We start from the raw sequence: 72,089 nt of genomic DNA, 5'->3' as shown, positions 1-72,089 counted from the left end.
TAAATTTCATTTTAAAAAACTTAAAGATTTCATACGTAAATCATCGGTCAAACATAAACAATTTGACTCTCGAAAAACAAAAAATGTTACATAAATTGAGACAAAGGAAATAATTATTTTTTCTCATATTTTATTTATTATTTATTATTTAAAATTAATTTTCAAAACCAAATTCTCCTGAATAAACATCAATTAATTGGATTAACGTGATAAAATAATTATACCCATTATTTTTAATATAAATATTACAAATTTAAATGTGATAATTAAAAACCAACGGAAGTAATTTTCTAAAAGGGGTGAGTCACACCCAAAAAAATTCATTATTGTAGATGGGGGAGTACATAAGTGATAAGTTGCTAAAACATTAACCCAAAGTTGAATCTTTAATTAGTTATATAATTATTGTTCCGTCAATTATTTTTTATTTATAAAGTACCAACACTCCATTTCTTAGAAAAAAACTTTAAAAAAACCCTTTTTAATTACACTTTCCTCCACCAAATTAAAAGTCTCAACATGTGCTCCATATAAGAAGCCATTTTTCTTCCACTTCTCTCCATAGCCCTTTGTAATATTCATAATGTAGTTTCTTTAATTACATACAAAAAAATGGGAAGAAAAATCGATAGAAAACCTAAATCTTATACTCTTCCTTCTTCACCAACGCATTCATCTTCATCTTCCGATTTCGAATTCACCATTCCCCTTTCTCCACGTAGTCGAAAAATCTCCCCTAACATATGTCCAGCTGACGAACTTTTCTACAAAGGACAACTCTTACCACTCCACCAATCCCCTCGTTTGTCTATGGTTCGTACTCTCCTTCTAGCCTCATCCTCGACCTCTTCCTCCTCTGATACCACAACCACTGCTTCCCGTGATTCCACGGGAAGCAGTGGTAGCTCCAACGATTCCCAGTACTCGTACTCGAGTACTGGTGACCTCGTCCTCCTCCCTGACGGATGTGATTCATCACGCCCTAGTTCTGTCATGGAGGAGGACGAGTTCAAGCGCCTTAATACCGGGTCGGTAAAAAAGGCGTGTAGTACTACTAATAAGTACTTGAATTTTTCGCTAGCGAGATTCTCTTCCGTGTTCCGCAAGGAATCTAACAAGAGTAACCGAAATGATTCCGAAGCGATCTCAGGAACTTTGCCTGCTCAGACATCGTCTGTTAGACGTATGAGTACGTCAGCTAGAGAAGTTATACGTAAGTATTTGAAGAAAGTCAAACCATTGTACGAAAAATTATCACAAAAGCCTTCGGAGAAAATAATTGTTTCAACGATATGCAAAAAGAGATGTAATATGATCAAAGAAAATACTCAAAATGCAACGATTTCACATTCATTTTCTGGGAATTTGAGGTATCCAAGGAGAAGAAGCTACGTGTCGAGCTGTCCTTCGTCGATGAGATCATCGCCCAGCCATTCAGGGATACTTAGTAGAAGTGGGTACAATACGCCAACAACGACGACCAATAAAATAATGACAGGTGGCAATTCGTCAGATTCGTCTACTATGGAGGAGCTACAAAATGCAATTCAAGGTGCAATTGCACATTGCAAAAATTCCATGCTTCAAAATCACAACGTTAATTAATAATAACGAATATTTAATTAATGTTGGGGTTTTTTTTTCTTGCAAGGGTAAATAAGGAAGAAAAAAAAGATAAAAGGAGTATTTGTGTTGAATTTCTAGTTTAATTTAATTAATTAGCTATTGGGGATCTAAAGGGTTTTTTTTTTTGTTTTTATTTAGTGGGTTATTTGACTGATGGAAGATGAGGAATTTAACCTTTTGTTGTTGTTTTTTCCTTATTTTTTTTATTATATAGTTTTAACCTAGCCGTTGTGTCTTGATCTAAGTAATTTTAATGAGTTGCATGTGATGTTATTAATGGATCACTCATTTGGATTTTTTTCTCTTCTGTTTTGTTCCATCGAAATTTGGAGCTTCTTGGAATTTGTACTCCGTAATTTGTCTTCTACGACTCTATATTGTATGTGTAATCTAAGTACTACTACTGTGCGTCAAAGAATATCGATAATAATATATGTTTGATATAAATAAAGTAATTAATTAGATATAATTTTAAATTAAAGACCAAGTAATATAAACGCGATATGAAGTAAGTAAGTAAATTTTGGGATGAAATTAATTATAAGAAGGTCGTACAGGCATTAATGAGTTTTATAAGTATATAAGATTCTAATTCCATGTGCCCCATGGAAAAATTGAATAAAATTTTAAAATTATAGCTAGTTGGACATAAGGCCGGTGTGACATTTATTATAGGAAGCAACTTTGAAATTTCTATAGTTTGAATTTCAAATTCATTCAAACTACGGAACCTTAGAATTAAATTACACATGTTTCCTATCTTCTTCGATATAAGGCATAATACATATATTGGATCTCAAAGCATGGTTTCAAATTTTAATTTTGACCTCCAACATTCATAATGCACAAACATGCACTTTACCTATCCAATTTTTAAATAAATAAACACATAAGTCCTACATGACACAATACATGCAGGATACCACGTAGGACAAAAAATGACATATAGGACATGGGTGTCTATTTGTTGAACTTTATACAAATTTAAGTATCTATTTGTGCACATTCAAAATTGAAAGGCATAAATATAATTTAAAGGTAAGTTAAAAGGCACATTTATGTATTATGCTTTTTTATAATATTGCATCATTAGACAATAACTCTCCTTAAAAAAGTAAAATTTGTAATATTGATAGATTATGGTTTATAATATATAAAAATTCCTTGATAATATAAAATATTATACCAATGATTGATATTAGTAAAAAATATTTTCTAAAATAATAATTTTGTTTTCAAAATTTATTAGTTCGATTATATTTAAAATTTATCAGTTCGATTAATAACTATTGAAAATAAAATACTTTATGTTGGAGGTTCTTCATGTTCTCACTATTGAAACCTAACTAATTTTTATTATGAATATGTAGAATTTGATTAATCTCAACGTAATTCTCTTGTAATCTAACTTAATTTATGTTCCTATTATCGTCTTGAATTTGATATTTATAATTTTCTCAAATGTCTAATTAATTTTATAGTCAACACCGACAAAACTAGCATTCTCACCTTTAAATAAATGATGTCTTTTTTTATCATCATAATTTTGACTTTAGGGTCACACGATCATGTCATGACAATATATGGAATTTCTTCAAATATTTAGTACGGAATTTTACGCATGTACTTATCAAGTCCAATTGGTAGATTCATATGTTTTACTATAAAGTGTTTACTTCTAAATAAAATTTGATTTTTTTAAAAAAACATGTCACACATTAATTTTCTTGACATAATCTCTGTTGTTAAATTTGGGACTAATTGTGTATTTCCACACCAAGCAGTCCTATTCTTGGACTTTAAAAAAATCGAGATTGAATACCCAATTTTTCTTAATTTGATTTAACTTAGATTTTTAAATTCGATATGATTGGTTTGGTTCGATATAAGTAGCAAGACTCCTCCCCATACCCATCCAATCGCCTAACCTCCGCTCCTTGACCATTTCACCCCTGAATTACCTCACTCCTTATCTCATTCTACCTCCACAAGATTTTGCTAAATTAACAGATAAATATTCACGAGATAGTTTTTTTTTTCGATTTAATAAACACTTAAAAAATATAATTTCCCATCTTACTAAATACACCATGAAAAAGATTGACATAATAGTTGGAAGTGGTTCAATTTATTATGATTAGAAGTTGAAGGTCCTACCTAGGAGGCAATAGGCTTATTAGTAGGGTTTACAAAATAGTTTTGTGGGACATTAGATAATTGTACAAATAATACTAGTAGTATCAATTATGAGGCCATCGATATATCATATATATATATATATATATACTTATTTAATTTCTGGTTAACAAAGTAGATTTTGAATATGATTATAAATAGATTTTATGTTATGTTATGTACGTTATATTGGTACTCTAAATTAAAGTTGGTCCACCGTACCAGCTCTGTATTATATTGGCCCTTCAACCAGGCAGCATCACATGATGCTATCAAATTAAATAACTATTCCAAAGTAGGGTACCTTGTTTTGGATAAGAAAATTAAAAATAATACAATTTTGAATTGTATCTAAATTTGTGTGACATGGATTAGACTTTGGTTCGATAACATCCACTACTTCCACTTCAAACTTTTAACACATAAAAGTGGTAGTAATATACCGCGCGAAAATACGAAATTTATCGATAATCTTAAGCTAATAATTCACTAAAAAGATTTATCTAATTATATTCTTTTAACCCTTTTTATATAATTATACAATTTGTTTGTGTTTTTAGTAATGTATAAGCGAGATGATAATCATTTTAAGAAAGATTTGACAAGATGTGGTCTGGGAAAAGTTGTTTGTATACTCAAAATTATGTGTCATCTAGAAAAGGATTTAAGTTACATGCGTTTGATAATTTCTAGATTTAAGTTACATGCGTTTGATAATTTAAACTATAGCTAGTCAGTAAATTTGGAATAATAGATTTTATTTTAAAATTTTCTTTTTATTACTGCTATTATGATATCGCTATATAAATATTTATAACTTATTTTAAATCTACGTCACACTAAATGATTTTTCCCGCATGTAGTATGATTGGGTAGCTTGCATTAAAGGAAGAAATTAATAGGAGTTACGTTGGGAGGTGGCACAGACTCCATACAGAAATTTTAGTCCCGTTAGCCATCACATTTTTACATTTTATTGTTAAGTATGACAATTAAAGTGTATATATATATATTTACTCTCCTTCGTTTTTATTCATCACATTTTATTTAATTTCTTATTATAATAATATATAAAATTTTCACATTTTATTTTATTTCTTATTATAATAATATATAAAATTTAAATTTTAAATCTACGAAATGCGATGTTAAAACATTTGTGGAGTAGACCAAAGACATCGTGAGAAATAGATGCATGCCACAACTTCTCCATATGAAAGAACAAATTGTAAATTAAAAGGAAGATCCACATGTGTGGGTAACAAAGCAGACAGCTCACATGATAAGCCTTTTTACGTTGCCTTTTGTAAGTATATATGATGTCTGTGGGTAGACGCGGACCTACAACATTACGATTTACGAGAATCTAATAATTTTTATATAAATTTATTATTTATATTTAACAATTATATATTTAATTATCTTTTTTATCTAGTAATTTGATATTTTCATAAAAATTCATAAATTTATAATCGCGAATCGGCCATTGAACGTAGGTGGTCCTATAAGTTTGCCATTTTCACACGCATATTTAGTGCACGTAAAGCGCCTTTCATCACTGCCACCTTCCAGCAATCATCTCACTCAGTTGAAATAATAATAATAATAATAATAAAGAAGGACAAATTACAAAAAATTACATATTTTTTAGGTAAAATTACAATTTATCCTTTAAAAGTTTATAATTACATAAATCTCATATATTGAGACAATAATATAAACGCTGATACATTAATCTGATGCACGAGATATATTAATAGTTAAGTAAGATACATTATATTATACACATGATATACTAATCTGATGTACATTTTACACATAATATAATAATCTAATGTGAAAAACACACTAATCTAGAATGACGTTTTAGAATATGCATGTTTCTTACTATGGAAAAGAGAAAAAATATCTTTAACATGTAAAAAATGGTTCACAGATATCCTTTATCCATCTATTATTACAAAAATATATCTCAAAATTATGTTTTTAGCTTAAGAATGACACTCAAACTAATAACGTAGATTTTCTTTTGTATAAAAAGGTTTATCATGTTCGTTCGAGAAGTATTCTTGAATCAAGAAAATAAAATAAATATATTATTAAATCAATAATTGAATATTGAATATAAAATATCTGTGAATCATCAGAAAGATCAATAATATTTTCATTTATCGTTAATTTGAGTAAAAATTTCCAGCCGAATTAATGGTGATGGTGATATTTGTACTAGCTTCTACTAGAACAAACAAATCTCAACATAATTTAACAGGGATACATTAGGGGCAAATCCCATAATTTAATGAATCTTCAATGGAGCCAAATTAAGTTAATCCCAGCTTTCATGCACGGAAAATGACTAATCTCCAACTTCATTATATTGGAGCAGAGTTAGAAGTCTGGTTACGATTTAATCAAATTTAATAGATTTTTATTCACAAAGTATAATTACGTTTTAAAAAATCTATTAAATTTAAAAGTTAATATTACAATTAATTACTATTTGAAATTATTAAATCAGATAACACTTTGTGTTCGTTGATATATATAATAAACTGCTCATCTCAGCTTATTAAAAATTGATTCCTTCATAAAAGTCAATTTCATCACCTCATTTTGAGGGATGAATTAATATTTAAAATGAAGCTTCTGATTTTCTATTTTTTCTTTCGTTATGGTAGCTAGATTCCTATTTAGTAGGTATATACAACAAAGATTTTAATTTAAATAGTGGTGTTACGCTTAGGAGTTATATATGTAATATACAATATGTTGCATGTCTCATCGTAGGTACGTTGAAAAGTTCATTGTACTTCCAAGGTTAGACAAAACGTATAAAATATAGACCATATAGAGGTGAGGGAGTATTATTTAAACCATCAAATTATTAGACTTAGGGTCATTTTTGTCAATATGGTGCAAAGTGGAGTAGGTATTAGAGGTGAAATCAGGATTTAATGTTTATGGATTTAAAATTTTAACTTATATAAATTATTCAGTTTTAAATTAATGATTTGTGTATATTTAATAAATTTCTTAGGATAAAAATAGAATTTCGACTGAAGTTACTGAATTTAATCAAATATATAGATCGTATAGTAGCAACCCCCCCCCCCCCGAGGAATTCTAGGAGACGATGAGTAGTGAAACTAATCTGATTTCCAACACAAACATTGATATATAGTATTATTGTATATAGAGTATCGCACAACAAAATAGTAACTCACCAACTACTTAGAGATTACTATAGAAGAAGGTCGCAGAAGGGGATGAGATACTAGAACAGAGAAATGGGATGAGAGATAACTGATAGCCAAAGTTTCGACATAAATTACATTACTGTGCTTTCTGATTCCTAGATATTTTTAACAATAGCTAATTGGTCATGTATTCAATATAAAACTCTTCAACATTTTACTTGATCCAATGATATCAACTAGATCAGTCATATTTGCCACATCTAGGTCATAGGCCCTTATGAAGTCTTGGAATAAAAAAATTATTATTGGGAGCACTGCTCACAAAATGAACCTTGCAAAACTCGATTTTAACTTTAGTCAGACCACAAAGCAGGTACGACATATACACTAATGACGTACAATATATACTGTTATTATACTTTGATAAACAATTTTACATTCTAATGATGATCCATACTCAACAGATTGTAACCAAGCCCATTATAATTGGGCCAAGCTTGTAGTTGGGCTATGCGGCCCAAGTGAAAGCATGGGCAATTAACATGTAGGTACAAGTCCTAAATAAATTGGCAATTTTAAATTCAAACCATACTACTCTTTCTATCTTAGTTTATGAGACACTTTTTAGATACAAGATTCAAACTAGCTTATCTTTAATTTTAAAATTTTCATATATCTTTTAAATATTTATAATTGTCGATTCTTATGACTTATAATATTTTTTATGTAGTTTACAAATATATAAAAATTAAAGATTCTATGCGCAAATTTTCTGTCAAACTTAAACTATTTGACTCTCAAAAAGTGAAAAGTATCAGATAAATTGGGATAGAGGAAGTAACAATTTTTTAGAAGATTTGTTTGATCATGATCTTTTCTTTTTTTTGGAAATATATCTTTATAATATTTTCAAGTTCCCAAGAACTAGTTCAAATCAATTTTTGGAAGAAATTTCACTTCCACTCACAATTTTTTTTTTTAAAAAAAGAAGTAATATGTTGTACCTTTATTTTAAAAAATCAATCTCTCAAGTTTTAATTTCAAAATCTATAACCAAGAGAATAGATCGTAAAACCAAATGAAAACGGAGAATACTAGGATACGCCTCCCAAAAAAGTAAAGTATAGAGTAAATTTCTTACCTTTATTTATTTCTTAAACATGTAAATTGTAATTCTCTCCCCCTTTCTTTCACGTAAAAGAGATTAAATGAACCTAAACAATTTATTATAATTTTAAGCTCAAGACCCTCATCTCCAAGATCCCAAATTCTTTAATTTGAGTGAATTATTAAGATCTCATATCTTCATAGGGTCTCCAAACTAAACATATTAATATTAATAAAAATACAAGAGTTAATAAGGTGGAAGGAGTTAACCTTAATAAGGATCTTTACGCTACATAATAGTCTAACAAAATTCTTGATAAAAGTCAACTCTCATATTTTTTTTTGGTTATAAAGTTTTTGCTAGTTAATCATCGTATATAGTATCTATACATTATATATATAGTTATATACACTGATTATATATGTGTTTTATACATGTTATACACCGACAAGTGACAACTAGAAATGTTTATAACTAGGCAGGTGAAAAATTATAAATATTAAAGATTTGATGGAGCTGAGTACAATGACCAAAAAAGATATCGCTGTTGAATAATATTACGTTGTCAGAAATTGTCATATATTATATAGTTTGAATAATTTATTCATTTCGTTCTTGGACAAAACACACAAACTTTGGACCTCGTTATAAATTACCTCACTAAAAAGCACCATTTAATTTCAAAGAATGTTGTGAGTGAGATCACAATACATATAACGTTGAGCGGTTTACTATTCATAAATTTATATTATTATTATTTTTTATTTTGATATCAATACTTAAAGTTTAAAATAATTTAAAGAGAGACTCGAGAGATCGTAACAAATATGTTATGAATTTGAATTGTAAAATCAACTTATCACCACAATATTTATTTGTATTCAGGAGTAGATCGTCAAAATCATATACTTTCTTGAGGTGTAACAAGTTTGTTTTTTCCAAAAAAATAAGAATTAGTGAATAGCTTTAATGAAAGTGTTCCTTATTTTATCTATATTTATTATTTATTAATTTGACTTTATAAACTGGAAATAATCAAACTTAGCTAATATAAACTAGCCGTTAACTTAAGTATTATAGAATTTAAAGATCTTTAGAATGAAATAATTTATTCCGCTAGCGGCTAAAGCATGTGAATATAATGTAGTATAGATTACTTGGGTGAACCAAGTTATATAAATTTCTAATTCCCTTTCTATTTTATTAGTTCATGTTAAATTTCGAAGGATACACCTGATTTATATTATTAATTTGCGTGAACTCATAATTTTAAAAAAAAAAAATAAATATGACCCATAGGGCCAACGTGAACTCATAATGTTTCATATTGTACTAAGTTATTTTTTAAAATTGTTAGATATGATATATAATAATAGTATAAATAGTGCATACTAGTAATATTTATGTTGACAATAGTTATATTGAGATTAATTTTTATGTATTATTTAATTTAATGTATTTAAAAATAATATGTATTATATATTTTTTTTAAAAAATATTTATCTACAAAATATTCTCTACAAAAACAGCAAAAAAAGAATGTGAAAAAGATTTTGAGAGATAATTATATCTTTGACTATATTAATGCATATATTAAAAGTTATTTTATTGTTAATATTATCATTTGTCATGTATTAACGATACTGATATATAACATATTAAATAGAGTGTATAACTATGAACGATAGATAGATATTAAGAATTAAATAGAATGTATAACTTATGAATAGTAGATACATATATTTGAAAAAGTATAATTTATCAAATTAATTTTCTAATTATCCTACCAAACGACCTCTAATATTTAAAATCCGATCATCAATTAGATTGATTTTTTTAAAAAAGTAGGCGTAGGGGGGAGGGGGGGTAGGGTGCAAAGTTACAACCAGGCTTTTGCATGAAACCAGCCTTTCATTCTCCCTTCATTATTTAAATTTAATAAATAAAATATGCTTTCTTAGAAAATATTTTTGAGAAGAAAAAGGAAAAGAAAGAAGAGACATTCAAATTGGAAAATTCTGTAATAAACTTTTTTAAAATAAATAAGAAATTGTGTTATTTGAACAAGAATTCCATAATAAAATGTATAAAACTATTTATGCCCGTTTAACTTTTGGAACTTAAACTAAAATAACTTGTAAATTAAAGTATAATATCATCGTAAAACATTGCAGGTTTAACTAAAAGATGTTCAAAATGATCCTTTATATATGAGAGTTGCTTATTTTGGTTACCTCCAAATTTGACAAATTTGTTAAAAACGAATGCTAAATTTAATAGCAAACCCTTGTAATTAACATATTTCACCATTACTCTTTGCTTTATCAGTTTCAAATGAAAAAGTAAGTATTCGATAAAATTGTTAAAAGAAAGAACTCCATATGGTTTCTAATTATTTTTTCATCGATTCGGATAGATTGGGTTATTATAGTTGGAGCAAATGAGTGTCATCTATTAACTAACATCTCATAATTTTTATTCTTTTTTAAAAAAGATGATATTTTTAACCCAAAAATTTAACATTAAGAAAAACGATGATCCAATAAGTGTTGGAAAAAAATTTATTCGAAAGTTGGAGTTTAATAGGCGAAAGGAAAAACAAATTTAAAATATTTTCAATATATTATGTTAGAGGAGTGCATATATTAATTGAACATGAATCTACACAGGAGTGGACATGATATGATACGATATGGTATTTGAAGATTTCGATACTGGAATTTTGATATTTAGTTTTAAAATGTTATGCCATTTACCATAGAAATTTAATTTGGTATGTTTCGGTATTTTAAAATTCGATTTCGATATTCTACAGTATGATAAATCAGTAACCAAAGTTTGTTCAATTTCGATTAATATATACTCATATAAAAGAGTATTATGACTTAGATATTAAAAAAAGGTCTCAGATGTGTTATTTACAAACAACTCATTTTATTAATCACTTAAATTTCAAATACATTTTAATTAAATAGAATACTCAAAATTTCACCTTCTAAACATTTAGCTTATATTAATACACCCTCGGTCCCTAATTATTCGTCCGCTTTTGAATCAACACATCCATTGAGAAAACAATAATTAACACAGTGACTTTACTATTTTGTCTTATTAATTATGAAACAGGTGAATTAAAAATTTAAGCTTTTCAAAAAGATGTAACTTTTTCAAAATTAATTAGTTAAGAGTATTATAGGTAAAAAAAAATTGTCATTTCTTGATTTGTTAAGATTGACAAGTAATTAGGGACAACAAAAAAAGAAAAACGGATAAATAATTAGGAACAGAGGGAGTAATATATATATGTTATTATGTAATTATATATTTTGGTATGGTATCCGATATTTTGGTATGTCATATCTAAATATCAAATACCATATCGAATACCAAAAAAATTAAAATACATATTTATTATATACCATATTAAATATCATAATAGCAAAATTACGATATTAAATTTTTCAATTTAATATGATAATTCGATATATACCATACTATATCCACCTCTAATGTACATCATCGAATTCATGAGTTCGATTCAATATTTCAAGATGACATTAAGTACGAAATTTAATAAATTTGACTCATCTTGGTACGTTTGGTTGAATTAGACTGGATCCTTAGTATTTACCATTTAAGACATGTTATACATTACTACAAAGTGCAAATTATAAGGAGACAATACCAAACAAAATTAAATAAAAAATATTATAAAGTACATTGACTCACTAAATTCACTGATTCAAATCAAAATGTACAAAGCCTTTAAATTCTTAACTACTTATTTTAATTGTCCTGCCTGTTACAATTTTTCTTTAATTAGTTCCTGTTCCTCAATCACAGCAAAGCACACCAGTCAAAACTTCCTCCGTTTCTATTTATATATCATTATTTTTAATTTAACATGAATAAAAAATTAAAATAAGTTTACTATTTTATACTTATTGAAGTTTTTTTTTGAAGTCGATTTTTCAATCATTGAATATGAATTAATTTATTTTAATTAATTAATTTGACCAATAAATATGAATTATTCATTTAGTTTTTTTATGTTAGTCAAATATATATATTTTTTAAGACTAATAACTCATAAATGCAAAAATAAAAAAAATATTGTAATTTATTATATAAATTCACAATTTCTCAAAATACAAAAGATCAATAAAATTATATATATTTCCTCACCGGTTCCAACAATCAAAACTTGAAAAAACAGATCATTTCATAATTATCAAAATTTCCTCAGGATCCTTTTTATTTCATCTACTTAATTAGATAATAAGTAACCTACATGTGCAAATTGACTAAAGATAACATAAAAATGAAAAAAAGAAAATTAATCATATTTTCCATCTCCCAAGATGATCAATTTTTATATTAATTTATCTTATGAGCCTCTGTTAATTAACTTCATCAATATTTTCTTAATCACAATTAAACAGAGCCATTGATTGTGCATGCAAAGGTACTCTGTCTTTAAGAAAAATAATATTAGTAAAATTTGTCATTACACCTATGTATGCATGTAATAATGAAAAGGATTCACCCTGTCTTCATAGCTGTCATTGATTAGATAAAAAGTTATTCTCGATTAGAATTATGATAAAAGTATTTTTTTATTTTGAATAAGATGTTTCAAATTTAAATTTATTAAATATAAAAAATTTTAATCAGACTTTAATACAAAAATCAAACACCAAACCTATCAACTAAAGAAATGGATAAGGGTCATTATTAAGTTCTTAATGCAAGCTTTTCCAAGACCAGGACATGATAAGTACCACATTGTAAACCTTGTGAAAGTACTAAAATACCCTTTGCCATGTTAGGAAAATTACAAAGTGACCAGCCAAAAACAAACTTCTTCAAAGGGTAATCTTGTAAAATAGAAAGATCATTAACTTTGATTTAATTGGGAATTGCATAGTTTCACATGGCTAGACTCATGTGACCACATGCCTAGAAGTCCTCCCATGTTATTATTATGAACTCTCTTTAGGTTATATGAAGAGTCAAACTCATAAAGCACTTTGACTAATTGATACTCCTGATTTTTCAGTTTATTTTAGTATAATGTTTTAATGCTACAAAAATATAGGTGAATCTATAATAAAGAGTTGGTGAAATATATGACTATATTACCCTTTAATATGGACTAATGTACAAACTTAACCTAATACAAGGTAGTCAAATGATAGAATGATATACATTTTTTAAAATTTATGAAGATTCGCCAGCAAATGAATCAAAGATACACATCTCAATTAATTGAAGGTTATATTTGTTTAGTCAGATATAATAAGGACGAAAATCGCTAATTTATCGATATATAAGGGACTAAAATTGTAAATTCAAACTATAAGGTCTTTGTCAAATTTACATGTATACTTGTATGGTCAAAGTTAAAATTAAGTGCAGCTATACCTATGCCAAAAGTAGATGAGGGCCATATTATTTCTCATAATGTCACTAGTAATGAAATAGCTTTGTCATTGTAACTAAACTAGTCTTAGGTTATTGCATCATGGGCATTATGACATCTGAGAAAATGACATCCTAATTCACTAACTATTTTGCAAAAATTAATCACTACATTGACTTCTATAAACATATTAAATATAATTTAACTAGGTTCATTATGTTGTTAACACAAATCATGAATAGTAGTGACATTATGACTTGACTCAACCACCTTCCTTAAATATCCCCAGGTTCTATGTATCTTTTTTTTTTTGCAGCTTTTTCTTTGTTATTACAGTTTATGCTGACTACTAGTGTAGCCTAGAATTCATCCCAAAATAATACTCCAATAAAATTGAAGTAAAATCTCGAAATTTGTAGAAGGTGGTGAGTACACAATTTTATCCTTACCTTGTAAAGGTAGAGAGACCCCAGTTTAACTAAAACATAATAAAATCAAGTATGAACGGGTAGATACAACGATAAAGCAGTTATGTTGAACATAATGGAGAAATGAACCAAAGTAACAACACATAATACGATAATTGAAGCAAAAGAAATAACAAGTAATAATAAAATGAAAGAACAAGATAGTGTGTGAGTGAGTTATAATAATAATTCTGATAAGGAAAACTAGACTACGCTCGACTACCTACTAATCGTCTACCCTAATCCTCGACCTCCATATACTCTTATCTAAGGTCATGTATTATCTAATCACCTTTCCAAATACTTCTTTGACCTAAATCTATCTCTCCTCATACCCCACTAATCAACTACTCGCACCACCTTAGTTGAGCATCTACTTGAAAATTAAACAACAAACAAGAGAAGTAAAAACTTCTCTTCTCCTAGGGAGTTAAAAAAACAGAAGTTGACTACCTACTAATCGTCTATCCGAATCCTCGACGTCCATATACTCCTATCTAAGGTCATGTCTTATCTAATCACCTTTTCAGATACTTCTTTGACCTACATCTATCTTTCCTCATACCCCACAATAATCATCTACTCGCACCACCTTAGTTGTCCATCTACTTGAAAATTAAACAACAAACAAGAGAAGTAGAAACTTCTCTTCTCCTAGGGAGTTAAAAAAAAACAGAAGTAAGAACTATCAAAGTACTTTCTTGTCCTATGCTATACTTGATTATTTGAATCCATCAAAAGACACCAAAGATGCCATAGTAGAAAAAAAAACTCTTGTCCTTAGCTCCAAAGGGTGTCCATGTGGTGTTCCCATATTCTAATACATAAATTTACTTCATTTGTTTCTGCTTCTCCAGACAACTTGGTTTAAATATTCTCACTCTCCATAAACATTTACTATTAAGAGTTTTACCAAATACAACAACACACACCAATCACATCCATCACTCATAAATGAGCGAACGGTCCGTTTTGGTGTGTTTTTAGAGAGGGTCCAAAAAGTGTCCATTTTGATGCCCGACTCCAATTGTCATTACTTTTAAAACTTCCTCCCCTTATAAAACACACAACAAACTCAACTTCTTACCTACATTTCCCTCAAGTACTCTCTTTTTCTCCCTTTTAATAACATGGTTTCCCTAGAAGGTACTCTTATATCCGAAGAGCCAACGTCTAGTCCCCGAATTTCCTTCTCTTCGGAATTTCTTGATGAGAGAAACTTCATATCCATTACACCAAATGCACAAGAAGAGAAAGAGCGAAAAGATCAACAAGACAGATCAACGCGTAGTGCAGCTGAATTCGAGTTCCTCTCGAGTAAGTTAACCAATGAAAACATGATCACAGCAGATGAACTGTTCTTCGAGGGTAAGTTACGTCCTTATTGGCAAATGCATTATGCTGAGAAGCTCAACAAAATTAGTTTAAAAGATGACGACGAAATATTGAACAACACCATAGTGATAAAGAGCAAGGAAGAAACTACTACTAGACCAATAAATTGGTTTATTGATGAAGATCCTTCACCTAGACCACCAAAATGCACTGTTTTATGGAAAGAGTTGCTAAGATTGAAGCAAAAAAGAGCTTCTTCATTATCGCCTTCTTCTTCGACTTCTTCCTCTTCCTCTTCCTCTTCATCTTCGAGTTCACTTGCTGATAAAGAAAAAAGTAAAGGGCAATCAATGAAAGAGAAACATGTGAAGAGGATTAAGAAAGGATTAGAGAGGTGTAAATCAGAAACTTTAAGAGTTAGACCTGTGATTCATGTGCCAATTTGTTCACAGGGGAAAAACTCTGCTCTGCCACCTCTGTTTTCACTTAAGAAAAAAGGAAGAGCAATAGAGAGATGAAAAAATGAACTTTGTCATTGTTGGTCATTATTGTGTAGAGAGATGTTCTTACTATTTGATTTGGTTTTTCTTTCTTCTTTTCATGAGTTTAGATTACATGTTTTCGTCGTAGGATCTGATGATCAATTTTACCTTACAATGTTGATGTGTTCATTTCTTGTAATGTATCATGTAATGTGTAAGCTAATTCTATCTAGTTTCAAGAGTTATTGTAATCTAAACATTTTTCTAGCTTTTGTCATATCGGTATCAGAGCCAGATGCATATTTGTTTAGGCTATCAATCCACGCTCCAGTTGAGCCATGGGTGAAGGAGGTGTTAGTGTGGATTATAGTATTAGTCGGAGAATGAACTGGTGTTTGATTACCTTATATGGACTTTTGGACAATCTTCTCCCCAAGAGCTAGTTTTTGGATTGTGTTAGGTGCAGGTATCATATCTTTACGACAATCAACACAAAAGTCTTGCATAACTTCAATAATAAACATGTTTATACAATTGAGTTTTGAGTATATATGAATAAAAAACATAACTTTTGAGTTACAGAGAGAAAAAATACAGAAGAACAACTGAGAACTTGAATGACTGTACATACAGCTATGGACACACAAAAAAATTACAGCAAAATTCCATTTTACTAAACTATTTGAGCAGACAATGTGCTGGCAAACCATTTTGAATAGTTAGTCTTGGTGAGTGTATTCCGGAGTTCCAAAATAATAAGCGTTGAAGATTCTTCTTTTTCACCAAAAATTCAAAAATATTGAGAAAAAGGAACTGGAGGTACTGAAATCTAATGTCGAAAACTGAATATTTTGTACTTCTCAATGTCCATAGGAGCAAGGACAATCTCCTCATTTAGGGGGCTGTGATAACAATGGATTCCCAGGAGTGGTCCTACAATTAAAGCAATAGAGCAATTTGATTAATATTTGAACAAAAAGCAAAAGGCAAAAGCAACGAAAAGGTTATTGCTAATGAGTGATTCATTACCTGAGATTCAGCGTTGGTTTTCCGAAAAGACTGCTTGGTATCTGGCCAGATAAATTATTGTTCTGCAAGAAGCTGCAACAAAAATAATAATATGTCATTTAACTTTACCTCAGCCTATGAGCATATACAAGAAAGTTCCTCGATCGCATTTGATATCATGAATATATCTCTACTATGGTCTTTTAGAAAAGAAAAACATAACGAGTGCTTGTGAAACGAAGTTCTATGAGCAAAGTTATGTTTAAAGCAGTCAAGGATGCTCAAGGTAATGACTTTAGAACATTAGCTTTTCATACAATAGCTTCTATGAGCTCTGATCAAATGAGTGTTTTGTAGCGGAAGCTCTATTCAATGAGTATTATCTCGTGGGCTCTAATGATGATTTTGCCTGATATAGATCCTGTTGCGGAAGCAAACAAGAATAACTTGAGCTATGTACAGGTGTGATAACCTAGCTCATTGCTTTCTTTGTTTGAGAACTTAATTCAACCTAACAGCCTCACTACTGCCATCCAGAAACTAGAACTATCATCAGTTAAACTCTGTGATCATATTTCTCATGTACTCATAAATTTTACAGTAGTCTAAATATTAGAACTAGGTGGCAGATGGATACAAAGTTCAATAAGTACGTCTATCATGTATCATGAGTTTGGATTGTGGTCCTTCCTCGGCGCATAGACGTATTTTCAAGCAGTACCTTTTTACTTGATATTCCTTTGAGCTATCTTTAATTGCTTTTCCAACTTGAGCAATCAATCTATAAAATTACAGTATGTGCAGGCGAAAAGCTCATCTCACTCGTGAGTGATAAAAACCTCGATTTGACAGTTGGATTCTCACATTAAGGAGATCAATGGCTGCTCTACTATCCATCAATTTAAGTATCTGTCACAAACTTTCCTAGAACCTGCTTCAACCTTTTTGAAAATGATCTCTATACCAAGAGAAAACTACTTAAGAGACACTATTTGAGGTACTTAGTTAATTCCATGCTGCATAGCCACATCCATCAGTCTGTTGATCCAGCAATCCTAATTCCTTTGCTTAGCATGTGCCTAATGATGCTGTGTATCACCACCACCCACTCCCCGACAGAGAGAAGATCTAGAAAATCCATTGAGGTGGATATAGAACTATACTAGCATCGTAGGGCTACTATACTTGAGAAAAAAATTGTATTTATACTATCATCATAGGGAAACTATATTTGAGAAAAACAGTACTTATAATATAGCATCATAGGGAAACTAAAATTGAGCAAAATAGAAGTGTTGCAGATTACTAACTGAAATCTATGCAGACAGAGGGGCCAAAATCCATTATCTATCAATACTCATTTTGTTTTGTTATGGAAAGACGAACTTACATTTCATTAAGGCTCATAATGTTTCCAAGAGAAGGTGGAATTTCTCCACTAAGCTGATTGTCTTCCAAGTGTCTGAAATAAAAGACGAGAGTATTAGGAATAGACACACTTAATTACACAAGTTTTTTTTTCCGTCTTCTTCACAAAAGTTTGGGCTATAATTAGAAAGTGCGTTATTGCAACAGCAATTTAGAAGAAGAACAAAAGAAACCAAAGATTTTACTTACAGAGTCTCCAGGATACTCAGTGAGCTCAAATCTGGGATAGATCCCGTCAAATTATTATCCGCAAGCCATCTGTGATAAGTAAGAGACTTCTAAGAAATCTATTTGCTTCCATCAATATATGAGCACTAAGAAGCAAATATTCACTTACATGTGATTCAATGCTGTCAATCTAGCAATGCTAGGTGAAATTGATCCAGAAAGACCCATGCTTGTAAGGTTTCTGCAGACAAAAGAGAAAGGAACACAAGTTAACAGGTAGAATCACTTGGACAATCATAATTTAGGTTGGGGTAAGGTAAGGTATTCATTTTTCCCATTTTTCTTATTCATGAGGCGGCTGGCGTGGGAGAGTTTTGAGGTTTATGCAGTAAGAGACATCTAACTCACAAAGAAGTAACACGAATTCGTGATCCTCCAGCACAAGTAACTCCAGTCCATTGGTATTGAGGGGGTAAACATGGATCACCATTCCAATCTGGGGGAGGATTCTTGAAACTCTCCTTCAATTTTTCCAGAGCTATCACTGCAGTAAGAAAAATATCACATTGATGTAGCAGAGGTAATTAATCTACAGAAAATGAGGTAAAAAGCAATCCTAGAAAGATAGCTCATACTTATCCAAGTGCTAGATCTATATTCGAAGCAAGAAAAGAAGATTACCGTCCCGAGTATGAGTTTTTCCTCCGAGGGGCAACACTTCAAAAACCTCTCCTGCATTAATCAACGGACCAACACTTGATCCAATCACCGGAGTTAGAGTTATCTTTGTAATACCAGACAGAGGCCACTGACTTGCAAACACAACCATGCCAGCTGGAGCAACATTAAGGTTGGGATAAAACACTATATCATTTATGCTTATGTTGAAAGCTCTTCCTGAGAATGAATTTTGATCATCAGCAAAGTAAAGAGCTATGTAATACGTTGCGTTTGGGAGAGGTGCTGGAGGCCATAATAACTCCATAGCTTCGGGCTTAGGTACAGTTAACCGTGTCCGAAATACTTTTGCCGGAGGGTGATTCCAGATACCAGAAACAGAAACATGACTGAAACTTTCTGCAGGAGAATGTTCTCCATATGGCTCCCAGTAACGATCAAATTCATCATCAGGATATCTGACAAGTTAAAATGCTTGAAGTTATGATAAACATAACCAAAAGAAACACGTTTGTTTAAATATGGATGATATAATCAGATACTAATTCCTCTAACAACCTCTATGAAACTAATAACCAAATAGACTCGAGTATATTTAGGAGAAATGCGAATAGGATAGATTCTGCTGCAGTTCATAACCTATTCGAAATGAGCACTAGAAAGAACCTAGCCTCAAAGGTTTGAAATCACATTGTGATCAAAAGAGTTATTCAGACTAGTCAAACCAACTTATAGCAGATTCTATATTGAAAGTTGAAAGAACTTCTAATATCTTAAAGTTCAGTCGCAAGTCGATGATCAATAGGGATTGAAATACATAAATTGCTAACCATTTCAACACCTGAATTAGGATTCAGTTCTACATAAACTATAAATGTATTTGAATTGCATCGCGAAATTCAGGAACCATAATCAGAACTTAAAAATACCAACTTAATCAAATAAAAAAGCAATCTTTTTTAGTCAAAGCTAACAACTTTAGGTCCAGATAGGTGAACCAACTTACTTGATAATTGATCCATTGTTCCCAAAACTGCTCCTTGTAATCAAAGTCAATCCATAAATATTAAAATCTGTAGAATTATACAACGAATCCGACACCAAAACAAGCTCCAAAGCAGATATAAAAGGGTCAGAATCCGTTAAACTATTAGCAGCCAAACACACACTCATAGTCTTCCCTACAGCCTTAAAAATCCCTTCATAATATGAAGACATTCCTTTCCAATAATCCTCAGTTGTATTCACTGGACTCCAAAAAGTCCCATCAACAATCTGATCAAACACAGGAGGATTCAAATTCCCATTAACCCCACCATAGAAATAGGTCGTCCTGACCAAATACTTCCCTCCACGATAAACAGGAACCTCATAACAGAATTTCTTGAAAACATTGTTCTTCAATGGAAATGTACGGACAGTTGAGAGTGTATAATCAAGAACATCAACTGTAAGATTCTTGGGTTTTCCTGCTGATACATAACCATAATCCGACACCCAATTTTGCTCATTAACTACAGAATCAACAACAGCACCACAATCAATCAAAACACCTGAAAAAAAACAAGAAAAGTTGAAATCTTGAAAAAAAGATGAAATTTTTGAAAAGGGGTTAATGAAATGGGGAAAAGGGGTTTACCTCTTAAGGATTGTGAAGCAGAAGGGAAGATAAAAAGGGAAAGAAGGAAGGAGAAATAGAAGAAAGACATGGTTAATGGTGATGATTGAAGAAACAGAGAGTCATGTGATGATTTTGAGAAAGGGAAAAAAAGGTTGATATTAGGTGGAGTGGAGTTGAATGAGTCGTTTGGGTGAGTTAAAGGAAGAAAAGAATAGAAAAATTTGGAGAAGGAGAGGTGAAGTTGTTGAAGAGGAAAGAATCAAAGTTGGATTAATGCCATTGTTTTTTGGGAGAAGGGACGCGGGAATGAACCAGGTCAGCCTGCTTCACTTTGCTGCCATTTGTGGAGTAGCTAATTTTTTTTCTTACAAAATTAGTACTTAATTACTAAATTGAAAGAGAGAGAAAAATGCCCACCAAATATATTATTTATGTAATCTTGTACAATGTTTTTTTTGCATTCAAATATCTCAATATAAGCTAAAATGTGTATCAAATTAATTTTTTTAAGTGGATAATATGACCTTAATTTAGTTAAAGTTTATCTCTATATTTTGCTCCTATTAAAGGGATATTTGTACCTTATTCCATCCAGAAAATCTAAAAATGGTTAAATAAATATTTGAAAGATAAATTTTTTAAAATTTACCCTCAAGATTTTTTATGCTTAGATACCTTAATGAAGTTCCCGTATTTTAATTTGTTTGTCCTATTTTATTTTTGGGATCTGTTTGAATTGACTTTTGACTTGTGACATAAGTTAGGATTTCTAACTTATGACTTTTGACTTATTTTGTTTTAAAACAAGTGTTTATATGCACTTTTTAACTTTATCCAAACATTTCAAAATTGCGTAATGCTATTTTGGCTTAATAAAACCTAAAAAGGTCAATCCAAATGGACACTTAGTCAATTTTATAAAAATGCATCTTTCTTTTTGTTTGTGATGTTTTAATTCTAACTTTCCATGTTTAAAATAAGATTAAAGGACATTAGTTAAATTTTACATATCTTTAGTTTAAGTTCACAAATTTAAAATGTTTTATTATTTTTTAAACTTTATATTAAATTAAAATTAGACAATTAAATTAAAACGAATAAAATGATAAATAAGAATATTGTTTGACTTTTTCCGTAGGTGATATGGTTCGTGTGTAACAAGATGGGAACTTGGAAGATATAATACTACGTACCTACTATATAGATAAGCACTTAAATTCTAAAATAATCAAAAGGCTAAATAAAATAAACATCAAGAAGTTCCTTGTGTTTAAACAAGTTGATGTAATTAGTGGTTAAATCTTTTTAACATATATTATGAATAAACAAAAAATAACGTCTATTAATTTTTTTTACCAAATTATGAATAAGCAAAAACATAACTCATAATATCTCAAAAAGATTTGAAGCAAACCTTACACGGATTCGAGTTAATCGGAAGCACGACGAGCAAATAAATCATGATTTTGTGTGTCCTTTTTAAATTATTATATTTTCTCATGTAACAAGTCAAGGTTTTTGAAATATAAATATTTAGCATAATATCTGAATGTACTTTTAATTTCTCAATTAATATTTTTTTTAATTTTAATTGTGCACAAGCATATATTTAAATTTATGTAAATTATATAAGTGAAAACACACATTTTACATGATATTATGCAAATTAATTTAAATATATCTTACACAAATTTATATATTTTTATTATATGAAAGAGTAAAGAGCAATGACGATCAAAGGTGGTTTTGTAACACTGATATGAATCATCGGTCTTTTTCTCTAACATTCAGAACAAACATGAAAAAACTTGCAGCCCTCGTCATCGATGGAGTATGGAGCATACAATGAATGAGTTCTCTTCAAACTGAATTCAAGTATAAATTATACGTGGAAGTCACTAAAATTTTCAAAAAGTTATTGAATTTTGATTGCTTAATTTCAAAAAATGATATTTTCCATCTACATATGGAAAATATCATTTTCTCAATCTTATTCATCCCAATACTCTATGGAGTTAATGAATTGCATCTGTGGAGTATTTCTTGTTTCTGAACTTGGTAAACTTCTATGGAGTGTTCTAATTTGTCTGATTTAACCTTGGATTTGATGTTGTTCTATACTTGAATGTAATAACAATTACACTACATTATTTCAATGACAAATAAAATAATCTTGGAGAGAGAAAATAATGGCAAATTATTCTAGAAATTATTATTATTTCTATTATATAGAAGAGCGAAGTGACAGGACGATCAAGAATAAAAAATATAATTTCATGATGATAATAATCTATTAAGAAAGATAGTAAATTATTCTACAAATATCTTATATATATGATGAATAATGATCAAGGGCAAAAAAATAATTTCACGCTAACAAAAATCTACCAAGAATGATAACAAGAAAATTAAATATCTCTAGAAACATCTTTAGTTATTATTATTACTATTAACTTATTTTGTTATTACTTCACTTTCTTTTCTCTTGTGAATTATTGTAATATATATTTATTACTCTATTTTACTTACTTTGATTTACTTCTTAATATTTTTTATATTCATTATACTTGTAAAAAATGCTGACTTTAAATATATAAAATTAATTATGAATTAATTAGTTTTACCTTTATTTTGGCTTAATTCATATACTTTAAACAAATAAGTGTGATAAAATTAATAATATATATTAGATTGATATTAAAGAAAAGAATGTTAAAAGTAACTTTACGAATGAAAATGAATAGGATGATATATTTGGATTTAAGACGATCAAGAATAAAAATATAATTTCATTCAAACAAAAATATATTAAAAGAGTTGGCAAGAAAAACGAATAATTCTAAAAATATCTTTCTATATATGAAGTTATTGTATATCTATTCATTACTCTTATTTACAGTTACTTATATTTATATTTATATTTATATTTATATTTATATTTATATTTATTATTATTATTATTATTATTATAATATAGAAGAGCCAAGTTGAGGACGATTAAGGACAAATTTGTCATTTCATAAATATTCTAGAATGTTCATTTTTATGTTATGGCATAAAAAAAAGTGGTAATGGATTTATAATGACAATACAACCAAATATATTTTCTTAAATGTAATTTGTATCCTAATGATGTGACATTTATATGGACTCACATTTTCAGTCACATTTTCTACAGATTTTTTTTCTTTTTATTTTGTAGTGTGAAACATTCATTAAACCAAAATATAGGGCGAAATAATAATTGTATAATTAATGACAAAAATGAAAATCTAAAAGAATTCATACATGTCTTTACTTTTAAAATTCGCCCATAAAGATATTTTTTTAATTGTGTTAAAATGAAGAGTTTCTGTTAATTAACTTTTTACAAACAATAATAAACGCTATTAAGCTTATTTTGACATGTTTTTGAAAGAAAATTTTGAACTAATTTAAAATAAAATGTGTTTGAACAGTTAATATTTTATTCCTAAATTTTATTTCTATTATATAGAAGCATGAAGAAGAGGACGGACACAACTTAATGTTATTGTACATTGTGTAGGAAATGTTGTACAAAATTTTAGGTTTAGTTATTTAAAATAAAAGTAAGGGTATATTTGTCTTTTTATTCTGTTCTTGTCTTCTACCATTTTCTCGATCATTCTTAATTTTTTCAATCTTTTTTAGCATTTCAATAATAATAAATATTACATTTCTCTCAAGTTTCAAAGGGATCAGACAATTCAAATGTGCTTGATTGGCTATTCAATGGATTACTATTATGTATGTTTTTAGCTAATATGTCTTCTTTTAGTTGTAGAGGTAAAAAAGAAACAAGGAGGGACTTAACTTTGGAAACCAATTCAATGGTATTGAAAAAGAGATGCTACAAAAATTTATGTCTCAGTGGTTTAATTGTACAAGTTAGCATTATAAAAAATCTTTTAAATAGGTATTTCTTACTGTCAATAGCTTGATCAGATGACATTTTCTTCTTGCTCCTGCCTTCTTGAGTAGATCTATTTAGTTTACATAGTTGTATCATTTGAATTTTGAAAATTCTCATTGTTGTATTTTAATGTTCATGGCTTCACCTAACTTGAGAAGAAGCCTTCATTGTTCTGTTGGATTTCTCTACATGGTTTGTTGCCAATAATAATCCCACAGAGCTAAAGGTTATAATTATATAAGTCTAAAATTATCTGTTTATATATGAAGTGAATAATGATCGAGTAAGAATGTAATTTCAAGCTAACAAAAATCTACCAAGAACAATAAAGTAAACTAAGTAGTTCTAGAAACATCTTAAGGTATTATTATTACCATTAACTTATTTTGTTATCAATTCACTTTATTTTCTTTTGTGAGTTATTGTGATACGACTCTATTTTACTATTACTCAATTTTACTATTATTTAATTTAATTTTTAGTACTTTTTCTATTCATTATGCTAATTAAAAATGCCTACTTATTATATAAAAATTTATCATGAATTAATTATTTTTATTTTATTTTGTCTTTAATTAATATACTTGAAAATAAATAAGTGTGATGAATTAATAATATCTATTAGATTGAAATGAAAGAAAGAGATGTAAAAAAGTAACTTTGCAAATAAAAATGAATTGGATGATATATATTTGTATGTAAGACGACCAAGAATAAAAATGTAATTTCATCCTAACAAAAATCTATTAAGAGAGATAACAAAAATAAATAAATTCTAAAAACATCTTTCTATGTATAAAGTGAATAATGATCAAAGATAAAAATGTAACTTCATGCAAACAAAAATCTACCAAGGATGATAACAAGAAAATTAAATAATTTTAGAAATATCTTTTTAGTTATTATTATTAATATTACCTCATTTTTGTTATTTCTTCACTTTTTTATGAATTATTGTGACATCTATTTATTACGCTTTCCTGTGGATATGTTCGAAAATGATACACTTTTATTATATTAAAGTAAATAAATTATGATTACGCTTAGCTCTTAATAATTTATGCCAAGTATAATGTTATGTGGAATCAATCAAAATTCAAATTTAAATTTACATGTACATTTTAATTTTGTGTATTAAAATATTTTTTAATTTTATGATCTTAGATATTTTATATCAAAAAATTAAAATTCAGAAGTTATTTTCTTTCTGAAATGAAATAAAAAAATAAGTTCATAAAAATAGAAACAAAGGAAGTCATACATTAAAAATGAAATATATGTGTTATTATTAAAATAAAGCTTAAAATCACAATGTAACAATTTAAGAAATTTTAGTAAAACATAGTTAACAACTATAATGAAATTTGGTTGACTTCCTTATTTTTATCAAAACAAGAAAAAAGTTTGCATATATTGTTTGAAAATAACGTAAAAACTAAAAAGTATATGAATTACATTAAAATAACAACTAAAAATATATGAGAATCATATAGAAATTTCGTTGACTTTCCAAAAATTACTCGTGTTACATAAAATAGAAGAGATATGTAACATATAATATTCGAAAATGACATAAAATGTACTATATTAACAATTTAAATATTTCTTTAAAAAAAACATACAATATTTAGTTCACCTTCTTTTAAATTTTATTTGTGTTACATAAATTAAAAGAAAAAACTAATATATATTGGGCCACACTGACATAAACACCTACAATCTAGTCTATTATATTTCATTGTTTTTAACATTATTTTTTTTTCTTTCTATAACTGTTGGGTTCAACGTTACGTGTTAGCTCTTAATTAGTCATTTTGTCAACTCATAACAAGTGTATTACATATTTTTCTTTTACTTATTGTTAAAAAATATCTAATAAAAATAAATTTTAAATTAATAAAAATGTTCAATAAATATTAATCCTAATTAAGATGTCTGAATATATTTTACAGATAATTTTAAAATGTCGCAAATAACTTAAGTCTATATTATTTGTATCCAAACGTGTCATTGTCCTAGCTAGCTCTATCACCTAAATAAAGTGATTCATCTGATGACTCAAACCCTCTTTTCCACAAAAACTAATTATGAGAACTCGGCATGAATTTAATATTTGTCATAAATCAATATTTTAAAATAATATTTAATAAAATGATATAAAATTATCTTATTAAGCATAAATTAAATACATGATAAATATTTATAAATTTTAAGTAGTATTGATTAAAGGATTTTAAATTTTCTTACTTGAAAATAAATTATAATATATATTTGTGTGATAGTATATCTATCTCATTATTTTTGCGCGTAGAAGTCCATTAACATCTTCATAATTAAACATTTTTCGTAATTGATGGTTGATTTTTTAGGCCATGTCATTCAACTTGAAACTATCAATTCTATAATAAATAAATATTAGTGATTTTATTTGTTTTTGGAAATGTCCCTTTTAATTAAAGTTGGTGAACTGAATTCCAGCTGCCAAGCATTGACTTCCTTAGATCATGGTATGCTCGTTGCTTACTTGATTTCCTCTCTTTTTCTTTTTTATCAATCATCAACTCTTTCTCATTCTTACTCCAATCATTCTCCATTCATTTCTCCCTAAAGGTAAAATATACTTCTTCTATATCAAATTTGTATTTTCTTTTAATTTTTGATAAATACATATATATTTTTTCTCAATGCACGTAACACTTTAGATTGAATAAATTATTGTTGTGTGTGAAAAAATTCAGATGACTTTCCCTGTTTTTGCCATTAGAATTTCAATAATTTACCACTCACCCATGGATATAGCCAATATCACTGTTGTATTGTATGATGGTCCCTGTATATGCACTTGCCTTTGTTAGGAATTGATGTAGATTTAGTCGAACTCTAATGCTAGTAGTGTCTGTGAAGCTAATAATCAACAAACACATGGATAGTGAAAAGGTGTTTAAAAAAAAAAAATTAGCCAAGAATTGCGTATATGATTTGGTTATATATGCAGGGATGAAGTGTTTTCAGTTCTCTAATGATGATCATAACAAGACTAGAAAGTCAACATCAGGCCAGTCATCTGCCTCTGTTTTCACAGATCCTGACCTCAAAGGATCTGAATACAACTCACAAAATGTATCAACGGACATTAGCACTGAGTCCTCTTCAAGGGTCTCGTTTTCGTGCTTGTCTAATAAAAAGGCTTGTCACCTTAAGGTCTTCACAGTTGAAGAGTTGAAGAGCGCGACAAAGAACTTTAGTCGATCCCTCATGCTAGGAGAAGGAGGTTTTGGAGGTGTATATAAGGGTGTTTTAAAGGACACAAATATTGCTGTTAAACAACTCAGCCAGAGGGGCTTGCAGGCTAGTTTCATTTAAGATTAATTTTTATATTTATAGTAGAATGTGAAACAAAAATTATAAATATTGAGTTTGTGATATAGGGGCACAAGGAATGGGTGACGGAAGTGAACGTCCTAGGTGTGGTTGAGCATCAAAATCTTGTCAAATTAATAGGCTATTGTGCAGAGGATGATGAAAGAGGAATACAACGTTTACTTGTATATGAGTTTTTGCCCAACAGAAGTGTACAAGATCATCTAATAAGTCGTTTTATGTCACCTTTGCCATGGGAAACAAGGCTAAATATCGCTCGTGATGCTGCTCGAGGATTGGCTTACCTTCACGAGGGAATGGAGTTTCAGGTGGTGATTCTCTTAAAACACTTTTTCTCATTATCATACTTTTGCACTTTCGTGTTTGATAAAATATATTCTTGTGCAGATTATCTTTAGAGATTTCAAATCTTCTAACATTCTCTTGGATGAGAAATGGAATGCAAAGTTGTCTGATTTTGGCTTGGCCAGATTAGGACCTTCTGACGGATTAAGCCATGTCTCAACAGCGGTATGCTCAATATCTCCATTCAATTAAAAATCTATACTATGTATTCAAAATAGTATAGCACCCCTACTTAACTTAACTCTAGCTAGGTGAAATTTCCTATTTTGTACAACATTTATACTTTATCTAAATCATATGCCTTTGATTTCATTAGGTGGTGGGAACTGTTGGATATGCTGCTCCAGAATATATACAAACTGGACGCCTAACGTCCAAGAGTGATGTATGGAGCTATGGGGTGTTTCTATATGAACTCATCACAGGCAGGCGTCCGTTGGACAGAAATAAACCTAAAAACGAACAGAAACTTCTCGAATGGGTAAGACCACATCTTTCCGACCTGAAGAAGTTTGAACAAATATTGGATCCTCGATTAGATGGAAACTATTCCATTAAATCTGCTCAGAAGTTAGCTGCCATAGCTAATAGGTGTTTAGTTAAACATCCGAGAAATCGTCCAAAAATGAGTGAGGTTTTGGAGATGGTAAATCAGGTTGTGAAGGCAACTGAAGCAAAATGTCCACAAACACCTATAGACGAAAGTTCAACACCAAATGTCGACGATGACATGTTTATGGTAAGGTGTCTCACTGCAAGTAGACGGTTGGTAGAACACACACCAAGAGAAAACAAGTTGCTGGTTTGGAAATTGTGGAAGCCTAAGCTTGTCAGTTCAAATTGAGCAGCAGAAATGAAACTAAAGTTACTCTAGCTACTTTTGGTTTTCTTGTGCAAAAGAATCACTTGAATTGTAATATATGTTACTCGGACTCTTCAAAAATGTCACTTGGATGCATGTCCAAAAGTAATGCATCTTTAGAAGATCCGACATGGGTGCAGCTGCATTTTTGGAGAGTCCGAACAACATAGCTGATATCAATATTGACCATGATCTTCATAAGCTTTTCTAGCATTTACTTACCATTATACTTCCAGCTTTCTGTGACTGCCTTCCCAGCAAAGAAACCGTGGCCGAGAGGGCTATTGGCACAGTTGTGTCTATTCTATTCTGTGAGGATAATATAGATCGATGTAGTCTACACTTCCGTACATATTCCAGAGTGCCTTTGACATGAAACTGGAACCCCTCAGAAACTAGCAACCCAAACTTGGTTGTCAGTTGGAGTTGCTCACGAGGAAGCTGCTTTAGTGCCTGCTTATCGCAAAATGACAATTAACAAAAAGAAAATGTGATAGTGTAAAGAAAGAACAACATGTCTCAGAAACACTTGAGTGATTTTATTGGTAAAAAATCTTCAAACAGAACATTTTATCCATTCTTTCCATCATCAAACCGAGCATACCTTTCCAATCATTATTTCGTTGTCGCCTTCATGCCCATGTAAATCGGATGTGTCAAAGAAGGTGATGCCTTTATTGAATGTTTCCTTTAAGATTGAGCATCCAGCTTCATGTGAATATTCCAGAAAGTCCTAAACAACCAAAGCCTAGTTTCGAGACCTAGCAACAAGAAAAGATTGATCTAATTGTTTAAATTTCTGTTATAACATAGAAGCTAAGTACTCTGTTGGCTTTATCATTATTTGCAAGAATTTCATAATTTCTAGATTGAACAACCTTGTTCTTCCAATAGTCAAAATGCATTAATATTACTCTCAGTTTTGTTGAAGGCAAAAAGCTAAAAAAGAAAAAGAAAAACCAAGTTTCGGGATAGGTACAAACACAAACAACAACATACTATAAGATCGTGATTGGATCTGCATATGTTTGGTAAAGAGAAAAATAGACAGTGTTCAATTGGAACATCCAGTATAGTTCCACAAATAAGGTTAGGAGTGAGTATGGTTACGTATACCTTACCCCTACCTTTGTGGGGCTCAGACCCACAAAAGTAATATGAATATCCCCTTTTTTTGGAAAAAAAAATGGGTATAGGGGAAGGGGATTATTAGTTGGAGAATCGAGCCCTCCTCACCAATAAAGTTAAAGTTCAGATAAACAATCAACTAAGCTACAAAGATTTATATTTTTATTCATATTGATGCTCATTTGAAATTTAAAATGGACTCTTAACACAGCTTCAACTTCCAAAAATCACAGTTTCAAGTTTCAAATTCAAAATCTATGCTTAAATGAGGGCTAATTGATTGTCACAATTTTTTCTACAGTTCCAGTTCCATTTACAAGAATGTAAAACTTAAAAAGTTCAAAAAGGTAAAAAAAAAAAAACAGAAATTGAAATCATAGCTGAAAAATTGTATTACCTCAAGCCCTTGTGTACCCAACTTTACTTTAGGAATTTGGATTTGGGAGTTATGCTCCATTTTCAAACACCAAATGCTTGATTAGCAGTGGCCAAATTAAAGGGGAAAAAAATGAGCTCAAAGATCTTTTAAAGTCTTCAATTAAATAAAAGCTACAAATTGGGATTCTTTTGAATATTCTATAGCACTCTCTAGTTTTCTTTTACCTATTGTTTTTATAATTAACTTTTTCTTTATTAATTTTTTCAACTATCTCTAATTTTACTTTTTTATTTCATTTTAAAATAAATGGAAATTTTAATTTGGACACGTTTTAAGAAACTGACCATTCGTAACAAAATGAAGTGTTTTTTTTTAAATTAATCTACTAGGTAAAACATCACCAATTTTAAAACAAGAAAAAAAGATAAAAATCATAATCTAGGTAGAATAAAACGGAGGGAGTAAAGAAGTTTGGGAAAAAAAAGCAAAACAATAATATTGCAAACTATATTCGATAATAAATGTCATTTACTGACTTTCATAAGGGATGTCACTCTAAAATTAATTTAAACCATTAAAAATCTCTTAGAAACAAGATTATAATAAAAAATAAATAATGCACATTAATTGACTTATTGATATAAAATTAAAGAACAAAAGAATAATACAAAGATGAAGACGAGAAGAATATAAGACAAGATGAACAATATAAGATCACAATCTTTCTTTCAAGTATTTACCAAATCTTCAAGTTTATACAATATGAACCATCATGTCTCTATTTATAATGTAACATGGAGACATACAAAAGCTTAGTCATATACATGACATTAACATGAATATAATGGGGAGATTATGAGAGTAAAAGGTTACAAGAATAATGGTTATAAAGGTGGAGGTTATGGTTCTTCATAATGAGGAAAGTAGCGGAGATAATGGGTGAGTAACTTCTTAGTGTGGTGGACATCCACACTATAATATTTTATAACACTCACCCTTGGATGTCCATAGATAATAATGCCTCGTTAAAATCTTACTAGGAAAAAATCCTGTGAAAAAAAAATTCTAGTGAAGGAAAAAGACTACACATATCTTTTAATACGCTTGAATGTTGCCTCGTTAAAAACTTTACCAGGAAAACCTATTTGGGACAAACCATGGTTAAGGAAAAGAGTACAATACATATTTTTCTGCCCCTGATAAAAACTTTACTTGATATCTCGGAAACGATGCGTTTCAATCTTATATCACAACTTCTCAAATATTGATGTTGGTAATCCTTGGTGAATAAGTTTACAAGATTATTACTTGAACGAGCCTTTGAACGTCTATCTCACCATTTTGTTGAAGATCATGTGTGAAATTTTTTTTTTGGTGAAATATGTTTTGTCTGATCTCCTTTGATTGTATCCTCCATTCAATTAAGCTATATATTATTTTCGTATATGGCGGCTAGATCCTTTATCAAAGAAAAATCACATATTTTTTGAATGTGATAGATCATGATTCCAATCAAATACACCCATGACTTACTTCATAGATCAATATGATTTGAAGAAGTGATTACTAATGTTTGTTGAATGCCAAGATTTTGTTGTGCCTCCATATGTAAACAAATAGCTCATTTGCGATCGAGCTTTATGTAGATCAAATAAATATTTTGCATCTACATAATCAAATCATTTATGCCTCATGAGAGATTGATCAATTTTATTGAAGCTCGTCTTTTCTTCTCAAAGAAAGTCACACATCTTCTTGCATTTGCATAACCATCAATCTGTAAGTGCATTAATTGCACTAATACATGACATTTTAAATCATTTTCATAAGGTTGAAAAAATCCTTTCTTTGTGTTAAGTAATCTCAAAATCATTGAGCTCAATGGAATTGCTTTAAGACTTTTTAAATCCTTTAAGAATTTTCATATAACTTTTATCGTCTATTTAGACATAATAATCATTTATTATGAATATTCAAATATTTTATCTATTATCAAACTGAAATAAATCTCGTTATATATTATTTTATATTTGCTATATGTAAAAATTGATTATTATATACTATATGTTTTAATACCAATAAATGAAAAAAATAAATGACAATTAAAACAAGTTAGGCAAACGGCCGAATTGTCATAATGAACATTTAAGGCAATTTAATTTTGCACTGTCAGCTGAAATGTAAATGCAAACGAGTATAAAAGAATATTGTTTGAAATATTAAAATAATATTTCCTAAAAAGTAAAATAAGATTTTCTTAAAATATTAAAATAATTATTTTCAAACATAATCTCCAGAAGGTTTTTGAAATATCAGATTAGTTGTTTCTGTCCACTAACTATTTTAGGATATCTAATAATATTTATTAATTTTATAAAATTAGTAGACAATTTTATATTTAATTTCTAATTATTTTCACTATTAATTATAGTTATTTCTCTGTTATATTTTTTAAGATATTATATGTATTACATTTAAAGGATAATGTAATTAAATTACACTTTTATTATTAATTTCTTTAAAAATATAGAGAGCTAATACAGATATGTGATTACAAGCTATGTTGTATATCTAATCAGTGTACCTTGCCGAAAGTGACGAGTTAGTTGCCTAATTAACTAGCCTTCAAAAAGACCCACTCTTTAATATAATTACAATATATAAATTTATGTGATATATTTTTTTAATTTATTTCTAAAAAATGATATTTGAATCTATTTCGAAAAAAATAAATTTATTTTAGTTTTGTTATTTTACTTTATAGATGATTTACAACCAAATACATGCGTCTTGTAAAAAATTATTATAAATTTTAAAAATATTTCTTTTTAAACCTCGTATTCATTAGGTTAAGTTCAAACTCAGCCTTACACCTTGTTTGCATGGTTAATATTACCTCTTGTATTGCATCATATTGTTAGTCTAAGTACAATATTCGTTTTGATTATTACTTCAATAGCGTATCATTAAAATCAATCATTAGGTAATGACGAAAAAATCTATTTTATATAACGACTGATTAAGTGAGATCGTGTTGTTATCTTAATATTCTCCTCATTTTGTCTCTAATTTATTATTTAATAAATTTTATTTTATCATTTACCATGTAATTTCATAATATCTATACTCATACACTACAACTTCTTATAGGTTTATCATTCAAATTATATATATATGACATTATGTGATAAAATCTATCTAAATATTCTATACATTAAAACAATACAACTTAATACAATGTATTATGAAATAATGCCTAACAACCGCCGAAATTAAAGTGTTATTTTCTAGAAGCTTGCTTAGTCATGCTCCAACACTTAATAATTGGGTAGAAACAAGATAACCAAATCCTATTATAAAATCCAGACTTTCTTCCAAATTTCTACACTCAAATCAACTTCCATACCATACATACCTTATCTTCAATTTCTCTCTTCAGTAATTTTTTTCCATGGCTACTTCCAATGACAACAACAATGAGGATTTCACACAAATCGATTGTTGGTATAGAATCTATAAAAATGGTCGAGTCGAACGGTTCTATGACAAATGTGGCGTAACATACGTACCCCCATCACTTGACGATCCACAAAATAATGTCTCATCTAAAGACGTTACAATTTCACCACACGTTTCTGCTAGACTTTACCTTCCAAAAAACACAACAAATTCCACCCAAAAACTTCCCATTATAGTGTATTACCATGGTGGTGCACTAGCTCTTGGATCTGCTTTTTTTAACACGTACCATAATTATCTCAATGTCTTGGTTTCTGAATCCAACGCAATCGCGATTTCAGTAGAGTATCGATTAGCCCCTGAACATGACGTGACCACAATTTATGATGATTGTTGGACCGCACTTCAATGGGTCGCATCACATGCTAATGAAAAAAAATTCACTAGTGATAACGAAGACCCGTGGATAAAAAATTACGGAGATTTTAGTAGATTGAGTATAATTGGAGACAGTGCTGGTGGGAATATAGTTTATCATATGGCAATGAGAGCGGGAAGAGAAGGTGGTATTAATGAAAAGGTAACTATTAATGGTTCGATTTTTGTTTGTCCTTACTTTTTGGTTCCAATTGAAAACATCGAACAAAATGTATCGTACAAAAATTGGATTGTTATTAGCTCACCATCTGAATCTGGGCTACATAGTCCACTAATTAATCCACTTGCTGAAAATGCTCCTAGTTTGTCTCAGTTGGGTTGTTCGAGGATGTTGTTGTGTTTCGCGGAGAAAGATGAATATATTCCAAAAGAAATTGGGGTTCGATTCGTTGAAGGGGTAAAGAAAAGTGGTTGGAAAGGGGATTTGGAGTTTATTGTAGTTGAAGATGAAGGTCATTGCTCTCAACTAAATAATCCTAATACAGAGAAATCTCAAGATTTGATCAAGCGTTTTGCTTCTTTTATCCAACTTGAATAATTTTAAATGTTTACATTAAATATTATTTAAAAGAAATATCATCCTTGTTGCTTCAATAATTCTCTTATCTTGATTTTTGTCATGATGGAATATTATTTCTGATTACCTTATCATCAGAAAGTGGAGTAATAAATGCAACGCAGGAATAATATTATTTTATATTATGTTGATTTCATATATTATGTAAAATGTATATATTGTTTTAATGCAGAAATATTATATGGAATAAGATATATTAAACTTAATAATATACATTCTAAAACTATCAAATAGAGTAACAAAAGTTATTCTTCATGTTGCAATTAATATTTTATTTTGCCAAAAAGATAAAGAAAAACTCTAAAATGTGCTAGTTGAGATAAAAATCTGTGCTAGCCCTAGCCCAAGCCCAAGCACAGTGTTAATTCATAATAGGAAAAATTAGTAAACTAGTCAAAATAAATAACATATTTAGTAAAAATATCCATACTTTATAAATATTAGCAATAATGTCAAAAATGTCATTATTTTAAAAAATTTATGTGTCCCAATTTTCTTCCTATTTTAACTCTCTTTTTTAATTAATTCTATATATCCTTTTTTTTAAAAAAAAAATCATTCTCTCTCATATTTATCTTTTCAAATTATTAATTCTCTCTCCCATTTAATTTTTTTTCTCTCTCATGGTTATCTTTTCTCATTCCTCCAACATTCAAGTTGCAAATATTTCTTTGCCATATATTTTGGTTGTTATTTTAATCCAAAATTGAATCAACAAGAATCCCTTTGATTAAGGTATCTCTAATCTTTATCCTATTTTCAGATTTCTTTTCTAATTTTATTTTTGTTTAAATCTTAAAAAAATGTTGTTTGTATTTTTCAATTTCCGTTATGATTTACTGTCCAATGGCTGAATCCAAGAGGCTTACTAGAGGTATTCATCTTAATCAACCAATTTCTGGTGATTTTTCATCCTTTAATTTATTTATTACTTAACAAATAGTGTATAATGTATGATCCGCTGCTAAAATGAGGGAAGAAAGAGGGTAAGAACATTTACAAGACTCATTGGTGTGCAAAACCTTCCTCAAATTCAGAACGCTAATGTAGAATCTTTGTCTACTCGTGAGAATCTTGAAAAAGACGACGAAGATCGGATAGTTGTCGGACAATTTTCTATTAGTTTGTTTTGTATTTATAGTTCTTTTTTAGAATTTGGTATGCTTTCTTAATTTGTATTCAAATCACTATGTATACTATCAATATTTGTATTTATTAAAAATTTCATGTTGCATGGTTTATGAATCTTGTATTTGTCCCTAATTTGTATTCATCCAAATGTATGTCAACTAGTTATGTATTTTATTTATAAGAAGAACAACTTTCTATTAGTTTATTTGTATTCGAATACAAATACAAATAATAGACATATTGGAATGAATACGACTTAGAAAAGGAAACAAGATTTTGAAAAGAAAAATAAATACACAGTGAAAAATATATACGAATACAAATGTATTTCTTAAATAGCTACATTTTATTTGACATACATATTGGAATGAATACAAACTAATAAAGGTATGTCAACTGAATTTGACATTTTTTTCTAATTTGTATTTATTCTAAAGGTATGTCAACTAGTTATGTATTTTATTTAAGAATGAGTACACCAAATATTCAATTATTTCTTTTCAATTTTATATTTCATTCACTTTTTCATCATACTAATTTTTTGTATTTTATATATTATTATACAAAATTCTAAATAAAAACTAGAATAAATAGAAATACAAATAAAATACATATTGAAATGAATACATAGAGGATTTTTGAAGAAACAAATAACTATATAGGGAAAAAATATATGAAAATACAAATATATTTCTTAAATGACTATATAGATAAATTCGGCATACCTATTGGAATGAATACAAACTAATAAAATACTATAATAAATATAAATAGAATATATTGTGGAATGAATATAATTTTAAAAAGGTAAAAATTCTGGAGAAAAAAAAACAAAATTTAAATTTTATTTGAAAATGTAACTGATGAGAAAATTAAGGATGCTTGCCTTTTTTTGAAATATTCTCCCCCTTAATTTTCTCCTTTTTGTTATTAAATAATTATATTCTTTAAATAAAAATAAATAATAAAAACATAAATAAGATACATAACAAACTAAAATAACATTTTTACTAAATATTGAAATTGTTGCTAATGAGTCCTCTTAAATGCTAAAATATTGACATTTTGAAAAATTTCCCATTAATTTTTGAATTTTTTGTGTAAAGCCCTTTTTATACCCTTTAAACATGGGCCGAGCTCATTCGAATATCCTTCATTATAATATTATGGGAAACTTTCACGTATATTCATTGAAAAATGATATAATTATTTTTCATAGCTATAATTTAATAATTATATTTCATAGCTATATGTTACAGGAAGGAGATAGGTGATTGGGAGAGGGCAGAAAGTGAGAGAGAGGTGAATTGTATATGTATATAGGTTAGATAATTATACATTATACATATGCATTTGTATATATGACAAACGAAATTGGGAGAGAGAGGAGAGATCGAGGCGAGCCAGATTGAGAGAGGGAAGAATGTATATAACATTTTAAACATCTTCGACACAATAGAAAGTAGCAGCTTAGGGGTCAAGGGTTTGCATAGATCTCCTCAGGTTTGATTTCCCCAATACACACAAAATTATAGTACTCCATTATTTTGTACTCTGCTTTAAGAGTTAATTACTCTTTTCCCATAATTTTACCTTATTACATCTCGTAATATGAGATGGTGATAAACTTTGATACATAACTCGTGATAGATGGATAATTAATTCAAAAAATTTAAAATAACTAAATCCCTTATAAATCTATTTATATTTAATTAATTTCATTTTATTATATATTTTCTTTAAAATAATAAATTCATTGATATCATTAATTTGATACCTTTGCAAAATAAATTACAAATGAGGAATTGATTACTTTAACACATGCTAATCTTCCATTATGATCGTCGGACCTTACAAACTTAGATGTTAATCTGTTATTTTTGTGCTGAAAACTGGAAAATAATTCATGTCATAGAAACGCTGGACGCGGCCACTTTTGTAGAAACGGTAGTAGGTTTCCACTTCATGAATCACTTGATTATTATCATCGGAGATCGTGGTAGAGAGAAATTTTGTAAAGTATGATAATGGGGTTATGATATATATATGATTATTCTCGATAGATACTTTGAAGATTGGTGAAAAGGTAGATAGAAATCTAGATCATGTTCTTATTATCAAAAAAAATAAAAATAAAGATACGATTTTATCTCTAGAAATTTGCGGAGGATATGTCTACACGTAATATTTCAACACTTCCTATTCACTTGCCTTCCTTTTAATAGGGTGATGTTTTTTTTTTCCTCAAAGAATAATAAAACAAAAGAATGGTCCTAAACCTATCTATACAAGCTTCTATGACCAAAGTTAGTCTATTGTACATTATAATCCTTTCCGTCTAATGAAAATAAAAACAACTTTTTTGTGCAACTTGAGATGTGTCAATAGCTTCTAACATGAGCACCACCTCCTTCATCTCTGGCCTCTCTTCTGGGTCTGCATGCCCACATTGGTTCATTATGTTGGCCACAACACTTGGACATTTGTTTGGTATTTCTGGCCTTAGTCTCTTGTAATTACATGGACTTGTGTGAGAAGAAGGAATCTTTCCATTATACGGAATTGAACAACAATATATCTCCCACAAGCAAATTCCAAAACTATAGACATCACATTTATCATCATATGGTAGACCACTAAACACCTTTATAAACTGATCCGTGTGCCCCTTCAGCAATAAGATTGTTGTCGTTAACTTTAAGTTTCATCGGATCCAACTCCCATTCTTGTTTCTTCGTCACTTCCAACTTTTTGGACTCGTTACAACCCTTGCTAAATATAAATAGTTTATCTAAATGCCTCGCAAGTTGCTCATCCATTCTTTTCAAATCTGTCTTTGTTATAGTAGTTGATTTCGCCGTTGAACAATACAAAAAGAATTAAACATTAATGTTCCTTCAGGTTCAAGAGAGTCCTATTTGTTATTTTATTGTTTTCACCCCTGTAGCCTATATTTATATAATATAGATATCAAAATTTGAAAAGGATAAGGAAAAGGAAAAAGTGTCGAAAATAAACTTGGATGTTTTCTAATTCTAATAGTATTTGGTTTACGCATGGAGATTTTCTAATTCTATGTTTAAAGTAGGTGTTTGACTATTTTTTATTTGTGAAAATTAAAAATGATAATAATTTTTATTTTTGAAGTAGAAAATAATACTTTTAATTTGGAGTTGGGGAATAAATATTCTAGGTACTTAGGTCCAGCGCACAGTTGCTTCGATACCAAATATGGACCAAGTTCTTTGGTGGTCAAGCATTGTTCCATCATAGATAAGATGTCATTGGTTGGCTTGAGATTGATTGGGAGTTCTATTATATTTTAGGGAGGTGCTGCTTCATCTATATATCGAAGGTTTAAGGTATAATAATTTTAGAATAAAAGGCATAACTTTTGTATCTCGCGTTTGGTTGGAAGTATTAGGCAGTTCGAGGATTATATATTTCACCATTTATGTCATAGTGATGAAATAAGTAAAACAATATATATGGTGGAATAACTTATTCCAAAATAACTTATCTCAGAATAATTAATCTCAAAATAACATGTTCCCGACTAAATGATTCATAAGCAACACGCTTGATCAAATTTTGTGATTTCTCAATTTAAGGATCTAGCTAGTTGAAAGAAATTTCACCTTCAACTTCAATGAAATCCAAATTCCCATTCAAATCACTTTTCTTTACACCTTCCTGAAAAGCTTATGGATTCTAGCAAGAATCCATAGCCAAAGCTCAGCTAGAGCTCAAGAACACGTATGAAGAATGCAGTGTAGTTGGAAGAGAAAATATTTGTTCATTAAGCCACAATGTCACACAATACATGTGTTATATACAATTTACTTACTAACAAACTTGTAACTAATCTTGTAACTAACTTGTAACAAACTTGTAACTAACTCTTCCTAACTATAATCTAGTATGTAATCTTCACCATAATATACTATATACTTCACTTATATGTTCAATGTACATCAATGCAATTGCTTAACTCTTTTACACCCTCCCTCAAGCTAGGAGCTATGAAGATGTTCTTCATTCCTAGCTTGGATACAAGATGTATATGAGAATCTCGTCCAAGGGCCTTAGTGAATATGTCTGCAGGCTGTTCAGATGATGTCAAATATGTTGTGACAACCAATCCTTCTTGTATCTTTTCTCTCACGAAATGGCAGTCTATATCTATGTGTTTTGTTCTCTCATGGAACACTGGATTAGCTGCTATTTGAATTGCAGAAGTGCTGTCTGAATGCAATGGTACAGGAAGGTTAATTTTGACTCCAAGTTCATCAAACAAACCAACAATCCAAACGATCTCAGCAACTGTAGATGCCATTGCTCTATATTCTGCCTCTGCTGAACTTCTAGACACTGTCACTTGTTTCTTAGATTTCCAGGATATAGGTGAACCTCCATACTGTACCAAGTATCCTGTAATTGATCTTCTACTATTAATACATGCACCCCAATCAGCATCACAAAACACCTTTAACTCACTCCCCCCTGTTGATGCCATCAAAATACCAAGTCCTGGTTCTGATTTCACATATCTAACTAATCTCATTGCAGCCTCCATATGTGAAGTCTTTGGAGAGTGCATAAACTGACTCAAACACTGTACAGCAAATGATATATCAGGTCTAGTAGTTGTGAGATACAACAACCTTCCAATTAACCTTTGATAGCCTGTAGGATCTTTCAATGTTTCATCTGAACATGTAGATGGAATATTAGTATCAAACTCAACTGTAGTAAGCTTTTGATTTAATTCCATTGGAGTTGAGACTGGTTTGGCACCTGCCAACCCCATGTCTGATATGAGTTCTAAAGCATACTTCCTCTGGTGTATCAGAATCCCAGCATCACTCCTAGCAAATTCCAGCCCAAAAAAGTATCTTAATTCTCCCAAATCCTTGATCTTGAAAGCTTGTTGTAACATCTCCTTAGTTTTTTGAATCATTACTGAATCATTGCCTGTCAATAACAAATCATCTACATATATAAGAACTATCATTATCTTGTCTTGTTTTCTCTTTGTGAACAAAGAATAATCTCGTGTGCTTTGATGAAATCCAGATTCAATTAAGGTGTGTGTAAGCTTGATGTTCCACTGCCTTGATGCTTGTTTCAGGCCATAGAGTGACTTTAGCAATCTACATACTTGAGTATTTCCAGTACTGTTTTTGTGCCTTCTACTAAAGCCTTGAGGCAATGTCATATATACCTCTTCATACAGATCTCCTTGTAGAAAGGCATTGTACACATCCATTTGATGAATGTGCCAATGATTAGCAGCTGCGATTGAAATAACAGACCTTACAGTGGCCATTTTGACCACTGGTGAGAATGTCTCTTGGTAATCAAATCCTTCCTTTTGATTATAACCTTTAGCCACCAATCTTGCCTTGAATCTTTCCACACCACCATCTGAATTATACTTCACTTTATACACCCATCTACAGCCAATGGCATTCTTGTTTTTTGGCAAGTCTACTAGTTCCCAAGTCTGATTATCTTCTAGAGCTTTTATTTCATTCTGCATTGCATCCACCCATCTAGCATCTTGTATGGCCTCTGCATAGGTAGCTGGCTCATTTTCAACTGAGAATTTTGAAATGAAGCTTTGATATTTGTTGGACAATCCAGAATAATCTAGTACTGAAGCTATTGAATGCAGACATCTGTTAGTCCCACTTGTAGTAATATAATCCTTATGCCAAATTGGAGGTTTAATGCTTCTAGTAGATTTTCTTATTGGAGGATCATCCTGATGAGATGACATTTGTGGAGCAGCATTATCTGAACAAGAAGAGGATATAGTGGATTGTGGCACTATAGTGATCAACTCATCATAACTGAATAGATCAGTACTGGAAATAGGATTAGATGAGGATGTAGTATTGTCTTTGAAAGGAAACACAGATTCAACAAAAACTACATCTCTATTAACAAAGAATGTTTTGCTCTCCAAATTGTATGATTTGTAGCCCTTTTGTGTAGTTTCATACCCCATTAAGACAGACTTTATGGCCCTAGGACTAATCTTGTCTTGCTTAGTAAGATTAGTAGCAAAACACAAGCAGCCTATGACTCTTAAATGATCAATTGAAGGAGGCTTATTGTATAGTTTCTCAAAAGATGACACACCATTCAAACCAGTAGAAGGTACTCTGTTGATCACATATACTGCAGCTTGAACACACAAACCCCAAAATCTATCTGGAAAACCAGCCTGAAACTTAATAGCTCTTGCTGTCTCTAGAATGTGTCTATGTTTTCTTTCCACTACACCATTCTGTTGAGGTGTATATGGACAAGAACTTTCATGGATAATACTATATAACTTGAGAAGTTCATTGCAATTAGAATTGAAAAATTCAGAACCATTATCTGTCCTTATCTTCTGAATCCTTTTACCAAACTGAGTTTCAACTTCTGTAAAGAAATGCTTTAACAAACTAACAACATCTGATTTCAATCTCATTAGAAAGATCCATGTCCATCTTGAATAGTCATCAACAACAGTAAGAAAATATCTCATACCATCAAAGGTTTCAACTCTATATGGTCCCCAAACATCTAAGTGAACCAGCTGGAAAATACTTGTTGATCTACTAGTACTGTTAGGAAAAGGCAGCCTAGTTTGTCTAGCAAGTGGACAAATTTCACAATTATGTAATGCAAATTTACTACCAAACTTATTGAAATTGGGAATCTTCCTGATTACACTCATAGGCACATGACATAATCTTTGATGCCAAACAATAGCTTCATCTTTAGTATCTTGTACTGCTGTTAAACATCTCTGAGGCATATCTGCAACTTGTGTGTCTACCATGTATAATCCATCTCTTTCTTTACCAGTCACCCTCACCTTCCCAGATGAGAGATCCTGAAAAACACAATAATGAGGAAAGAAGGTGACACTGCAGTTCAAATCTTTAGTCACTTTTGAAACAGACATAAGATTGAACTTGAAGTCTGGAATACATAACACTTGTCTAAGCATGTCACCTTTTCCTATAGGACAACTTCCAATATGAGAAACCTTTGTAGACTCTCCAGTAGGTAACTGAACATTACCTGCATTTTCTATCAGTCTTTCACAATGTAAATGCTTAGCATCATTTATCATATGATGAATAGCACCAATATCAACTACCCACTGTAATGAAGCATCCTTAGATAAGTAAGAGTTACCTGCCATATTTGCTACACAATGTGTATCACCAACTGTTGTTTGATTCAACATTTGAATAAGTTTCTGGTGTTGTTGTGGTGTAAACATTGGCATTGGCATCATCCCAGATTCTGCAGCTGGATGAGACTCCTTTTGAGTAGATTGTGGAGCATCATGATGGATTGATGATTCTTCATAGATTGAGTTCCCTGCAACAGCTGTATCTCTGTTTCCTTTGAACTCTGAAGGATATCCAATAAGCTTGAAACAATCAAGTTTCACATGACCAGTTTTGTGACAATGATCACACTTTAACAATTTGTTACAATCACTTCTCATATGCCCTTTCATGTGACAATACTCACAGAAGGCATTAGGATTGTATGGCTTCCTATTCCTAGAATTAGATCTTGATGTATACATTGCAGTAGGATTCAAACTTTCTGGCATTGATCTACTTAAATTTGCTGCTAGTTTTTGACTTTCATCTTGACTTATCATGGCATAAACCTGATTAATGCTAGGAAGTTGATGCATCAGCAGGATTTGACTGCGAGCCTGAGCATAACCATCATTAAGTCCCATAAGAAACTGCAACATCCTATGATATTGAAGATGTTCAAAAAACTCTTGACTTAGGACAATTACAAGCTGGTGGTGGCATGATGCTATCATATTCATCCCAAAGATCTTTGAGTCTTGAGTAGTACACAGAGATAGAAGACACACCTTGAACAAGTGTGAAGATCTCTTTATGTAGCTGAAACACACGAGAGCTATTGATTTTATTGAACCTTTCTTTTAGATCTGCCCAAATCAATTGTGTATCTGAACAGAAAAGTACACCACTGTGTAAATCTTTACTCACATTACACAGAATCCATGAAACAATAATGGCATTACATCGATCCCACAGTTGAGCTAAACTCCCTGAAAATTGATTACGTTTCACTGTTCCATCTATGAATCCTACTTTGTTCTTCCCAAGCAAAGCCAACTGCATAGCTTTGCTCCACAAAGTGTAGTTATCTGTTCCTGTAAGCATGATTCCTATGTTGAGTGAACCAGGTGCATCAGATGGATGCAAATACAAAGGATGAAGATGATCAATGGTCGTGGATGCCATTGATGTTCCTGTGACATCTCCTGCTGAATCTCCAGTAGAAACCATCGAATTAACAACTTGATTCTCTCGTTTACTGATCCAGTGGCTCTGATACCATGAAAAGCTTATGGATTCTAGCAAGAATCCATAGCCAAAGCTCAGCTAGAGCTCAAGAACACGTATGAAGAATGCAGTGTAGTTGGAAGAGAAAATATTTGTTCATTAAGCCACAATGTCACACAATACATGTGTTATATACAATTTACTTACTAACAAACTTGTAACTAATCTTGTAACTAACTTGTAACAAACTTGTAACTAACTCTTCCTAACTATAATCTAGTATGTAATCTTCACCATAATATACTATATACTTCACTTATATGTTCAATGTACATCAATGCAATTGCTTAACTCTTTTACACTTTCCGTATTGAATCTCAATTTCTTTTGGAATTTAGTCAGCGAAAACACAACAACATCCTAGAATAACCCAACTTACTCAAACAAGGAGCCTTCTCAGCAAGTGGATTAATCATTGGACTATGAAGCCCAACTTCTGATGGTTAAGGAGATTCAAAATCTATCTGTGAATTTCTTGTGTTTTGTTAAGGAGATTCAAGATCTATCTATCTCTGTATATATAAAAAGAAAATTGATTATTTTATATGTACTGTATAATTTTTATTAAATATTATATAAATAACTTGATTAAATTATATTAAATAATATGCTTATTTTTTATGATACTCTATTTTGCGTACCATGTCATCATGATAAATAAAAATAAAGATAAAAGAGAACTAATCAAAGCAACAAGTTGGATATTGCTATAGTAGTGTACCATATTAATTAATTAATGCTGGATGAAAGCAGCAAATCGCTTAATCAAATCTTGAGATTTTTCACTTTCTAGATTAGCTAATTGAAAGCAATGACCTTCACCTTCAACTTCAATCAACTCCAAATCCCCTTTCCAACCACTTTTTTTTACACCTTCAACGAATCGAACCCCAATTTCTTTTGGAATATATTCATCTTTCTCCGCGAAACACAACAACATCTTAGAACAACCCAACAGAGACAAACTAGGAGCATTCTCAGCAAGTGGATTAATCAATGGACTATGTAGTCCAGCTTCTGATGGTGAGCTAATAATAATCCAATTCTTGTACGATACATTTTGTTCAATACTCTCAATTGGAACCAAAAAGTAAGGACAAACAAAAATCGAACCATTAATAGCTACCTTTTCATTAATACCACCTTCTCTTCCTGCTCTCATTGCCATATGATAAACTATATTCCCACCAGCGCTGTCTCCAATTATACTCAATCTACTAAAATCTCCGTAATTTTTTATCCACGGGTCTTCGTTATCACTAGTGAATTTTTTTTCATTAGCATGTGATGCGACCCATTGAAGTGCAGTCCAACAATCTTCGTAAATTGTGGTAACGTCATGTTCAGGGGCTAATCGATACTCAACTGAAATCGCGATTGCGTTAGATTGAGAAACTAAGACATTGAGATAACGTTGATACCCGTTAAAGAAAGCGGATCCAAGAACTAATGCACCACCATGGTAATACACGAAAATGGGAAGTTTTTGGGTAGAACTGTTTGTGTTTTTAGGAAGGTAAAGTCTAGCAGAAACGTGTGGTGAAATTGTAACATCTTTAGAGGAGACATTATTTTGTGGATCGTCAAGTGATGGGGGTACATACGTTAATAAGTTATTTGTGTCATATAAACGTTGGACTCGACCGTCTTTATAGATTCTATACCAACAATCGATTTGAGTGAAATCCTCATTGTTGTTGTCATTAGAAGTGGCCATGGAAAAAGAATTATTGTAGAGAGAATAATTAGAAGATGGGGTATTGTAAGAAAGTTTATTTGTGTATAGAAATTTGGAAGAAAGTTTGATTTATATAATGGGATTTATTGTGTTGTTTCTCAGCAGTTGATGGCCAAAGTAAAGAATAATTGAGCAAATCTAGATATAGTGGAGCATGGGTTTAACATTCAAATAATGACATCTCATCATGATGATTTGTAAAACTTCTAGAATCAAATTAAAGTGAGAATGATATGGTCATTTTTCTTTGTTTGGTATTCATATTAGTTGATCACTTTTTATTTTAGACAGTACTTAAGAAATTGTAAATAAAATGATAACCATTTTTATTTTAGTACTCCTTAAGAAGCTTCTTGGGAATCATACAATAATATAAATAAATATGAACATTTTTTAAAAAGTATAAATATTAAGGGTAATATAATTTTTTTTTATAATTAATACTTTTTTGATCTAGTAAAATTAACTTATAAGAAATAATTATTTTTTATAAGATGATCGGCTAATACGGGACTAAGGAAGTAAAAAGGGAAAAAAAGTTGGGGACTTGGGTACTAACCATGTTATATTTGTTCTAAGATAAGATCCTAAACAATTTCAATTATTTTCTAGATGTTATACTGACCACTGGGAGGAAATTAAAGGGAGAACATTCATAAAGAAAAGTTAAATCCTCAAATCAGTTGTGAAGTCATATATGCAACAATCTATGAGAAAATTATACTCCTATTTAAATAAAGTAAAAATAACTTTTAACACATATATAAAATAAAATGTTAAATCTTCTTAATTAGCATAAAATAAATACGTATTTAAATTTCAAATTTGAATAGCTATTTCAATCCTCAACAACCTTCTAGAAATCATACATCAAAATTCAAAAGAAAAGTTTGAAGAAAAGAAAAGGCTGTTTAGCTTTATACGTAGAGTTTTAAGTTTTATATAACTAATATTTTTACTAGTTTTTTTTCCCCAAAATACAAACATTATTTTAAGTTTTACTGCTAATCTGATTTCAAAAATGATTATTAGTGAAAATTAATTTTTAACTGTAGTAAAATATGTATTTTTATTTATCATTAGTATTTTTTGTATATATTCCTACAACCTTTAGAGACATTGATTATACCCTTACAAGAAAATTGTGAATTACATGAGAATTTTTCTTGAAATTATTAAGAAAATTTGGAGGAAAATAAATTTTATGCAAATTTTAGTATTAATTCTCAGAAAAATTTCCATATAATTTATAATTTTCTTGTAGATAATAACATTTAACTAATATTGATAAAAATTTAATACTCTTTATTAATATTAATATTTATTGCCGCTGCTAGATGGATGAGGTAATACATAGTCAAGTTAGTAGTCAAATGAGGGAACTTGATAAATAAATAAAGACCAACATATTGATCTTCTTGGCTTGGCAGAGCAACAAATTCACTATCTATATTCTATAAATATCTTTTACTTCTAGGCTTACAAAGTTGGTGACAAAAGGCATGCATTTGCCTCCCATGTGTGATAATCAAAGCCCTCAAATAGTAGAATAATAAGTCAAATCTTTTTCTTTTTATTAATCAGTTTATAAATAACTTAATTTATTACTAAAATAAAATAAAAAACAAAGTAAGTGTTTTTAACTAATGTGGTAATATAACATAAACCAACAAAAGAAAGGTCAATACACCTAGGGAGAATCTAATCTCATAACCACCTACACTAAGGGAAAAGGTACAAATGATCATACAAATCAAATAACTACAATTTATTTCTAGATTATTATGTTTTAACATATCTACTTTCTTTATTATATCTTTCTTTATCCTTGTTAAACTATCTCAATTTGCACATTTTGATATTTGAAAGTAGTCTAATTCAGTAGTTTTTTCAGGTATGGTATACAATTCCAAGTAGGTGCAACAATCTCCTTCTCGAAATGCTTTCGGTATTTCTTTTTTATTTACTCTAGCACAATTTTCATTTCACGTGCTTAAAATTGCATGTCTGGCCAATTATTTGATAAATTAGATCTTAATTATTTAATTTAAAAACAATCTGAAAAAAATAAAAAACACAGGGGTGTTTATGTAATCTTCATGTCAGCCTAATAGTATAAAGAAACTTTACAAAGTTTTAGAATTTTTTTTTTTTGAGTTTTGGAATGGCGTTATGGTAGATTTATATATTTATATGATTATTATCATAGGATATTTAAACAGGGAGAAAGCAACAATTTAAAACACTCTATATTTGGATCCAACTTATTTCAGTTGTAGCCATATGGAGTATTATAGATTTAGTTGAATATTTAAAGAACATTCTAAATTTTGATTATTTTATTTTAGATTATTCTAAAACTATCAATAATATTAGAGTGAAGTACAGAAGACAATTCTAAATTTGGAGCAAATTATTAGTTTCATTCTTAAATTATTGACAGTCTTAAAAATATCTTTTTACTTGACTAATATAGAACTAATTAGATACAATACTCATCTTACAATATTAGTGAAACACATTCCTAGATCATCAAGTTTGGAGATGTTTTTAATCTACAAGAGTTCAATACTAGTTGCTATGTCATTTGGCAGGGGTCTATTTAAATTTGTCAATAAAAAACTGTTTTTAAGATTATCTATAATTCATGAACATGAAACTAATAATTTATGCTAAATTCAAGAATGTTTCAATACTTCTTTCAAAGACAAAATTGGTAATTTATACAATATTATGATGGGAAATTTTTCAAAATGTCAATATTTTAGCATTTAAGAGGACTCATTAGCAACAATTTCAATATTTAGTAAAAATGTCATTTTAGTTTGTTATGTATCTTATTTATGTTTTTATTATTTATTTTTATTTAAAGAATATAATTATTTAATAACAAAAAGGAGAAAATTAAGGGGGAGAATATTTCAAAAAAAGGCAAGCATCCTTAATTTTCTCATCAGTTACATTTTCAAATAAAATTTAAATTTTGTTTTTTTTTCTCCAGAATTTTTACCTTTTTAAAATTATATTCATTCCACAATATATTCTATTTATATTTATTATAGTATTTTATTAGTTTGTATTCATTCCAATAGGTATGCCGAATTTATCTATATAGTCATTTAAGAAATATATTTGTATTTTCATATATTTTTTCCCTATATAGTTATTTGTTTCTTCAAAAATCCTGTATGTATTCATTTCAATATGTATTTTATTTGTATTTCTATTTATTCTAGTTTTTATTTAGAATTTTGTATCATAATATATAAAATACAAAAAATTAGTATGATGAAAAAGTGAATGAAATATAAAATTGAAAAGAAATAATTGAATATTTGGTGTACTCATTCTTAAATAAAATACATAACTAGTTGACATACCTTTAGAATAAATACAAATTAGAAAAAAATGTCAAATTCAGTTGACATACCTTTATTAGTTTGTATTCATTCCAATATGTATGTCAAATAAAATGTAGCTATTTAAGAAATACATTTGTATTCGTATATATTTTTCACTGTGTATTTATTTTTCTTTTCAAAATCTTGTTTCCTTTTCTAAGTCGTATTCATTCCAATATGTCTATTATTTGTATTTGTATTCGAATACAAATAAACTAATAGAAAGTTGTTCTTCTTATAAATAAAATACATAACTAGTTGACATACATTTGGATGAATACAAATTAGGGACAAATACAAGATTCATAAACCATGCAACATGAAATTTTTAATAAATACAAATATTGATAGTATACATAGTGATTTGAATACAAATTAAGAAAGCATACCAAATTCTAAAAAAGAACTATAAATACAAAACAAACTAATAGAAAATTGTTCGACAACTATCCGATCTTCGTCGTCTTTTTCAAGATCCTCACGAGTAGACAAAGATTCTACATTTGCGTTCTGAATTTGAGGAAGGTTTTGCACACCAATGAGTCTTGTAAATGTTCTTACCCTCTTTCTTCCCTCATTTTAGCAGCGGATCATACATTATACACTATTTGTTAAGTAATAAATAAATTAAAGGATGAAAAATCACCAGAAATTGGTTGATTAAGATGAATACCTCTAGTAAGCCTCTTGGATTCAGCCATTGGACAGTAAATCATAACGGAAATTGAAAAATACAAACAACATTTTTTTAAGATTTAAACAAAAATAAAATTAGAAAAGAAATCTGAAAATAGGATAAAGATTAGAGATACCTTAATCAAAGGGATTCTTGTTGATTCAATTTTGGATTAAAAAAACAACCAAAATATACGGCAAAGAAATATTTGCAACTTGAATGTTGGAGGAAAATGAGAAAAGATAACCATGAGAGAGAAAAAAAATTAAATGGGAGAGAGAATTAATAATTTGAAAAGATAAATATGAGAGAGAATGATTTTTTTTTAAAAAAAAAAGGATATATAGAATTAATTGAAAAAGAGAGATAAAATAGGAAGAAAATTGGGACACATAAATTTTTTAAAATAATGACATTTTTGACATTATTGCTAATATTTATAAAGTATGAATATTTTTACTAAATATGTTATTTATTTTGACTAGTTTACTAATTTTTCCAAAATTAATAGCCTCCATCTTGGTCCCTCTTTTATTTTTTCCACGTTTACCCACTAACTATAATTGTTTATTTTTCATTCAAAATCTTAACGTTGCCCAAAAGATTCCCTACACAAAAAAAAAAAGAGAACAAAAAAAGAAGGCAAGTTGGATAGAAATTAGAAAGCATCGAAAATTAAGGCATAATACATAAATGTGTTCTTTAATTTGGCTTCAGATCATATTTATGTCTTTCAATTTTGGGTATGCACAATTAGACACTTAAACTTGTATAAAGTTGAACAAATAGACACACATGTCCTACATGTTATCTTACGTGTCATTTTTTGTCCTATGTGGTGTTCTACGTGTATTTTGTCATGTAGGACTAATGTGTTTGTTTATTTAAAAGTTGGATAGTTAAAGTGTCTGTTTGTGCATTATAAAAATTGGAAGCCAAAAATTAAAATTTAAAACCAAATTTAGGATCCAATATATGTATTATGTCAAATTAATATGTAGCCATATCCTCTGCCAGCTGTTAGAGATCAGAAAATATTAATATTTATTTATTAAATAATATCTTTAACAAATTTAAATTTGGATAATGACAGTAAGACTGGATCTATATTCTATCTTCAATATATATATTGAGAATAACCATATACACCACAACACCATTCTCTTTTTTTACAAAATTTCTCTCTACCATGACTTCCGATGATAATGATCAAGTGGTCAATGAAGTGAAAGACTATTATCGACTCTATAAAAGTGGCCGTGTTGAGCGTTTCTACGAGGTGCACGGCTCCTTCTATGTACCACCATCGCCACAAATCCCATCAAGCGGCGTATTCTCCAAAGATGTCACTATCTCCCCCCACGTCTCTGCTAGACTCTACCTCCCGGAGAACATTCCTAATTCCCGAAAAATCCCCGTGTTAGTATATTACCACGGGGGCGGACTTGTCATAGAATCCGCCTTCTTCAACAGGGTGCATGCATACGTTAACTCTTTAGTTTCTGAATTAAACGTCGTTGTTGTTTCTGTAGAGTACCGATTAGCCCCAGAAGTTGATGTGCCAACAATTTACGAAGATTGTTGGACTGCACTTCAATGGATCGCTTCACATGCTGATGAAAATTCGTCTAGTATTGATAATAATAATGATTCGTGGTTAACGAATTTTTGTGATTTTAGTAAAGTGTTTGTAGTAGGGGACAGTGCTGGTGGCAATTTAGTGTACCACATGACTATGAGGGCCGGCAAAGAAGGTTTGAATAATGATATGAAAATTACTGGATCAATTTTCGCGTATCCTTATTTCTTGTTCCCAAATGTTGAAATCGATGAAGAGGGTTTGGCTAATAAGATATGGGGATACATTTGTCCACCACTAGAGTGTGGGGTATTATCCCCGATTGATAGTCCATTGATTAACCCGCTTTCTAAAAAGGCTCCGTCTCTATCGAGGTTAGGTTGTTCGAGGATTTTGGTGTGTATGGGAAAAAAAGATGATATAATTCCTTTAGAGATTGGGGTTCGATTTGTTGAAGGTGTGAAGGAGAGCGGATGGGACGGAGAAGTGGTGTATCTTGAGGTTGATGACGGACATGCATTTCAGATGTATAAACCTGAATCTGATGAAGCTAAACGTATGATGAAGTGTTATGCTGATTTCATTCATCGCTAGTGTTAACAAAGAATTTAACACAACTTTGTGTTGTTTATTGAGAGCAATTGTTCGGTTTTATTTATAAAATGTACTTTCTAGCTATGATCCTCTCTTCCCACGAAAATAAATGGAAGTTTACATGAACTTTGTTTATACGAGATCGAGTCTATAAGGTATGAATTGAAGACCAACAATCTTCAATTCAATCCCCGTGTTAACATATTAACCATTCTATGACAAGTCTAACCCCATGGTAATATGTTAACACGGGGACTTTTTGGACATGGAAAATGTTCTCCTAAAGATAGAGTCTAACAGAGACACGTGGTGAGATGGTAACGTCTTTAGAAAAAATATTATTTGATGATTCGTTAAAAAAATATGGTATGGATGATTGTTATGGTGATGGTGGATAGAATGAACCGTGTGCACATGGCTCTATTAAATGAAGAATCATTTTGGTCAAAATTGCTAAGAGTTTTGGTGGAACAAATACACATGAGAGATTTGAAAATATCTAGAAGCGCACAAGAGTTTAGTTAATAATTCTTGAAAACTGTTTAAGGAAAATATTACTCTTAGTTTAAAAAAAAAAAGAATTTTATTTTTTTTATAATATATTCAAAAAGGATGATTTTTTAAAAAAATATTTTTAAGATTACAAGATTAAAATATATGTTGTGATACATTAAAATAATTTTAATTTAAAATTATAAAATTAAATTTTTTTATTTTTTTATTAAATTTTATTTCAAATTAAATTAGATTTTTTTTAAACGAAAAAAATATTAGAAAAATCTTTCACTTTTAAATAATGATGATAGTTACGTTACGAGTAACGTCAAACTTCTTTTAAAAAAAATAATTTAAAAGACTTTTGACAGAAAAGACAACTCACCAGAAGAAAATAAAGAGAGTTCACTAACTTTGACCATTCACTAACTTTTGACCATTAAATAATTCAAGCCCAAATCACCATAAAATAATAGGAACTTATTAAGTAAATATATTATATTAAAAGAATATTTAATATTTTATATTTATTATACTTAGACACTTGTAGTATATTTATGATACAATTTTAACACTTATTATAAAAAATTGTTTATAAAACACATAAACGTTTAGCTTAATTGAGACAAATTAATTATTACTGTTCTCCGGTCTTTCCTCTTGAAGATCTACTCTTCAGAAGCTCTATCTCTTTCTTCAAAACTCATTCGAAGTTTGACAGTCTTAGATACAGTATCGCAAATTTATCTTTTTTTGATATTTGATAGATTATTAGATTAGTAAGCGACCCAAGTTTCAGCTGACTTTCAAACTTCGGAGATGACCTTACTTCCTTTTCAAGCAAACATGTGGACATAAAAAAATGAAATTAATAGAATAGCGATTTTATTGATAGATAATATATTTATCAAACATTAATATACTTATAATGTATTGTGTCAATTTCTTACAATACATTTATATTATAAGCGTAATTCACTTTATTTTTCATTAATAAATTTATCATATGACTAAAATTAGTAATTATTCATTAAAAAGTAATCAAGTAAGTAAAATATTTCTCTACTTACATATATGACATATACTAATTAAGAGCATGTATAGGCGTAGAAATTCAATTATATTATACATCTTCATTTTCACACCTATGGTTATTTCATTTTTGTGATATTATTCTGGCTACTCTTCTTCAGCTGAAATGAATACAAAATGTTGGAATAGCAACTTGCTCAAATGGCTTAAAAGATGAATAATATAATAACCTCTCATAGCCAGTAGCTAACAAACATAAACTTGTATTGGGTATGCATCATGGCTTCTAAAAACTAGCTTTTTTAGCTAGTATTATTGGCCTTTTCGTATGCTCAGTCAAGTCACTCTTTTTCTTAGTTCTAGTTTTTATCGAAGACTAAAATAACTTTATTAAATAATAACTATTAGTTGAATAATTATTCATGATCATTAAAATTGTTGGAGTACTTTACCGAATATTTTCTATTCCAGTTAAGATTCTTTAAGATTATTATATTCTATCTTAAATCTTAGTTTATGACTATATATAAATTATAAAGTGTTATATTTCCTTAAATAACATCTCAAAAATTTCATAAATTCATGAAACATTCAAAAAGAGATCAAACAGAATAGTTACTAATGAAAGAAAAAAATTATACTCACACTATTTATAAATAAAATATAGTTGCTTCATCTTATTTATGATCATTAGTGTGGACCGTGTTAAAGCCATGCTTAAACGAATCTTGATTATTGGCTCAACTGGTTCTTTAATCACCACTTTAAGACAAATAAAAACAAGACAATCAACTTCCATTATATAAACATGTACTATGATTTCAAAATCAACTTGTTAATTAACCATTCACCTTGTAATACTCCATTTCTTCAAATTCTATATATGGCTTCATCAAATGATTTGGTGGCTGATGTTTATCTATTATTTTGAATCTATAAAGACGGTCGAGTTGAACGTTTTAATGATATAAGTGTTAATATAGACTTTTCTTAATTATCGTAGTTTTTATCATGAATATTTACTAATTCTTTCCTCTATTTAAATATAATATTTAAATTTTATGTCACATTACACGTTAAAGCATTTGACTCTTATATTAATGAAATATTTGGCTTTATTAATATATTATTTTGAAATATTTATTTGATCAATAAACTAGTGAGAATCGACAACAAAAACGACAAATCAACTACCTAACTTTATTTGACAGATATCTTTAATAATTCAATTATTGAATTGATTGTATAAAATAATACTTAACTGGATCACATGATCCTGATTCAAAATATAAAAAGGATACTACTCCTATATTTAAAATATTTTGCCATCAAACAAATGATCAGCAATCATGCTCAATTTTTTAATCATTTTGATTCTTTGTACCCCATAAAAGCTAAGCTCTAATTATTTATAGTTGGGTCATGTTGTTTTCTCTTTATTGTTAAAAATTAACTATGACAAAAAGGATATATAGCATTATTTAAAAAAAAAAAAAATTGTTCTTTGGTAATTAGTTCAATGCAACGTAATTTATATCAAAGTTTTCTATTACATAAACTAATAAAAGATTCTATCATTTGATTATCGATGAAGCTCACTCGTAGACGTATATAAAGAAAGGTGATTATATGAACATATTTTGAATATACACATTATTTTCATGGCACAGTGTTATTCATTAATATTTAAAAATAAACATAATACAATAAATATTGAATATAACAACTATAAATATCGAATATAACAAAGTGATTGAGATTGTTAGATATTGATGAGGACATTATCCTCACAAGATTGATAATTTATGTAATGACCCGGAAGGTCATTTTTGGAAATTTTAAATATTAGAGTAACTTGAGTTAATTAATCGATAGTTTATGGGCTAAAGTGATAATTTATTTAAGACCCTATACCATTTAGACTATATTTAATTAAATATGTGGGTAAAACCTATTACTTTTAGTACTTAAATAATTCAAAAAGAAAATAAAAAAAAAAAAAAAGGGGCGAAGGATTCTCTGCGGCTTACGAACTGCTAGGTAAGTTTCTTCTCCTGTAAATTTTCTTGATTTCTGCACATAGATGTGTGCATGTTAGTATATAATAAATTATATATATATGTGGGTATAAAAGAATGGAAGCAGATTGAATGTAATAAATAAATTTAAAAAAAAAATGTTCAACGTGGCTACTGGAAAAAAAAGAAGAAGTTTGAAACTAACTTTAATGCATATGTATGTTGGAGGGTAATGATTGGCCATGTTGTATATCTTTTAATTATTAATTATATATAGTATTACTCTCATTATAAGATACGTTTTCCCTCCTTTGTTCGTCTGCCACTGGTTTCGTAACCAGTGGCCTCATATTTTAATAAATATAATTTAGTTAATGCATTAAAAATTCAAGTTGGATATATTAAGATACATATTAAGCATTAGATGTATGGTATTATGTGAATACCATTGGAATTATGCTATTGAAAATAATTTGGGACTTAACCTTAGACTTGGAACTTGAAAAATATAATAGTTGAAATGTTAGTTGGCATCAAGAATTACGAACTTGATTATAAATTTGGGGTGAATTTTTAGGTCAAGATTAAACACACAAAAGTGTGAGTATTGTTAGTTCTGAAACCTTATTGTGAATATATGTACTTGCATAGATTGCATCGATTTGGAAGCTCAACGGAAAGGGAAGGCTCAAGTCCCAGAGTGATTATTAGAGTGATTGAGGCAAGTGGATTTCTAAACCCTTGTTAAGCGTATGAAATTCGTGTATTTTCTTGTGTGATGTTGAGAATGATTTGGAGACTTGTTGCTTATTTGTTGGTGTTGTATTCCTTGTTGTAAATTGAGCTTTGGTATCAAAATGGTTATCTCCTCATTTTTCATTTGAGCATGTAATTTGCATTGTACTTGAGACATGGTTGTGGTAAGAGGATGTACCATTTCGAGGGTCGTATCGCGCGCCGCGATGGATATCATATTTCGAGGGACGTATCGCGCGCCGCGAAGGTTACTATTATCGAGGGTCGTGTCGTGCGCCGCGACAGATGCATGGACAGATATGTCCCCCATGGGTCCCGGACTGAGAGACAGCGGGTGTGTATCGTTAGGGAAGACATGCATCACTATACTTGACATTGCATCTCATGGCATTACACATTTTATTATTGATGAACTTGAACATGTGTTTTGTTGATCTTGTGAGTGTTTCTCTGTGAAGCTTGTGACTGTTGAATATTGAGTTGTTATTGAGAATGTGTAAACTGATAGAGTGTGGTTATTGAGTTGTGTGTTTGGTAAACTGTAAACTATTAGACTGTAGCGTGGAGGTTTAGATATGGTGTAAGAAGTGCCCGTATTTTGTTCACTTAACTTGTGTTTAGAGGTTTGCTTGTTGGGTACCGCGTGGTTTGGTACTCACCCCTTGCTTCTACAAATTTTTGTAGGATACGAGCCTGGATCTTCGTGATACCTGTCATTCTTTTCGTTTCCGAGGCATCTTGTGGAGGATTGTGAGGTAGCTGCTTGTCATCTCAGCGAACTTTCCTACTCCAGTTTATGACTTTGTTTTTACTTGAAAGACAACTTCATTTTAGACTTCTATTTTATTTCAATTCTAATATTTACATTAGAGGCTTGTGCACGTGACAACCTGATTTTGGGGATTGGATTAATATGACTTGGTTTCATAATAGGAATTGTTGTTGGATTGTCATTTACTTCCGCACTTTGTTAGATATTGGGTTTTAGGCTGACTTGTCTTGGTGGGATAAGACGAGTGCCATCACACCCATTTTTGGGTCGTGACAAAATGGTATCAGAGCCCCAGGTTCATAGGTCTCACGTGTATACAAGCCGAGTCTACGTAGAGTCTCAAGGATCAGTACGGAGACGTCTGTACTTATCTCTGAGAGGCTACGAGGATTACTAGGAAACTTCTTTTTGTTCATTCTTTCTCATCGTGCGTAGTCACCTTCTTTAGTACTGAGTTGTTGTATACTCTTTTGACAGATGACGAGGACTAGAACTAATGTTACTGGTGGTAGAGAGGAGGCACTTCCCGAGGCAGTTGTTGAGGCCCCAGCTAGGGGTAGGGGTAGATCTCGAGCTAGAGGTCGTGCTAGTAGTACGACAGTAGCCAGAGGTCGTGGACGTGGAGCAGCACCAGTGAGAGGTCGTGCTAGAGAGGTCTCTACAGAACCTCAGATTGATGGCAGGGAGGACCAGGTTCCTCCAGATCCTGTAGTCACACCTTTGCTTCAGGATACACTATTGAGGGTGTTAAGTGTGCTTGAGGGCTTTTCTCAGGGTGGTGGTGCGACTACCACACCACATGACTCTCGTACTAGAGAGGGGGCTCAGACCCAAGAGCAGCAACAAGCTCCAGTTGTTCAGGATGCGGTGGGGCAACTACCAGTAGATCCCGCGGTTCAGAATGATGTTGCACCAGCAGTTGGGGGTCAAGTTGCATCGATGGTTGTTCTGACAGAGGATGAGCAGCGTAGGTATGAGAGATTTCGAAAGATGGACCCACCTCAGTTTCAGGGTGGGAAGAGCGAGGACGCTCATGAGTTTCTAACTACCTGCCGAGAGTTACTAGAGGTGGTTGGATTAGCTGAGTCACATGGGGTTAGATATGCTACACTCCAGCTTCGTGGACCAGCGAGAGACTGGTGGAGGACTTATTCGGGATGTTTGCCAGTTGGATCTCCTCCAGTGACTTGGGAGCAGTTTGCTAGCGCATTCCAAGATCGTTTTATCCCATGGAGCGTGAGAGAGGAGAGTCGCTTGAGGTTTGAGAGTCTGAGACAGGATGGTTTATCGGTTACAGAGTATGAGGCGCGTTTTTGCCAGTTGTCTAGGCATGCGTTGGCCATTATTCCAAATGAGACAGAGAGGATCCGCAGATTTGTGAGGGGATTGACTTTCTCTATCAGGTCAGCTGTGTTTCGGACATCTAGGGAGGGGACTTCTTTCCAGTCCATTGTGAGCGCCGCCAAAGAGGCGGAATTGATGGAGAGAGAGGAGTTTGGGGACCCTAAAAGAGCTCGTATATCAGGTCAGTTTCAGGGTGCCTCATCTGGAGGTAGGGGATCACAGAGAGTGAGTGGTTCTTTTCAGCAGCGGGGACCTATTCATGCATCTATGCCGACATTTGAGGGTGGCCAGACATCTAGGGGTTCTTATGGCCCAGGTCAGGGCTCGTACGGTTCACAGCAGCGACCTACAGGGCGAGGCAATTATAGTGGGTTTTCAGGGTCCACACAGAAGTTCCCAGGTCAGAGATTTTGTTTTACTTGTGGAGATCCCGATCATCTAATGCGGCAGTGTACTTCACAAAGGGGTCGTGGTGGGCCTCGACCTAATTCTTCATTCCAGACTAGACCACCAGCACCACAGGGTAGAGGTCGTGGCAGAGTTCAGTCAGGTAGAGGTGATAGAGTTTCTAGTAGTGGTGTTGCAGCTCAGCAGAGTGGGGGTAGAGGTACCACCCAGGATGGAGGTGGACGAGGAGGCCACTGCTATGCTTTCCCCGGGAGACCTGAGGCGGAGACCTCTGATGCTGTTATTACAGGTATCATCCCAGTATGCCATCGACCTGCGTCTGTGTTGTTTGATCCAGGTTCTACATTCTCTTATGTGTCTACGTATTTTGCTGCTAAATTTGATATGATATGTGATAGCATGACTGTACCTATTCGTGTTTCTACACCCGTGGGTAAGCCCTTAGTGGTGGATCGAGTGTATCGATCCTGTCTTGTTTCTTTGGCTGGGTATGACACTTGGGTAGACTTAATCATTCTGGGGATGGTGGACTTTGATGTTATCTTGGGTATGGATTGGCTTTCTCCTTATCACGCTGTCCTTGATTGTAATGCTAAGACTGTGACTTTAGCAATGCCTGGTGTTCCGAGGGTTGAGTGGAAGAGTGTTAGTGGTTCTTATCCTAGAAAGGTTATCTCTTTTATCCGTGCTCAGAGGTTGGTGGAGAGGGGGTGTTTGTCTTACTTAGCTTTTATTCGGGATACTAGTGTTGAACCACCTCCCATGGAATCTGTTCCCGTGGTTCAGGAGTTTCTCGATGTATTTCCTTCTGATCTTCCAGGTGTTCCTCCCGATAGGGATATCGATTTTGCTATTGATTTGGAGCCGGGCACTAAGCCTATTTCTATCCCTCCATACCGTATGGCTCCAGCAGAGTTGAAAGAATTGAAGGATCAGTTGCAGGATTTATTGAGTAAGGGTTTTATTCGCCCTAGTGTGTCACCTTGGGGTTCCCCTGTATTGTTTGTGAAGAAGAAGGATGGGACTATGAGAATGTGTATTGATTACAGACAGTTGAACAAGGTAACAGTGAAGAATAAGTATCCTCTTCCGCGTATTGATGACTTATTTGATCAGTTACAGGGAGCATCATTGTTCTCTAAAATTGATTTGAGGTCTGGGTATCATCAGTTGAAGATTAGGGCATCAGATATCCCTAAGACAGCTTTTCGGACCCGGTATGGGCATTATGAGTTTCTAGTGATGTCTTTCGGATTGACTAATGCTCCTGCAGCATTCATGGAGTTGATGAATGGGGTGTTTCGACCATACCTTGATTCTTTTGTGATTGTTTTCATCGATGACATCTTGGTTTACTCTAAGACTGAGGAGGACCATGTCCGACACCTGAGGATTGTACTTCAGAGGTTGAGAGAAGAGAAGTTGTATGCCAAGTTCTCAAAGTGTGAGTTCTGGCTTACTTCTGTGACATTCTTGGGACACGTGGTGTCCAAGGAGGGTATTAGAGTAGATCCGGCCAAGATTGAGGCAGTTAGAGGCTGGACGCGACCTACTTCACCTACTGAGATTAGGAGTTTTGTGGGATTGGCAGGCTATTATCGACGATTTGTTCAGAGTTTCTCTACTATTGCAGCTCCATTGACTAGATTGACTCGACAGGATGTGGGTTTTCAGTGGTCTGATGAGTGTGAGGAGAGCTTTCAAAAGCTCAAGACTTTGTTGACTTCTGCTCCTGTGTTGACTCTACCTGAGGAAGGTGTAGACTTTACTGTGTATTGTGATGCTTCAGGAGTTGGTTTGGGTGGTGTGTTGATGCAGAAGGGGAAAGTGATTGCTTATGCTTCTAGGCAATTGAAGTCCCATGAGAAGAACTACCCTACTCATGATCTGGAGTTAGCGGCTGTGGTATTTGTACTGAAGTTATGGCGTCATTATTTGTATGGAGTGCATTGTGAGATCTTCACTGATCATCGGAGTCTTCAGTATATCTTTAGCCAGAGGGATTTGAACTTGAGGCAACGGAGATGGCTTGAGTTGCTGAAGGACTATGATGTGACCATTTTGTATCATCCAGGAAAGGCCAATGTTGTGGCCGATGCTCTGAGTAGGAAGACTCCTAGCATGGGGAGTCTTGCAGCGCTTAGTATTGAGGAGAGACCATTGGCTAGAGATGTGCAGATATTAGCTAACAGTCTTGTCCGCTTGCAGATTTCAGAAGAGAGTGATGGGATGATTGCTTTTATTGAGGCTCGGTCTTCTTTAGTCGAGCAAATCCGTGCACACCAGTTTGATGATGAAAAATTATGTCTCATTCGAGACAAAGTATTGAGAGGAGAAGCTAAGGAGGCTGTCCTTGATTCTGATGGCGTCTTGCGGATCGGAGGCAGAATTTGTGTGCCCAGGACAGGCGATTTCATTAGATTGATTCTTGAGGAGGCCCATTGTACTCGGTATTCCATCCATCCGGGAGCGGCGAAGATGTATCATGATCTGAGTCAGCATTACTGGTGGTGTGGGATGAAGAGAGATATTTCAGACTTTGTTTCGAGGTGTTTGACTTGCCAGCAGGTCAAGTGTGAGCACCAGCGGCCCGGGGGTGTATCTCAGAGGATGCCTATTCCTACTTGGAAGTGGGAGCGGATTACTATGGACTTTGTTGTGGGTTTGCCTACCACAGTGGGTGGTTATGACTCTATTTGGGTTATTGTTGATAGGCTGACCAAGTCTGCCCACTTCATTCCGGTTCGGGTGAAGTATACGGCAGAAAAGTTAGCCGAGCTATATATTAGTCAGATTGTGCGACTACATGGAGTTCCGATTTCTATCATATCAGATCGGGGTTCACTATTTACTTCTCATTTCTGGAAGGCATTACAACATGGTCTGGGTACCCAGTTAGATATGAGTACGGCATTTCACCCTCAGACAGATGGTCAATCTGAGCGGACCATTCAGGTATTGGAAGATATGCTTCGAGCGTGTGTGATCGATTTTGGTGCTAGATGGGATCAACATTTACCCTTAGCGGAGTTTGCCTATAATAACAGTTATCACTCTAGTATCCAGATGGCCCCATTTGAGGCGTTGTATGGTAGACGATGTAGGTCTCCGATTGGTTGGTTTGATTCGGCGGAGATGGACTCTTTGGATACAGACTTGCTTAGAGATGCTATGGAGCAAGTCCGTATGATTCAGTATAGACTATTGACAGCCCAAAGTCGACAGAAGAGTTATGCAGACCGGAGAGTTAGAGCTTTGGTGTTTATGGAGGGTGATCATGTTTGGCTTCGAGTATCACCCATGAAGGGTGTGATGAGGTTTGGAAAGAAGGGCAAGCTTAGCCCTAGGTTCATTGGACCTTTTGAGATTTTGAGCCGAGTGGGAGAGGTGGCCTATAAGTTGGCCTTGCCACCTAGTTTGTCGGCAGTTCATCCTGTTTTCCATGTCTCTATGCTTCGGAAGTATATTCCGGATGAATCTCATGTGCTTTCACTTGATTCTGTGGAGCTGGGTCCAGACTTGACATTTGAGGAGGAGCCTATAGCTATTTTGGATAGGCAAATTCGAAAGCTTAGGACCAAAGAGATTGCTTCAGTGAAGGTGCAATGGAAGCACCGATCAGTGGGAGAGGCAACTTGGGAGACTGAGTCTGACATGCGTGCCAGATATCCTCAACTTTTTGAAGCTTCAGGTACTTTCTTTTACTTTATGTTCGAGGACGAAAATGATTTTTAGTGGTGGATAATGTAATGACCCGTGAGGTTATTTTTGGAAAATTTAAATTATTCGTATAACTTGAGTTAATTTATTTATGAGTAATTGTAGATAATAAAATTAATAGATTGTTAGTGGGCTAAAGTGATCAGTTATTTAAGATGTTATACTATTAGGGTCATGTATAAAAAAAAAATAAAATAATAAGTTAGTGGTTTTGATCAGTTTAATAAATAATTAATTTAGAAAAGAAGGAAAGGCAGAAACCTTACCTGAGCGACGCACGAGAGAGGAAAGGGAAAGGAATTCGATCTCCAGGTAACAATTAATACAGCAATTTATCGCAATTGTTTTGTTATATTGACTCTATGTCAAATGGAATTTTTGTATGAATTGAGAATTTGGTTTAGCGGAGTAGTTAATATTTTATTCTGATTTAGTGTGTCATTCGTGGGATTTTGGGACTACTGGAAGCACCATTATTTTATTATTATTATTATATATAATTAGTATAGTGATAGTGCTTATAAAGTGTTGTTACAGGGGTGATTTATGATGCTGTGCATCTTTCTGGGGGTTTGGGACATTATGATACAAAGAAAAGAAAACAGTGTTGTGGCTATTGATATTATTATATATTCTTAGGTTATTAATTTTTTGTGTGGAACCCTGATAAATATAATTGTAATTGGTTGAGTTTTTTTTTTTGTATTTCAATGTGTAATGGTTGTTGTACATGTGTGTATGGAAAATAAGTATTTGGAAAAGTGTATTCAAGGGGTATGAGTGAACTGTTGGGAACGGAGGTTGTGCTCCTTCCGTGAGTAATCGGTAATTTGGATTAAAATTATTATTATCATCACATTCTGAGTTAAGTTTTGGTACATGGGGTAGGTAATTAAATATTAGATTTATAGTATCATATAAATACCATTTGAATATGATACTTAAAATATTAATTAACGTCAATAATTAAGAACTTGATTATAAAGTCGGGTGAATTTTTAGGTCAAGGTTATACACATAATAATGTGGGTGTTGTTAGTTCCGAAACCTCATTGTGAATATATACTTGAATAGGTTGCATCGATTTGGAAGCTCAACGGAAAGGAAAGACTCAAGACATAGAGTGAGTATTCGATTGGCTAAGGCAAGTGGATTTCTAAACCCTTGTTAAGCGTATGAAATTCGTGTATTTTCTTGTGTGATGTTGAGAATGATTTGGAGACTTGTTTCTTATTTGTTGGTGTTGTATTCCTTGTTGTAAATTGAGCTTTGGTATCAAAATGGTTATCTCCTCATTTTTCATTTGAGCATGTAATTTGCATTGTACTTGAGACATGGTTGTGGTAAGAGGATGTACCATTTCGAGGGTCGTATCGCGCGCCGCGATGGATATCATATTTCGAGGGACGTATCGCGCGCCGCGAAGGTTACTATTATCGAGGGTCGTGTCGTGCGCCGCGACAGATGCATGGACAGATATGTCCCCCATGGGTCCCGGACTGAGAGACAGCGGGTGTGTATCGTTAGGGAAGACATGCATCACTATACTTGACATTGCATCTCATGGCATTACACATTTTATTATTGATGAACTTGAACATGTGTTTTGTTGATCTTGTGAGTGTTTCTCTGTGAAGCTTGTGACTGTTGAATATTGAGTTGTTATTGAGAATGTGTAAACTGATAGAGTGTGGTTATTGAGTTGTGTGTTTGGTAAACTGTAAACTATTAGACTGTAGCGTGGAGGTTTAGATATGGTGTAAGAAGTGCCCGTATTTTGTTCACTTAACTTGTGTTTAGAGGTTTGCTTGTTGGGTACCGCGTGGTTTGGTACTCACCCCTTGCTTCTACAAATTTTTGTAGGTTACGAGCCCGGATCTTCGTGATACCTGTCATTCTTTTCGTTTCCGAGGCATCTTGTGGAGGATTGTGAGGTAGCTGCTTGTCATCTCAGCGAACTTTCCTACTCCAGTTTATGACTTTGTTTTTACTTGAAAGACAACTTCATTTTAGACTTCTATTTTATTTCAATTCTAATATTTACATTAGAGGCTTGTGCACGTGACAACCTGATTTTGGGGATTGGATTAATATGACCTGGTTTCATAATAGGAATTGTTGTTGGATTGTCATTTACTTCCGCACTTTGTTAGATATTTGGTTTTAGGCTGACTTGTCTTGGTGGGATAAGACGAGTGCCATCACACCCATTTTTGGGTCGTGACAATTTACCATTCATAATAGTCATTCATGACGTTATATATTTGTCTTTATGAAATAATTTCATCTATCTATCATTCTATAATGCATAGTACGAAATTTCAAAACGCTCGTTTTGCTACCAAACAATTAGTCACCATACTTATTTAGCTCAACTTTTTTGTCATTTTTCTATTTGTAGTTTTGTGCCCATAATTAAGCTCCAATTTTAGTTGTATTTAATATATTTCCTCTGTATCAATTTTTTATAGCATTTTTTATATTTCGAGAATTAAACAGTTAAATTTGATTAAAAATTTGAACGTGAAGTTTTCAATTTATTTAAAATAAAATTTATATATTTATAAATTATATAAAATATTATAAGTCAAAATAATTGATAATTCAACGAAATATTATTTTTCTTTTTCAAAATTTGAAGCAATAAAATACTAAACCAAGCATTCAGCTCGATGAATTACTCTCACACCCAATAGTTCTCCCAAACAAAGTTTCTCTACTACAATGGCTTCTGATGACAATGTGATAGTCAAAGAAGTCAACGATTACTTCCGGTTATACAAAAGCGGCAGCGTTGAGCGTTTCTACGACGTACACGGCTCCTTCTGCGTTCCACCCTCGCCGGAAAATCCATCCGCCGGCGCTTTTTCCAAAGACGTCACCATCTCAACTCACGTCTCCGCAGACTCTATCTCCCGGAAAACACCACCGCCGGCCAAAAACTCCCCGTCTTAGTATATTACCACGGCGGCGGAATCCGCTTTTTTTACATGGACTCACCGTTATGTTAACTCTTTAGTTTCCGAATTAAACGTCGTTGCTGTTTCGGTAAATTACCGTTTAGCCCCTGAAGTCGATGTGACGATTATTTACGAAGATTGTTGGACCGGACTTAAATGGGTTGCATCACATGCCGATGAAAATTCGAATAGTGATAATAATAATAATAATAATGATTCGTGGTTAACGAATTTTTGTGATTTTAGTAAAGTATTTTTAGTTGGGGATAGTGCTGGTGGCAATATAGTGTATCGTATGACTATGAGGGCCGGCAAAGAAACGTTGAATAATTATAATGAGGTGAAAATTACTGGATCGATTTGTGCGTACCCATATTTTTTAATTGGAGATATCGATATTGATGAAGAAGGTTTGGCTTATAAGATTTGGGTTAATATTTGTCCGACATTGGAGTTCGGGTTATTATCCCCAATTGATAGTTCGTTGATTAACCCGCTTTGTGAAAAGGCTCCATCGTTATCAGGGTTGGGTTGTTCGAGACTTTTGTTGTGTATGGGGAAAAAGGATTATGTTATTCCTATAGAAATTGGGGGTCGATTTGTTGAAGAAGTGAAGAAGAGCGGGTGGGATGGAGAATTGGAGTTTGTTGAGATTAATGAAGGACATTCTTTTCAGATATATAAATCTGAATCTGAAGAAGCTAAACGTATGATGAAGTGTTATGATGCTTTCATCAATCGCTAGTAAAGTACAATTTCATATATAAAATGTCTTACGTCCATGCAGAATTTCGGGAAAACAACACCTCAAGGGGTTGTGAGTTGTGACAAACAAAATTTGTTTCGCTCGTGAGTTGGGTTTGTTACTTTTTTATTGTTTGCTTTAATTCTCTTTTTTATCTTAGTTGTTACTGATGAATGTTTATTGCAAAATAAATCTCATTTTCAATAAGATAAATCAAAGCATGTTGAAATTTTTATGAAATTACTTACTTCTGCGACTTATATTCGATAAATATTTGGCAAACATTTGGATAAGTACCCATTTAGATCTTGTTTTGGTATATACACTACAAAATTTGATATATCGATTCGAAAAGGAAACAATAAATTAATTTTTTGTTGGTATATTTTACTCTAATTTCATAATGGTAAGAGCTAATTATACTATATATATTTTTTCTTTCAAATTATAAAAATCTCATAAAATTTAAGGATTTCGAATAAATTGTCTTAACGTCTCGATATTTCACGTCCCGATTTTAAATATATCACTCAATATTTCAATACATTACATTTATTGATACAAGACACACTTATCTTAAACCTTAATGTCCTGATATATCGCTCAATAAACACACCTTTTCTAAAATATCGTATTTTTATATATCGTGTAAGAGTGATGTATTAAAAAATTGAGTAAAAATTTCTATAATTTTTTTAAAATAGGAAGAAATGTTAGAAGATATCATGTACTTTTACACGCAAAATACTAGTATTAGTTGATTAGTAAAGGTTTTGAGCTGAATTATCGCGTATTGAAAAATGAAAATTTGAAGCTTTTACATTGGATTTTGGATTAGAATATAGAAAGAGAGGTAATCTAATCAAACAAGGAAATTGAAGAAATGATGCTACTTTTGGCAAATAATCTAATTCAAAAGGCATACTTCCATAAATTATTATCTTTTGCTTATTTCTTCTTCTTTTTTACTGTACTCGGGAGGTCTCATGTTTACAAGAAAATTATAATTCAAATTTTTTAAATTATATTATTTAAACAAAATTTTAATTTTAAATAAATATAATTTATATCACTAATTTCACTTTATTTTCTTTATTCCCTTTCTATATTTACCAGTCAATACTGACGGCCTCTCTTGGGAATTAGGACGAGAATATAGACGCCGGCCAGCTGCGTAGCGTCCTTAGCCGCATAATCATAAATAATAAGTTAATTTTATTAGATTATTATTATTAATAAGATAATTAATAAACGTGAGATGGAGAATTAAAAAATATTATTTTACTGATAAAAAATTATTATATCGTGTTTCCATTGTAGTATAGAGTCGGTTATTTATTTATTATAAAATGACAACAGTTGGAACAAGAGCCTTTGTCGTAGCTGAATTTGCACCTCAAAAATTATTTTATCACTAATACACCATGGATTCCGGCGATAACGAGGTGGTAGTCGATTTTCCTCATCTCATCCGTGTTTACAAAAACGGCCGAGTTGAGCGGTTGTTCGGTTCACCGATTGTTCCGCCTTCGCCGGAAGACCCTGACACCGGCGTCTCCTCAAAAGATATAGACATTTCGCCGGAGATCAAAGCTAGAATTTACCTCCCAAAACTCACAAACGATCAAAAACTCCCAATCTTAGTCTACTATCACGGCGGAGCATTCTGTCTCGAATCCGCCTTCTCTTTCCTCGACCACCGTTACCTTAACCGCGTAGTCGCCGAATCAAATGTCATCGCCGTTTCAGTTGAATACCGTCTTGCCCCGGAACACCCACTTCCGGTAGCGTACGAAGATTCATGGGCAGCACTTCAATGGGTCGGATCCCATGTTGAATCAAAACCCGGGTTCGAAAAGGAACCTTGGTTAGTTAACCATGGCGATTTCGAGAAGGTACTAATCGGAGGCGATAGTGCCGGAGGTAACATAGTTCATAATATCACTCTCAGATCTGGATCTGAAACCCTAAATGGTGGAGTCAAAATCCTGGGTTCATTACTCTGTTTTCCATTCTTTTTAACATCAACTGATTTTAAAGAAGACAGTTTACCCAGTAAGATTTGGGGGTTTGTAAACCCATCAGCTGAAAACGGAGTTGATGATCCAAACATTAACCCCTTTGTTGAAAAATCTCAAAGTTTATCAACATTAGGTTGTTCAAAGATTATAGTTTGTGTTGCAGAGAAAGATGAACTGAGAAATATTGGGATTAAGTATGTTGTAGCAGTGAAGAATAGTGAATGGAAAGGAGAAATTGAATTGATTGATGTTGAAGGTGAAGTTCATTGCTTTCAGATTTTTGATACTGAAACTGAAAAAGCCAAAAATCTGATTAAGGGATTGGCTGATTTTATCAAAAAGTGCTGTGTGTGAGTGTTCTTGGCTATGAACATTTTGGGAAATGTTAAGAAGATTATGCTATCGAAGTTTATTTATCATAGTTACGTAGCTATCTTATGTTATATTCGGAATAAATTATCATTTCGATGAATATTATAGATACGTATCCTTTTTAAGTAACTATAGTATATTATCTAAGTTTGGGAAGTGAGGTATCCTTTTTAAGTAACTATAGTATATTATCTAAGTTTGGAAAGTGAGGGTTGAAATCAAACTACTTTAGTCCTTTGCTATTTTTTCTATCGCAGTTTATTTTTATTCTTGTGATTGTTTGACTTATATTTCTGTATCAAGAAAATAATTATTTGTATAACTATTTTATTATATTATTTTTTATTAATTGATAGTTAATAATATTTTAATTTAATAATAGTTATTCAATATATTAAAAATAATTATTCAATAATAAGAGTTCAATTTAAGAAATCAAGAGATAATTTTTTTTTGGAAAAATTTGCAATCTAGTCAACATACTAAGCATAATTAATAGAGCTGTAAAAAGAAAATCGATCCAGCTTCAAGTCGGGCGGGTCAAGGAATTTAAAGGGCTAGGGCAAGCTAGCCCTTCATTTAGGAGAGCCTGAAAATGTTCAACCCAACCCGACCTAAGAAGGGTCGAGGGTTAGGGCGAGCTGACCCTTTCTTTTTTCTTTTTTTTTCTTTTCAAACTTATAATTCTATGACATCAAGTAAATGAGAAGATATTCAAATCAAATATGGCAACAATAGTGCTTTTTTAATAACACTAACAAAAAAGTCTAGTGTAATTAATATTTATCTCGCATATTAGATACGTGAGCAAGATAAGAGAATGACAAACAAGATTAGAGGAGTCAAGGATACGATATTTGTCTTGCATTCTAGATACGTGTGAATCTACTTGGATAAAGTGTATCTAGAACATAACCTTGAGTTCATATATATCGTGATACGTGTACATGAACGTACTAAAATCTGATAAGATTCATAATATTAAAACATATTGTGTATTTTAGTAATTAGATTATGTTTTAATGATATTATTGTAAGTTATTTATTAAATAAAAAGTTTTGGCTCATGGGTGACCCTGACCCCACTTCGATCAAGCCTCAACGGTCAAGAGCTTATATGGGTCGGACTTATAAGCCCTAGTGTTAGAGCCTGTTTGGTTCAGCTTAAAAGCTAGTCAAACTGACTTAAAAGCTGGGTTTTAACTCATTTAGTTGTTTGACAATACTCAAAATAACTTATTTTAAGTTTAAAAAAACTTATTTTAAGCCAAAAGTTAAAAGCTGGGTTAGGGGTGCTTTTTTTTTTTAGCTTATAAGTTGTTTTAATTTGACCACATTTTTACCTTTTTGCCCTTAATATTTTTATACAATCTCCAAATTACCCACATAACCCTAACATCTCTTTCTTTCATTTTTCCCTTTTCACGTTTGGCATAGCTGCTGAACTTCTTCGTGTTTTTTTAATTTGAAGTGAAGATAAACCTTAAAGTAAGTTTAAACATGATGCATAACTTTATTTTTACTTTTTTAAAATGAGTTTAACTAATATATCTACAAATTGGTTATATCTGTAGTCTTTGAGAATTTAAATTTCTGTTATATTTGAATTATAAAAAAGGAAAATAACGGTAAAAGGTAATTAGGACTCTACGGCAGGAGAGGGGTATTAGGGAGGGAGTGTTAAAAGATATAAAAAAAAAAAGTGATAAGCTGAAAAATAGCTGGTAACTCACTAGTAAAAGATTATTGACCATTAAATTACTTGACCGCGTAAAAAATATTTATACCATTAATGAATACAAAGTTAAACTCTTTTAAAATTATATCATATTTATTGTTGATAAGTCGAATATGTTGGTAAACATTATATTATCAATGTTGACGGCTTCATTTAACTTTCATGCCCTCAACATATTTTCATATTTTGAATGGTCCTATTATTTTTGTTTAATTGTTAAAGCATTTTCTAGCTCAAATAAAAAAGTCAAAAAAGAAGTAAGTGAAACTCTTTAATTAGTCAATTTAGATAGTGGAGTACACCCACTACCCACTATACACATATTTATCGAAAAACTACTAAAAATGAATTTATATGAGGTCATGATAATATATCTTAGCTTGATTCGTAAGATTTGATTATTAGCAATTGAATATTCATAAGTGTTTTAATAAATTAAAGCAAGATAATAATGATAAAGTTGATGATTATAAAGTCAGACGAAGCTTTTAAGCTTCGAAGATGTACATGAGAGCTGAATTTGATATTGCTAGCCAATTATTAACTCCAATTGAGCTCTAATTAGGTACCCAATGATGTCAATCCGAAAATATTATTAATGGTGCCAACTAATATTTGTAAAATTATTGGGAACATAACTTTTTGATATATAATCTGTTAATTACTTATGGATGAAACTAAAATAAATCTTAAATCGTTTTTTGATCTATTCAAATTATATATCTTTAAAATCTATAATATGTTTATATTCCTCTTATAAATAATTTGTGATGAGAATGAAATATGTGAATGATAGCAAAATATAATTATTTATGGTTGTAAAATATAAATTAATTAACTTTTATTATGTTAACATCTTTTAAGGTTATTTCAGACATTTTGATTTAAAAAGCTGTTTATCAGCACTTATTTGCCAAACACATTAACAACTTTTTTTTTTAACTTCAGCACTTTTATCCAAAC

The 72,089-nt window shown here is 31.2% G+C and overlaps 9 protein-coding genes, 1 long non-coding RNA gene and 1 pseudogene across 12 annotated transcripts; 8 read left to right on the top strand and 3 right to left on the bottom strand.

Moving 5' to 3' along the window:
* Positions 1-471: 471 nt before the first annotated feature.
* On the top strand, positions 472-1,929 carry LOC107029236 (probable membrane-associated kinase regulator 1). The gene has a single exon (XM_015230608.2). The coding sequence runs from the start codon at positions 613-615 to the stop codon at positions 1,603-1,605; it is 993 nt and encodes a 330-aa protein (XP_015086094.1). The 5' UTR covers positions 472-612; the 3' UTR covers positions 1,606-1,929.
* A 13,099-nt stretch (positions 1,930-15,028) lies between these two features.
* LOC107029370 lies at positions 15,029-16,089 on the top strand. Its single transcript, XM_015230770.2, has one exon. It carries the CDS (start codon positions 15,126-15,128, stop codon positions 15,846-15,848), a length of 723 nt encoding a protein of 240 aa, XP_015086256.1. The 5' UTR covers positions 15,029-15,125; the 3' UTR covers positions 15,849-16,089.
* Positions 16,090-16,288: 199 nt separating this feature from the next.
* On the bottom strand, positions 16,289-21,115 carry LOC107029369 (probable LRR receptor-like serine/threonine-protein kinase At1g67720). Its single transcript, XM_015230769.2, has 9 exons — positions 20,734-21,115; positions 20,101-20,647; positions 19,098-19,552; positions 18,825-18,960; positions 18,586-18,657; positions 18,438-18,506; positions 18,211-18,282; positions 16,842-16,913; positions 16,289-16,745 (listed from the first exon to the last, which is right to left on the bottom strand). The coding sequence occupies exons 1-9, from the start codon at positions 20,801-20,803 to the stop codon at positions 16,703-16,705; spliced, it is 1,536 nt and encodes a 511-aa protein (XP_015086255.1). The 5' UTR covers positions 20,804-21,115; the 3' UTR covers positions 16,289-16,702.
* A 5,924-nt stretch (positions 21,116-27,039) lies between these two features.
* On the top strand, positions 27,040-29,438 carry LOC107029543 (serine/threonine-protein kinase PCRK1-like). Of its 2 annotated transcripts, none has more exons than XM_015230978.2 (5): positions 27,040-27,156; positions 27,645-27,997; positions 28,078-28,338; positions 28,418-28,540; positions 28,692-29,438. In XM_015230978.2, the coding sequence occupies exons 1-5, from the start codon at positions 27,090-27,092 to the stop codon at positions 29,217-29,219; spliced, it is 1,332 nt and encodes a 443-aa protein (XP_015086464.1). In that variant the 5' UTR covers positions 27,040-27,089; the 3' UTR covers positions 29,220-29,438. The 2 variants fall into 2 exon arrangements, with proteins under 2 accessions (XP_015086464.1, XP_015086465.1); XM_015230979.2 differs by having other exon boundaries at positions 27,138-27,259.
* Positions 29,439-29,454: 16 nt separating this feature from the next.
* On the bottom strand, positions 29,455-31,000 carry LOC107029544. The gene is made up of 3 exons (XR_001458021.2): positions 30,763-31,000; positions 29,842-29,998; positions 29,455-29,690 (listed from the first exon to the last, which is right to left on the bottom strand). It is a non-coding gene; the product is annotated as an uncharacterized LOC107029544 (long non-coding RNA).
* A 3,108-nt stretch (positions 31,001-34,108) lies between these two features.
* LOC107029145 (2-hydroxyisoflavanone dehydratase-like) lies at positions 34,109-35,354 on the top strand. The gene has a single exon (XM_015230485.2). The coding sequence runs from the start codon at positions 34,196-34,198 to the stop codon at positions 35,177-35,179; it is 984 nt and encodes a 327-aa protein (XP_015085971.1). The 5' UTR covers positions 34,109-34,195; the 3' UTR covers positions 35,180-35,354.
* A 10,087-nt stretch (positions 35,355-45,441) lies between these two features.
* Positions 45,442-46,522, bottom strand: LOC107030642 (2-hydroxyisoflavanone dehydratase-like). The gene has a single exon (XM_015231907.2). It carries the CDS (start codon positions 46,472-46,474, stop codon positions 45,491-45,493), a length of 984 nt encoding a protein of 327 aa, XP_015087393.1. The 5' UTR covers positions 46,475-46,522; the 3' UTR covers positions 45,442-45,490.
* Positions 46,523-51,702: 5,180 nt separating this feature from the next.
* On the top strand, positions 51,703-52,882 carry LOC107029773 (2-hydroxyisoflavanone dehydratase-like). Its single transcript, XM_015231219.2, has one exon. It carries the CDS (start codon positions 51,762-51,764, stop codon positions 52,743-52,745), a length of 984 nt encoding a protein of 327 aa, XP_015086705.1. The 5' UTR covers positions 51,703-51,761; the 3' UTR covers positions 52,746-52,882.
* A 5,493-nt stretch (positions 52,883-58,375) lies between these two features.
* LOC114078648 lies at positions 58,376-63,305 on the top strand. Its single transcript, XM_027919608.1, has 3 exons — positions 58,376-59,859; positions 60,264-60,265; positions 63,078-63,305. The coding sequence occupies exons 1-3, from the start codon at positions 58,758-58,760 to the stop codon at positions 63,303-63,305; spliced, it is 1,332 nt and encodes a 443-aa protein (XP_027775409.1). The 5' UTR covers positions 58,376-58,757.
* Positions 63,306-65,914: 2,609 nt separating this feature from the next.
* Positions 65,915-67,226, top strand: LOC107030689 (annotated as a pseudogene). Its single transcript, XR_001458120.2, has one exon. The product of XR_001458120.2 is annotated as a 2-hydroxyisoflavanone dehydratase-like (transcript).
* Positions 67,227-68,340: 1,114 nt separating this feature from the next.
* On the top strand, positions 68,341-69,676 carry LOC107031788 (2-hydroxyisoflavanone dehydratase-like). The gene has a single exon (XM_027911856.1). It carries the CDS (start codon positions 68,420-68,422, stop codon positions 69,368-69,370), a length of 951 nt encoding a protein of 316 aa, XP_027767657.1. The 5' UTR covers positions 68,341-68,419; the 3' UTR covers positions 69,371-69,676.
* The last annotated feature ends 2,413 nt before the right edge of the window (positions 69,677-72,089 follow it).

The sequence above is a fragment of the Solanum pennellii genome, chromosome 9, assembly GCF_001406875.1.
Source record: "Solanum pennellii chromosome 9, SPENNV200".
Lineage (NCBI taxonomy): Eukaryota > Viridiplantae > Streptophyta > Magnoliopsida > Solanales > Solanaceae > Solanum > Solanum pennellii.
This window is presented reverse-complemented; position numbering and strand designations above follow the sequence as displayed.

What these genes read in the sequence shown, in the direction of transcription:
- LOC107029236 (XM_015230608.2), top strand. Translation starts at nt 613, where the DNA reads ATGGGAAGAAAAATCGATAGAAAACCTAAATCTTATACTCTTCCTTCT.
- LOC107029370 (XM_015230770.2), top strand. Translation starts at nt 15,126, where the DNA reads ATGGTTTCCCTAGAAGGTACTCTTATATCCGAAGAGCCAACGTCTAGT.
- LOC107029369 (XM_015230769.2), bottom strand. Translation starts at nt 20,803, where the DNA reads ATGTCTTTCTTCTATTTCTCCTTCCTTCTTTCCCTTTTTATCTTCCCT. An exon ending in AAAAACTCATACTCGGGACG is followed by an intron (nt 18,961 to 19,097) that starts GTAATCTTCTTT and finishes TTCTTACTGCAG; the next exon opens with TGATAGCTCTGGAAAAATTG. An exon ending in ATTATGAGCCTTAATGAAAT is followed by an intron (nt 16,914 to 18,210) that starts GTAAGTTCGTCT and finishes TTTTTGTTGCAG; the next exon opens with CTTCTTGCAGAACAATAATT.
- LOC107029543 (XM_015230978.2), top strand. Translation starts at nt 27,090, where the DNA reads ATGTCCCTTTTAATTAAAGTTGGTGAACTGAATTCCAGCTGCCAAGCA. An exon ending in TCAGCCAGAGGGGCTTGCAG is followed by an intron (nt 27,998 to 28,077) that starts GCTAGTTTCATT and finishes TTTGTGATATAG; the next exon opens with GGGCACAAGGAATGGGTGAC. An exon ending in TAAGCCATGTCTCAACAGCG is followed by an intron (nt 28,541 to 28,691) that starts GTATGCTCAATA and finishes TGATTTCATTAG; the next exon opens with GTGGTGGGAACTGTTGGATA.
- LOC107029145 (XM_015230485.2), top strand. Translation starts at nt 34,196, where the DNA reads ATGGCTACTTCCAATGACAACAACAATGAGGATTTCACACAAATCGAT.
- LOC107030642 (XM_015231907.2), bottom strand. Translation starts at nt 46,474, where the DNA reads ATGGCCACTTCTAATGACAACAACAATGAGGATTTCACTCAAATCGAT.
- LOC107029773 (XM_015231219.2), top strand. Translation starts at nt 51,762, where the DNA reads ATGACTTCCGATGATAATGATCAAGTGGTCAATGAAGTGAAAGACTAT.
- LOC114078648 (XM_027919608.1), top strand. Translation starts at nt 58,758, where the DNA reads ATGGTTGTTCTGACAGAGGATGAGCAGCGTAGGTATGAGAGATTTCGA.
- LOC107031788 (XM_027911856.1), top strand. Translation starts at nt 68,420, where the DNA reads ATGGATTCCGGCGATAACGAGGTGGTAGTCGATTTTCCTCATCTCATC.